General features: G+C 33.1%; 2 protein-coding genes, 2 long non-coding RNA genes, 1 other non-coding gene and 1 pseudogene across 10 annotated transcripts; 3 read left to right on the top strand and 3 right to left on the bottom strand.

Moving 5' to 3' along the window:
• Positions 1–12,373: 12,373 nt before the first annotated feature.
• LOC107898412 (uncharacterized) lies at positions 12,374–15,483 on the bottom strand. Of its 3 annotated transcripts, XR_005911859.1 has the most exons (7): positions 15,262–15,483; positions 14,967–15,100; positions 13,900–13,958; positions 13,720–13,793; positions 13,329–13,376; positions 13,064–13,175; positions 12,374–12,551 (listed from the first exon to the last, which is right to left on the bottom strand). It is a non-coding gene; the product is annotated as an uncharacterized lncRNA (long non-coding RNA). The 3 variants fall into 3 exon arrangements; XR_005911860.1 differs by lacking the exon at positions 13,900–13,958; XR_001684393.2 differs by lacking the exons at positions 13,720–13,793; positions 13,900–13,958.
• Positions 15,484–18,179: 2,696 nt separating this feature from the next.
• On the top strand, positions 18,180–19,097 carry LOC107898411 (uncharacterized). The gene is made up of 2 exons (XR_001684392.2): positions 18,180–18,434; positions 18,681–19,097. It is a non-coding gene; the product is annotated as an uncharacterized lncRNA (long non-coding RNA).
• An 8,197-nt stretch (positions 19,098–27,294) lies between these two features.
• Positions 27,295–33,400, bottom strand: LOC107899344 (serine/threonine-protein kinase ATG1c). 4 transcript variants are annotated; one of them, XM_016825028.2, is made up of 13 exons: positions 32,841–33,400; positions 32,072–32,189; positions 31,934–31,992; positions 31,541–31,605; positions 30,739–30,832; positions 30,566–30,646; positions 30,288–30,396; positions 29,725–29,797; positions 29,262–29,635; positions 28,767–29,125; positions 28,206–28,494; positions 27,944–28,014; positions 27,295–27,741 (listed from the first exon to the last, which is right to left on the bottom strand). In XM_016825028.2, the coding sequence occupies exons 1-13, from the start codon at positions 33,081–33,083 to the stop codon at positions 27,511–27,513; spliced, it is 2,166 nt and encodes a 721-aa protein (XP_016680517.1). In that variant the 5' UTR covers positions 33,084–33,400; the 3' UTR covers positions 27,295–27,510. The 4 variants fall into 4 exon arrangements, with proteins under 4 accessions (XP_016680517.1, XP_040946636.1, XP_016680519.1 ...); XM_041090702.1 differs by lacking the exon at positions 32,841–33,400 and adding an exon at positions 32,358–32,452; XM_016825030.2 differs by lacking the exon at positions 32,841–33,400 and adding an exon at positions 32,289–32,443.
• A 13,929-nt stretch (positions 33,401–47,329) lies between these two features.
• Positions 47,330–47,403, top strand: TRNAV-CAC (transfer RNA valine (anticodon CAC)). Its single transcript has one exon. It is a non-coding gene; the product is annotated as a tRNA-Val (tRNA).
• Positions 47,396–50,536, top strand: LOC107899343 (PRA1 family protein A1). Its single transcript, XM_016825026.2, is given in 9 exon segments — positions 47,396–47,858; positions 48,101–48,141; positions 48,243–48,321; positions 48,484–48,491; positions 48,494–48,569; positions 48,646–48,734; positions 48,841–48,912; positions 48,991–49,113; positions 50,136–50,536. Coding segments are annotated over 8 exon segments (627 nt in total). The 5' UTR covers positions 47,396–47,700; the 3' UTR covers positions 49,095–49,113; positions 50,136–50,536.
• Positions 50,537–57,819: 7,283 nt separating this feature from the next.
• On the bottom strand, positions 57,820–68,081 carry LOC107898189 (uracil phosphoribosyltransferase-like; annotated as a pseudogene).
• Between the last annotated feature and the right edge of the window lie 4,008 nt (positions 68,082–72,089).

The raw sequence follows: 72,089 nt of genomic DNA, 5'->3' as shown, positions 1-72,089 counted from the left end.
CACTGCACCCATATATATTGTAATTAATGTCAAAAGAAGATGAGGATGAGAGAATTTGATAACAGTCTTACGGCACCCATATATTTTCAAGTATTTTTCCTTGTTTTCTCTGTATTTGATAGCAAGTGCGACACCCTTACGGCACCCCAAGCTAGTTTGGTCCGGGTCAATGACGACTTGACTGGTCTGGTCTAGCCACCAATCGGACCGTCAGCCTGGTTTTACATACTAGACCCAGTTAAACCAAATTTTGGGTCTTGGTTTCGGTTTTAGGCTCCCTAGCCCAATTTACGATCTCAGGTCCAATTTTCAAGTTCAATTACCCATTTGACCAATTGTCTGACTTGAAAATTAACTTTCAAAAATATCAAATTAATTTTAATTAATTTGATTAATTTAATTTTACTTGATCAAAATTAATTTTTCCAAAAATCACTTAGATTTTCCAAATTAATTTTTCAAGAAAATTCTGTAATCAAATTCTCTAGTTGAACAATTTTAACGAGCACCTAATTTAATTCCACATCAAATAGATCGACTCAATTACATTATTTTTAAAGTCGTAAAATTTTCTTATGATTCAAATGTAGTCTGATCGAGCTTTTGTTGAGCTAGCGGAGGGACCAATCAGGCATATACAATTAGGCTCTAGTGATTGCAATTATATCTAGAAGTATCGTTTCGTTAATTTGCAATTACCTAATCATGGATTTAGTCTGCAAGAAGTATCATGATTAAAAACTCCTTATTGTACACTCTTTACGAAAACAATTCATCCAACTGTTTTGTCCAATAACCTCATCATGTGTGTGTTACCCTCATATGATATCTTTGATTCATTTGAGTTAAATCCGTTCACTCAATACAATCATATTTTATCTCATTAACACCATTGTCTCTTCTTAATGATTGATATGATCACTATCAATAAATGACTATGATAAATTGCTCGTTAGAGAACAAGCAACTCGTGACCACATTTCATATTTATCAATCCACACAATGCCAATGAGAGGATATCATTAAATCTTTAATTGAGCTATGAATTCTACTGTTGCTAGTAAAGTCATGCCATACACAAGTTATGCACCCAACATACCGGCTATCGGATCGATCATCTTTAGAGCATAAGCCTCCACTTATATTAAAGCACATGAGTTGTATACGTATAGTCAGGGACTAACTCAGGATTTAGGTAAATCTTACCATGAACGTGACAAGTGAATTAATTCACAAACAGATTCAGAATTAATCTATCTTGGGTCCAGTCCAATGTATCATTCTACCAATGAATACATCTATGTCTCTATTCGTGGAATCAACTCCTCCGATAGCCAAAACTAGTCATCTCCCCAATTAGAGTTGTAGACGACATGATAATCCTTTTCAGTATTTGAATCAAATACTCACTTTGATTCTTTTACGGGATTATAGACTCATTTAGCTTATATACTGAAGTAAGTTGTCTTTCTCGTAATGTAAACATCCTTTACAATGCCACTTGGAAATTTTTCCAAGTTGTTCTAATGCATGCTCAAGTGTTAGTAAACTCTTAATTAAAGTATGTGTAGTAATTTGTAAAGACATCTAAGGATTTGTTTGACTTAAAACTTATGCAAATGTTAAAAGAGAGGATGTTCCATTAATAATGAGTCATTTTGTATTTGTATAATATGAGACGGCGGTGTAGGGTCTTAATATCCGGGATTGGCGACCAGGGCAGATATAGGGTGTTACAGTCATAGAAGTATTGGTGGACATGTATGAACCATGTTGAATATGAAAAGATTGGATAAGGCCACTATGGAAAAACATATGTCAAAATGCAAATTCCTGCTTTATGTTGAAAAATGTTTATACAAGGTAAAACTAAGAAATATAAGTATAATAAGTACAAAAATAATTAAATGAAAACTATTATGTGAATGAAATGTCCCTTCACTATTAGGGACTTATTTAGAAATTGAATATAAGAAATAAAACCATTATTAATTCATTCTATAGTGACGAATGCCATGAGAAATTTGTCACTGAAACTGAACTTAATACTAAAATGGTTAATGACATATAAAGTAAGTTGAGATTTCTGTTAAACCCTATGATAATGGCATAAGCCATGAAACTGTTACGGAATTCTTTTATAGTGACGTAAGTTATGAAAATCTGAACTGAAACTGAATTAAGTTGAAATGAAATCTTCTAATAACCTGGATTAATAAAACAAAGCCTAGTAACTTAATGAGTGAGCTAAGATATTATTGACATGCCAATAGGATGCGAGCGGTGTGGAAAGTTTCCAAGGGAGTGATCCAAGCTAGGCTAGTATTTGAGTAGGTGTTATTATTATCATTATTTGAATTGTGGGAATAAGGCAATGTGGTAGATTTGTTGCATGAATATTGCCATTATGTTTGGGATGTTTACTTGGATTTGTTACTCTTTGAATTTATAGATATTTGACATTAGTTTATTGGTATTGCTTAGCTTAAATCATTGACGATGCTTGAGTTGTAGTTTCGGGTATTTTTTATGTCGAACTTCAGAGTTAAGATGCATGTTGAATTGATATAGGTATGGTTGTGCTAAATGCTCTGTTTTGGTGTTGTTTTGTGTAGAGGTATAGATAATCGGGTATTTAGTATTGATACCTTCATGATATTTCAATGTGCGGGAAGTCAGTAACTCAATTTGGTATCGCTACCGTTTCTTGAGTATCGATACTGGGGGTAAAAATACTGATACTTTTTTACTTGTATCGATAGTTTGTTGGATTTAAATTTTGCAAGAAAACAGAATTCTGATTTCGTACCAATTTTCTAAGTGGTATTGATATCATTTATGAGAAATATCGATACCATTGAGCTAGTATCGATACCTACGTAACCTTTTGGTAATTTTTGTTAAATAGTCCTTAAACATGCTTCTATTTCATGATATGAACGTTTAATGTATGTTTAATGAATTTTAACCTCGCTTAGGGTATTCTCCACTTGGATTCTCTATGAATGTTAAAATTTTGTTGATGTTTGCATGCTAATGAGACGTTGTGTAGTATGTGATGTTGTGACGGTGGTGTAGCGCCCTGTTACTTGGGCTCAGTGATCGGGCCGAGTATAGGGTGTTATATTTAGTAGTACCAGAGCTTAGTATATCTAACACTTGGACTTAAGTTAGTGATGTACGGGCTAGGGTTGTAAAACTCATGTTGTAACACCCCTAGCCCGTATCCGTCATCAGATTAGGGTTACGAGGCATTACCAAACATAAGCACAGTCCTTCACAATCACTTAATACAAATCGTGCACAAAATTATATCGATTTTTTTATAATAATTTTCAACTCAATTAGCAACCAATCACTCATCCATATAAGTCAAGTTTGCATACACAAAACACATGACCAATATAAATTGAACATACATTATTAATCATATTACAAAAATAATCCATGCTATAAAATTGAACCATATCAATATCATTATCTTTTTTCAAATCAAAATTTCAGTTCAACTAATATGTATCAAACCTTACCACATGTGTCTTATAAAACTTTCATACATGAAACATTTTTTCTTAAACAATACCAATTTATCAAATATAAGCATGTGCTTTACTAATTCATACGCAATTCACTATAATATCTTTAATCATTTTCGAACATCACAGACATTTCATAACATACCCAATCCATATGTTCAAAAATAATCATCCAAACCAAATATGTCTAACCATTTTAACTCATCACAAGACTATGCGCATAAGACCATATTAATTTAAACCATGTAGTTCTCAACTTATAATATTCACACATTTGCATTACTTAACCAAACAAAAACCAACATGATTTTTACCACTTACAAAACATATACTAATCATGCTTTAGAAATTAAACATATCAATAATATTAATTAATCATATTTCATTTTCATGTACTCAACTTACATCAAAACATTCATTTATAAGCTTTCCCACATGCGCACATTAGCCTAAGTTGAACTATACCTCATGGTTAACTAAGCAAAATTGTACAAATACATACAAGCATATCCTAATGACCGAATTTCAATTGCAACATAACCAATTCATACATTGCTCACTTGACTATCATTAATCATTTTTTTCATGTAATTTAGCCAATTCAAAGCATGCAAATTCCATATGCTATAAATCATGCCAAAATTACCAAAATTCATGACATAGGCACATATGTATTCATTTACCTGCCATCAACCAAATATAATAGCTCATCACTGCCATTTCCCAAACTAATACATAAACAAATTACAGTCAAAATGTAAATCAATAATAAACCATGCCCAAACACATCCAACAACCATGCTTAATTCACTTGAACCGAATTATAACAACCAGAAATGAATATTATACCCAATCATATATCAAGCACACCATAACATATTTCATGAAACATAATTCCCAACACGAACTTATACCATGACCGAAAATGCATAAACATAAGCATCATTACTAGCCATTTTCGCATGGCTTTACATATATACAACTTCAAAATCGACAACAACAATCGGTAGCCTATACATGCCATATGTTCAAAGATCAAGTTTTTTTAAAAAAAATACCAAAATAGCAATCGATAGTGTGACGGATTTTCTTGATGATCCCTGAGCTCGTAACTAACTTCCAAAAACTATAAAACAACGAACAAACACACACAATAAGCTTGAATAGCTTAGTAAGTCATAAGCAATTAAATTATCAAATGAACATTATATGATTATTTCAAGTAGGCCGAATACTCCCAATCTCAAACACATGTATTTATAATCACATTCAAACATTTAGTTCACAATATCATATTATAAAACAACACTTACGTTTACTTTCAAACTTCATATAAACTCAAACACACCTGAATCGTTTACTTCAAACTCACATTCGGTTTGTCGTACCATTGCCCGTTGAACCGTTCAAAATCAAATAAAATACTCAGATAACTCGAAAAGCTCGTACAATTCCAACGTCCCAGACATGGTCTTACATGTAATCAAATATTGATGCCACTGTCCCAGACAGTGTCTTACACGAAATCATATACAACGCCAATGTCCCAGACATGGTCTTACACGTAATCATATATCGAAATTCTATGTCATGACATATGTATCCTAACTATTCCTAAGGTTCGTATGGGGCTTTCGGACGTCGTAATTCAATCAATTCAAGCTCGTAATTAATTCTCCCATACTTATATCAAATTAGGCATTTACCCAAATATATTTAATAATTCAATTCAGCACTTATAATTCATATACATTCGAAATTAACGGCATTTATTTTCCTATGAACTTACCTCAGACAAAGATGAACGGATGGAATTGACTACTCGACCACTTTCGATTTTCCCCGATCTAATTTCGTGTTCTTTTGTTCTTGATCTATATAACTTCAAATTTGGCTATTTAATAACGCATTTCATTTAAATTTATTCCAAAAACACATAAATGGGAAAATTATGCTTTTGCCCCTAACATTTCACAATTTTCACAATTTAGTCCCTATTTCACAAAATACAAAATATTCAAAATTTCACCGCACCCATGCTTGGCAGAATTTCACTGAGGTCCCTAGTAGCCCATTTCTTTCATTTATTTCATATTTTGACCCCTCAATTTACAAAATTCACAATTTAATCCCAAATAGGCATTTTTACTAAAAATCACTTAATTAAACATGATAATCTAACAACATATATTTATTTTCCATCATCAAACAACAAAAAAAACAAGCTCTCTTCAATGGAAAATCACAAAATACAGAACCAATTCAAAAATTCAAGCATGGGCTAACTAAAACACAAGGCAATGATCTCAAAAATGTAAAAATTATCAAAAATCGAGCTAAACACTACCTTAATCAAGCTTAGACAAGACCAAACCCTGGGAACTCTTTTTCTTTTCTTTTTCTTTTAAGTTTCAAAAATGGTGATGAAAAAGATGAACAAGTGATGTTTTGTTTTATTTTTATTATTATTATTAACATAATTACCAAAGTATCCTTAATGAAATAATATAAAAGCTTAATAATGATTGTCCACTACCGTCCATACTATCATTTAATGGCCTAATTTCATTTTAAGGCCTCCACATTAAAAGAACATAGCAATATAGCACTTTAAAAAATAGCAAGCCACTTTTATGATTTACGCAATTAAGTCCATTTATAAAATTAAACAACCAATCGGTAAAATTAATTCACGAAAATTTCACACATTCATTCTAACATGTTGTAAACACATAAAATATAATTAAAACATTTTTCTGACATGGATTCGTGGTCCCGAAACCACTATTTCAACTAGGGTCTAAACCAGGTTGTTACACATGTGTCTAAATTTCTCTGAATACTTGAAGTATTTGAGATGTCTCTATTTGAATTGCATGAATTTTTCTGAATTGGGGAAAAAACGAGAACACATTGCTTTAATTCTAAAGTTTTATTGCAAGAGCGTGACTTGGATCATTTCCTCGCCACTCACACATTTGGTTTTGTTTGTGTATGTTAGATTAGATTCAGTATGTCCCATAGACATGTCAATGTGAGTGCGAATGTATTCGTATGTTATGAGTGTATTAGCTAATAAGTGGAGAATCTCGATAGAGACTATTAAATTAGGAACAACGGTTATGAGTTCTTTAGATGAGAGTGTTGTAGTGAATAAAGGAAATTGTTAGAGAAGTTACCGTAGAACAATTTGTGGTAGTGAATAGGATCTTCAAGAAAAGCCATAGGAAGTTACAAATGATAGGAATCAGAGTTGTGCAACGAAAGTGTGATGGTTGGTTTAAAAGTAGAAATATCATATTTTGTAATAAAGCAAGAGACGTGTCAGTAGGTACATTTTAAGGACGAAATTCCTTTTAGAGGGAAGAGTTGTCACACCTCGAAATTGGTTCTAGAAGTTTCGAGGGTAAATTAGGAATTTTGGCTTGAAATAGGTTCAGAAATTTTGAATTGTGGTAACCCAAAATTATTTTCGACTATGGTTTTCAGAAATTAAATTAATTTTTGAAAATAAGGTAAGAAAGAACTCTAATCTTAAAAAGAAGATTGTTTTGTAAAAAAGGTTAAATTAAAAATGGTTTTAAAGCAAATAAACCAAGTTTTAAAATCAACCCATTTCCCCCATTTTAAACCTACTTTTGACATGAATGAAAAAAAGAGAGAGAAAGAAACCCCTTCATCCCTTTTCTTTGTCGTCCATTAGAGAAGAAAATCTCAAAATTTCATCCTTCAATTCTTTGTCTCTATTACTCCAATCTCTTGTTTTATATTATCCTTTAAACATAAAAATCCCTTTCAATTCTAAGAAAGACACCAAAAACACCATTAAATCCTTTGATTTTTCTTCACATGATTTTTTCTGTGTTCTCAATCAAATGTTCGATTCTCCTTCAATAAAGGTAATGTTTCATTTTCCTATTAGGCTCCGTTTGTTTCACTGAAAATGGCTTCCGGAAAATGATTTATGGAAAATGACTTACTTTTCTGGAAAAGCTAATATTTCTGGTGTTTGGATGAATCTGTGTAAAATATTTTCTTTTATTTGGCAGGTTCTTTAAAAATATTTCATAAAAGTCGTTTTCAATTAAACAAACATACATTTGAGATTTTTTTTATTTTTTCATTGTTTAATTGAGTTTATTTTATATCTATAATTTTACATTTTACATTATTTTTACATATATTAAAAATATTTTGTTAAATTTAGGTTCATTGCAACAATTATTTTTTAGTTACATGACTACCAACTGAGTATTTTTTTTATTTAAAAATGTGACATTAACAAAATTGACAAAAAAAATTAACAATATCAGCAGTTGGACTTGATTTTCAAATCTGGAAAGTAGAGGGACTAAATTCTTGAAAATAAAAGTACAGAAACTAAATTGCGAATTTGGGAAGAGTATATAGACTTATGACATATTTTAACATTTATACAACAAAACATTTATTATTAATATATTTATAATTGTAATAAATATTTAGTACTAAAGTTTTAATATTGATATTTTCAATAATATGTGAATAATATTATTTAAAATTATTATTTTTAAAATTTACTATTAAAATAAATATTAAATATTAAATAATTTATTAAAAATAATAAATTGTATTAATTGTATTAATAATTTATTATATGATTAAATATAAATAGTTAAATACATATGTTTAATAATATTAAAAAATATAATATTTTATATTAATATTTTAAATATTTTTAAAAATAAAAATAAAAATTATTATCAATATAATAATATTAAACTTGATTTAAGTTAATTTTTATATAAAATTAAAATTATCTATTGAGGAGCTCTTTTCTGGAAAATGACTTTAGCTTTTCAAAAGGGTAAGTCATTTTACAAGGAAAAAGGTTTATTTTTCGTTGACCTGTAAGTCATTTTCCGTTGACCAAGCTGTTTTCTGTGAAACAAACACAGGAAAATGCAGAAAACATTTTCCGTAGAACCTTTTACATATAAACAAACAGACCCTTAGTTTTTAATTATATCTAGCCTTTTAGATTGAGTTTTTATCTATTGAATCAAGAGTTTTGAATAAATGCCAAAATTTAGGTCGCTAATGGTGAAATTCGGGATTTTTTATGAAATCGATGTTTCAAAGCATTTTTCAACTCGTTTTGATGAGATTAGAAGGTTTTAAACTTTCTCTAAAGTCTCGTTAAGAGAATCTAAGGTTTTAATGGGTTTTCATGAAAAATGGCTATTGTATGTCGAAATTTCAGAACCATGAATCTGTGTAGTTTAGAGTAGTATGAAGGTTGAGAACTATTCTTAGATGTATAATTTTATGATTGGAATTGATTATAAGCAATGGGAATGAGTAAAGATTAATATATTTGAGTTTCAAGTTTGTTAGTCAAAAATTTCAGTTCCAAGAGGGACTAGCCTTAGACCTGTGTTTTTGTTTATTTAAGGTGTGTTATGGTTGCTAATTGATTGTGCATATTGTGTGGCTATTAGGTGTGAAGCATCAAAACCGTTAGAGGCTTCTACGAGCAAGGAGAAAGGCAAGGAAAAGCTAGTTTAAGCTTTTGGCAATTAGGCGAAAGTGTGAACGATGAGTGTTTGAAATCGCTGCTAGTAGAAACTATTCATAATGTTAATTGGGAGCTTAGGAGTAGCCTAAACCCCTATCCTAAGTTCCGAGTGTAAGTTTTCTTATACCCTTTGTTTAATTTGCAAAGTATGTGATTGTATGATGTGGATTGAGTATTAAGTTGTGATAATGTGACATGCGATATATATTGTGATTGGTCTTGTGAATATGTTAGTTATTGGCATATTAAATATGCCGAACGACAGTGATGATGTTGTGTTAGCAATATAAATGTGCAGTGAAAGTGTACAGAAAATAGTAAGTTTGTATGCGTTGAATTGTGAAATGTGATGCTAATGTAACAGGTAATGTCTGTTCATTTCTATTAAAACTTGCAATTTGTAACAGCCCGATTTTGACCCTAATCGGACATAGTGGTTTCGGGACCACAAATCTGAGTCAGAAAAATATTTTAATATTATTTTCTGTGTTTATTATGTGTGAATTTGCTTGTGTGAAAATTTCGTGTTTTAATTTCATCATTTAAGTGTCCGATTAAATAAAAGGACTTAATCCCAAAAAATAAAAATTTGATGGTTAAATAGGGAAGTGCCTAATTGTTGTTGTCTTTATAAAATAGAGGGTTTATGATGCAATAAGGCCAAAAGATAGTTAGTGGGCGGCATTTGGCAAAAACAACCTTGAATAATATGTTATATAATATTATTATTAAAGGTTAATTTAGTAAAACAATAATATGATAATATATGTTATAATTAAAACAAAAACAAGCCATTATCATCATCCATTAGTGTCGAAACTAAAGAAAGAAAAATTAAGAAAAACCAAGCTTCATTCGGCTAGGTTTAGGCTTGATTCAAGGTATGTTTTACTTCGATTTTTGATAATTTTTACGTTTTTGAGATCATTGCTAAGTTATCTTTAAGACCCATGCTTGAATTTTGTGAATTGATGATGATTTTGAAATATGTCATTATGAATTCATGAGTTTTATGATGTTTGAAGGTGAATTATGAAATATATCTGTTAGAGTAACATGTTTTGTATTGGAATTTTTGGTGAATTTGAGTAATTATGGTTAAACTGTGAAAATAAAATTTTGGAGGACTAAAATGCAAAATAAATGAAATGAATGGACTTGTATGAGTATAATAAAGATTCGGCCTAAGCATAGTCTAGTCAAATTTTGATTGTTTTGTGTTTTGTGTAATTTGGACTAAATTGTGAAAAGTGTAAATGCTAGGGGAAAAATGGTAATTTTCCCATTTATATGTTTTTGGACTAAATTGAGTGAAAATATGTTTGAATGAGTTTAATTTGAATATGTTTAGGTCAAGAAAAGAGAAATTCGGATTTGGATCGGGGGAAAACTAAAGTCGTCGACTAGCTATTTTGTTCTGTTTTACATCGCCGAGGTAAGTCTACAAGTTAATAGATGTACTTAATTTAATTAAATGCGAAGTATATGTGCTGAAATGAAATATATTAAAATATTTGAGCTATTACCAAATATGAAATGATTTGATAACTATGTTTTAGCTAATGTTTTAATTGTGTTTTGATATATATAAATGAATAAATAAATATGAATATCATGGAAAATTATGAACTTTGATATATGAAATATGTGATAGAATAAACTATGTATCAGTTTTTATCAGGCTATAAGCCTAGCAGGCCTAGTGCCGGTGAGTTTTTATCAGGCTATAAGCCTAGCAGCCTAGTGCCGGTGAGTTTTTATCAGGCTTGAGCCTAGCAGGTTTTACGCCAGTGCATTATTACAGGCTTTATGCCTAGAAGGCTTTATGCCGATGTGATATCGAATATATAAAATGATCCAGAAGGCCAGGTATGAATTAACTTGGGAGTACGTATGTGATTCGATATCTATTACAAAATAGGTACTTTGATAATGAAATATATATTTATATATATTCAGTTGTCAATGAATAATTGGTATATCATTGAGGTGTTTCATAAATATGTGCATACATGATTTAATGTGTTGACACCATTTTTTTGTGAAAACGGGGTCGACTTGGATTTTAAAAATGAAAACGAAAATGAGAGTCGCCACCAATCCTTTTTTATAAGGTCTGATCGGGTCACCTCATAAAACGGTTATTTTTAATAAACGGTTTAGATTTATTAAAACAATGCTTTTGGTCTACGAAATTCAGAAAAATGGGTTCGGGAGTCGGTTACGTACGAGGAAGGATTAGCACCCTCATAACGCCCAAAATTGGTACCTAGTTGATTAATTAATGTCTTGGTGTCAAAAATTAAAAACTCGAAAAGAATTTAAAAATACGATCCCTCTTTATATTGTGTTATTTTAAAATTACTCGAATAAATCAAAATATAAAATGTCTCATTATCTCGAAGTAACAAGATGTCACGTCTAGTAAGTTAGGACACAACACCTCGTATTTTCGAGAGTAAGCTTGCCTTTATTTTTTTGTTCACTACACCAAAACAGGTTTTTAGCAGCGTTTTTTTATGCCTTTAGCGGTGCTTAAAAGTCTTTACGGCGTTTTTGAAAGCGCCGCAAAAAACGCCGTTGTTGTTAACGCCGCAAACATTTGCGGCGTTTATAGAAATAAACGCCGCTATAGGTCATGACCTTTAACGGCGCTTTTCCAAAAACGCCGCTATAGATCAGGACCTTTAGCGATGCTTCCCCACAAACGCCGCTATAGATCAGGACCTTTAGCGGCGCTTTCCCACAAACGCCGCTATAGCTCAAGATCTTTAGCGGCGCTTTCCCCACAAACGCCACTATAGATCAAGACCTTTAGCGGCGCTTTCCCCACAAACGCCGCTATAGAACAGACCTTTAGCGGCGCTTTTCCCACAAACGCCACTATAGAGCAGACCTTTAGCGGCGCTTTTCCCATAAACGCCGCTATAGAACAGACCTTTAGCGGCGCTTTTCACACAAACGCCGCTAAAAATATATCTTTTAAAAAAATAATTTTTTTAAATAATATTTATTTCTATGATAAATATTATATTATGTTTTAAGGATAAATAAAAAATATTATTTAAATTAAATTTTCTACAAAAATTTTAACTTTAAAACTAAATATAAAAATTAATGAATTTAAATTTAGAATTTAAAATAATAAATTAATAATACAATTAAAATCCAAAAGTTAAAACTCTTAAGTAAAAATAAAAATTTAGAATCAAAACTAAAATAAATAATACTTATGCAAGGTAATAAAACATACAATGCATTTTCTTAATGTAAATCTTGGTAATAAAAAATATAATACATTTATTTAATCAAGGAAATCTTGTAATGAACTCAAAGCAATGAGCGTCAGAATTGAGAAGAAAAAAAGAATCACGATACGCAAACGAGATCCAGAACTTCTGTTCCTTTGGACGCCCACACTGGATAGTCCCCGCTTCAACGCCATTGGCTATCAAAGCCTAATAACAACAATAGCAGCAGCAAAATCACTCATCAAAAGATGGAAAAAGGATAATTACAAGTAACAGTGAGGAGATCACGTGAAACTGAAAGCAGCAGATCCGTATCGAAGCTAGTTGGAATGGAAATCCATGGGAAAGCAAGCATAGGTTAAAACTTCATAGAACTTTCTCTAAAAACTTCATAGTAAACTGCTTCAGTCTACTTTTACTTTACTTAGTACAACAATTACATGATATGCCAAAATAAAAAATATGGGTCTGCGCCACAGAATCCATAAAAAACTTCATAGAACTTTCTCTAAAAATTTACTTGCCAATGTTCTCAACCTTTTTTCAGGAATTTGGAGCATGTAGAAACCGTATAATTTTTGTGTATCAGTTACTTGAAAGCTAAAGGACGAGTAGAAATAGTTGGTACTTAGAGCCTCAAGGTGAGCTCAATAAAGTCAAGAATGAGAGTTACCAATTTTCTCAACACTCATGAGTGTTGGATACAGGTTTTAACTTACCAAGCTTGTTGCTTTGAGAATAAACGACGTCTATTACTTGAGGGCTCACCATGACTGCTCCAATCGGCATATATCCAAACATTGTCCCAAGCCTCCCAAATGCAGAAATAACCTACAATGCAATGTACAAAACCTCACTTATGAACAAACCATTCAATCATCTCTCATATGTTACTTGGACTTGAGCATGAGTGTCGGAGGAAATGGTTATAGGAAATATTTCAAGCAAAATGAAGAGCCGGAGATCGAGATTTAGCAAAAATACCTTGTCTGCAATGAAAAGTATGTCGTATTTTTTCACAACAGCTTGTACCTGCATGGTATTTGACAATGCTACATTAGTAAAGCCATGTTCATTATTATCAATATAAGCCTGTAATGAGGGCAATCAGTGTGCAACACAAATGGAGGTGGCAGGTTGAAGTTTTGATACAGAGGTGGAAGTCTGTAATGGTAAATCTATATATATATCTGTTAAATAATCAAGTAAAACCATTTTTTACCAATAAAAATAAGTACCATTTTTACCCTGAAAGACTAGCTGATATCCAAGTTGAACCATGGTACTTGAAGAAATTTAAAGAAAGAGAAATTATGTTATGCAAGTGAACTAAATAATGACACATGGTTTGAAGGTTAGGATTTTTGAATTTTACGCTTTGGCTCTAGCAATAAATTTCTTCTTCTCTGGTCTTCCAAGTGCATTATTATAATACCAAACAAGCTTCACCTATACATATAAATTCAAGCATCAAATTAGACTCGTTACTAATATGAATGCTTGTAAAGACAAAAAGAACTTCAAATTAACAATATATGTTATATAAGTGAAAAACCTGAGTATCATTTGCTTCAGATCCACTATTTGCCATGCCTATTTCTAGTTTTCCCGCCCCTGGTGAGGAAAATGGAAATTTAGATTTCAACCCTCAAAAATGTTTGAATTTCCATTAGTCGTCCATAGTTTATGTATCTTTTAGATTTTTTTCATTTGAAAATTGAAATGAACTAATTAAAGTGACATAATAAATATACATCTAACAATGTTAGACACAATAAGTAAAGTTTAAATAAAGAAGTTATGACAACAAATTATGATATGATATGAAGACATAAATGCTCTGAAATTAAAAATGACTTGCAAATAATGAGACAACAATAGAAAATACTAGAAAGGAATTAACAAACAAGGAACCTGTTTTCAGCCTACTGCTGCAAGGTAATTGAACTTTTGATTAATAAAGTAGCTAGACTCAAATGTGAAGGAAATCAAATTTATAAACTCTAGTAGAAGAATAGCAGGAAATTGTTGCTTTAGTTCAAAAATACTGCTACTTCTAAGCTTGTCACAAGTGGAAAATGCAAAAATTAAATAGATTTGACTTAAAGAATTATTTTGACACTTGCTGCACTAACTTAACTTAAATAACAAGTACATTTCTCCAAAAATGGAATTTGGAAAGCCAAAAATAAGTAATACCTAGGCACAAATGTGGAAGCAAATTAACATGACATTGGTAAAAATCGAGACACTGTTGCTTTAGTTAAAAAATTAATGCTACTTCTGAGCTTTAGATATAGAATTAAATAGATTTTGTTTAAAGAGCAAATAATTCCAATCCTTGTTGCACTTACTTATAAGGTTAAATAACCAACACACAATCCCTTCTAGCTCCTATATAAACAAATAATCATTAATCCTATTCACTGCATCCCAATCTGACAAGCTTAGAGTAGTCAATAAATCAATTATTCATTAAATGTATAATAACAAAAGAATCGAACATTTGGTCTCTATAATGCAAATTAAATGACAGCTTTAGATGAAATTAAAATAGGAGACACCACCCTACACTGTAGAACATACAAAGATAAGGAAAAGAAGTAGCAAATTATTTCTTACATGCATTGTATGAGTCTTCCCGCTACTTGTCACGCCATAAGCAAAAATGGTGCCTGAAGCATTGCAGTTTCTTGTTCAGTCTTCTCAAACAGTGCCTTACGAAGCTCACCAACTTCTTGCTCTAATTGCTCTACCTAAAGAAGAGAAACAGATGTTCATTATGTAATAATATTGTATTCATCAAAAGGAAAACCTATATACTACCTGCCGTTGAAGATCTGGAACAAAAAAAAAGAAGAAAAAAGATTTTTTTTAAGCAAAGACAGAAAAAGAAATTGAAATAGAGATTCTTCACCTTCTTCAATCTTTTTTTATCTATTTATTTCAGCGAACAACCAATGGCGTCTTAGTAAAGGCAATGTAAAAGAAATGGGGGAAAACAAAGCGCAAAAACCCTAACAGATCGAGAGAAAAGGAGTAGCTATGGTGAGTGAATTCAGTGCAGTGAAATGAAAAGGAAAAGGAAGTGTGATTGGTGTTATTGACTGGTGTTGTAGGAAATGGGAAATTTGGGGGATTTCAGTTGAAGAAAAACAAACTTTTATTTGGGGATTTAGGGTGCACGATGGAGATGAGAAGAAGAGGGACTAGCGAGCGGGTAACCAAAATTCATTTTTTGGACTGAGCGGGATTTTGATTTGCTTATTTTTTTGTGGCGTTTTTAATAAAAACGCCGCAAAAAATCATTTTATTTTGAATAAAATGATAAAATATATAATATTATTTGTATATATTTTGAGGAAAATTATAATATTATTATATATAATCAATGCAACATTTTTAAGGCACCTTATTAAAAAATGGTAAAATAATGTTGTAGTCTTTAATGTTTGTATTTTTTATTAATTTGGTCTTTTCTTTGAAAGTACATAAATATTATAAAAATAAAAGTTTAAAATCTTTTTAAAATTTCTAAAAAAATTTAAAATATTTTAAAATTGATTTTAAAATTTTAAATCACGAAAAATATAAAACCTTTCAAAATTTAGAAAAATATATGTTATTTACTCTTTAAATGATAATTAGAAATGTTCACTACTCATACAACCCACCTAGTCCAAAATATGGTTAGGCTTAGATTTATATTTTTTAATCTTAGGCTAGTCGAACTTAGCCAGTTTTACCATTTAAAATAATAAAAATATTAACAAGTTATATTGACATTATTTTTAATAATTAAATTTAAATATAAAATATTTTTTATTGTTTTTAAACAATGAAATGGGTGATTCGGGTAAAACGAGCTTGAAGTTGGAAAAGTTTTTTAAATTGGGCATTGGCACAGCTTGGTCTGGCTTGGCCCACTAATTAATTCAATATTTTAAAACCTTTGCAAAGTTTAATCTATTCAATCAATTCTTACTTGATGATCACGGCGGGGACAAGGCAAAACACGTAAACCTTAAAATGGTAACACCTAAACCTATTTAAACCATATACCCTAAACCAAAAACCCTAAACTATAGTGATAATTAATTCAATATTTTAAAATTAATACTATCTCTTTTACGATTATATAAGAAATTATTTAGTGATAATTAATTCAATATTTTCAAATTAATACTATCTCTTTTACGATTATATAAGAAATTATTTAATATATAAATTAAAAAATTAGTAATGTACTCAAAAAACTTTAAAATTATTTTAAATAATAGTATTTTAATTTTTCCATTTTTAACAAATATTTTAAATTATTTTAAACCCCTGAGCATTATTAGCGGCGCTTTCCCTCCCAAAAACGCTGCTAAAGCCCTAGGCATTGGCGGCGCTTTCACAAAAACACCGCTAAAGGCCTGGGGCATTAGCGGCACTTTCACAAAAACGCCGCTAAAGGCCTGGGCATTAGCGGCGCTTTCCAAAAAACGCCGCTAAAGCCCTGGGCATTAGCGGCGCTTTCCTAAAAACGCCGCTAAATCTCCGAAAGCTCAAAAAATGATGTCGTTGGGCTTAGATTTTTTGCGGCGCTTTATTGAAAATGCTGCTAATGCTTATTTTAGCGGCGTTTTCCATAAAGCGCCTCTAAATCTCGATCTTTAGCGGCGTTTTGCCAAAAAGCGCCGCTCATGCTCGATCTTTAGCGGCGTTTTTATCCAAACGCCGCTAAAAACGACGCTAAAAGCCTGTTTTGGTGTAGTGGTTTAAACCTCATTTATTTTAATTTTAAAGGATATTCGGTTATTTAGGATCAACGCGAGAAAAATCGAAGCTCAGTAAGTTAGGGCACGATTTCTCGAATTTTCTAAATACGGAATATTGCCTTTATTTTCAAAATTTTACCCTTTTGAATTTGGAGTACGAAATAATGGAATTTAAAAAAAACAAATGCGTGCAATTTTGATTATATTTGAAAAGAAATTGTTCAAAACGGAAAGAATGTCGTACACGACCTATAATGAATATACAACATACACTTAAAATCCATAACATAATATGCATCATAAAATATACACATAACATTGATACAAATAAATCAAAATGCATGAATAATAATGTAAGAAACAATATAACAATAACATTAATATAATAACAAAGCAAATACAATCCCAATAGATTTAGATTTGAAAACATTTGAAGATAACAAATAAATAATTAATAGAATGAAATTGCAATAATAATGGCAAGAATTAAAATAAACAAAATCAATATTTAAAATAGTGAATAAATAAATAAAATAAAACCTAATGTAAGTTTGATCAAAATTAAGTAAATAAATAAAAATTAAATGAAATATTAAATAAAATGTTTTTTTATGAGTAAATAAATAAATAAATAAAAACAATTAACCCGACTAGGGACTGAATTGAAAATGGACGCAAAATCTGGGGCTCGAATCGTAAATAAATAAAAGAGGTTGCCAAAAAACTGAACTGAAACGCGCTCAAAACTCAAGGGACCGATTGTGAAATATTTCCCCACTCGAAACGCAACGTTTCAACGAGGATTAAAATGAAATCGCCATAAAATTTATGGGCCAAAATGAAAGAAATGAAAGGATCAGATTGCACTGTACTATAAAAGAGGAGGGGTTGAACACGCAAATAGCCCCTCTAGGCGCAACACGCAGATCCCCTGGAGCAGGCGGGTCGGGTCGCGCGGGCAAAGACAACTAAACGACGTCGTTTCGACGTCCAGGCACTTTGTGCCAAACGACGTCGTTTAATTAGCAATATAAAAGCCAGATTTTTTTCTTGAAATTTCATTTTTCAGTATTTCTTAAAAAAAAACTCAACAGCCCCCATTTTCTCTCAAACCCCCCTCATATTTGGTCGTTTGGACTGCCGCCAACGCACTCGTGGCCGACGGCCTACGTCGTGCGAGGGCTTTTTCGGCCAGCGTGTTGAAGTGCGTTCAAAGGCCAAAACCGCAGATCGAGGAAACAAGGAGAGAAAAAACTTGGCCCCTTCCCAAACCCGAATTCGATGACGGTGAATGACCACCGACGGCGAGGCTGCGAGTCTGCTTCAGGTAAGTTTTGCTTTCCCTTTTTTATTTTTGTTTAAAAAAATAAAATAATAATAATAACAAAATAAAGAAGAAGAAAGATTTAAAAAAAACCAGCAATCCTCTTAGTTTCTGCTTTTTATTTCTATTGTTCGTAAAAAGGAAGAAGAGAAATACATTCATCCGATTTAGGCTTTTATAGCCGATTTGAACGACTCTCCATTCTATTGTTTTTGTTTGTTTCTGTTGTTTGCTTCTGTTGTCTTTTAGTGCTTGCGTGTTGCAAGCGGTGTCAGAGAGACGTCAGACATGCGGAGAAGGCCTGGTGCGCGTACGGCAGCGGTGGCTGGTAGCAGGAGGAGCTGCAGAGGCACGGAAGGCATGCGAGGTGGACCTAGGTGCAACGGACCTAGGGTTTCTGCCTTTCTTTTTGTTTGGCTGAAATTGTTTTAGATTTTGGGCCATTTGGGCTTTTGGGTTTTGGTTTATTTGGGCATTGTAATTTGGGTAGTGGAATCTGGGCTTGTTTTTTTGTAATTGGACTGTTTTGAGTGTGTTAGGCCCGGGCAGATTTTGGGCTTTACATAATGTATTCGGCCATGTAGACTATATGTATATGTGAGCCGTTATACTATGAATCTTGGACTTAAGTATACAATTAAATGTATGTATGGATTTTACGATTAATTAGATTAGACGTTGAATAATAAAATGCTAAAATAACTAGGTGAGTATTCGGCCTAGTGGTGTTTGGGTGAGGAAATCTATTAACTATGAGTTTTAATAGTTTGAGATGAAGTTTGGTAAAGTTAATGTGGTTAGTTAAATTATATAAATTGATTATTATTAAATCATTTAATTTATTAAAGACTTACTAAGCTATAAAAGCTTACTTCGTATGTTTATGTTTCTTTGTTTTATAGACTTTTATATCAAGCTTCAAGCTCGAGGATCGTCAGCGAAGTTCATCACTCTATCTACTATTTCGGTATTTAAATATTTGAATTCAACTTATGGCATGTATAGGCTGAATGATATTTTGAATGTCGCAATTTTGAATTTTGTATGTGTAATTAATAGCCATGCGAAAATGGCTTATCTCCTTTTGTTTGAATTTGGCTTTGATGCATATGGTTTAATGGTCAAAGATGGAGTATTTGCTTATGTCATTTATGTGCATGGTTTGTTGGGTTTTGGGTATAACATGTATTCGGTTATGACATATATATATTTGATAGGTTAAACTTGGTCATATTGCTTTTGACATATTGGATTGAGATGATGTATATTGTTTGGATTTATTGAATTCGGCTATGAGATTATTATATGTATAATGGTGCATGAATTAGTTGTTATCATGTTGAATGTGTATAGGAAAGTAAAAGTCAAATATGTCATATAAGTATGTTATGTTTAATTTTGATATAGTATGGATTTGGTTATGGCATTTAGTCGAATGGTTAGGTTGGTCTTATTGCAATTGATTTATTGAACGGTAATAATGTTGTGATTATGCATTTTCAGTTTTAATATAGGCTCATGATAGGTTATTCGGCTTTGTAATGAAATTGTTAGTAAATACATTATATGGCATGTTTGTGTGGAAGGATAAATATGTGATATACGTTATATGCATCTATAAGCTTATGATGTATATGTATATATATATAAATATTGACTATGATGATTCGGTTGTTTAATAGTATAATGAATTATGTGTATAAACAAATTTGGCTTGTTAAATATGTGATATATGTATGGCATAATTAAATCATTATGTGCGGTTAATGGATGGAGAATATTGGATCGTTGGGTTTTAATTTGCGCATGGATTGGTTTAAATATGTTTTATGCTAATTAAGCATTTGGAAGTATTGTATATGCATATGAAGTGTATTGAAACATGTCTAATTCGATTATGCAAGTAACTATAAGATTTGATTTGTGTTATGTTATATTGATGAATATCTATTTGGTCTTATTAGATATTGTCGAAACCACTTTTTGAAAACAAAAATCTCGTTTCGATTTAAAAACGAAAATTGGGAGTCGCCACCGATCTTTTATTAAGGTGTGATCGGATCACCTTTGAAAATGACTTTGGTCCACGATTTTTAGAAAGAAAACAGGTTCAGGAGTCAGTTACATACGAGGAAGGGTTAGCACCCTCGAAACGCCCAAAATTGGTACCTAATTGATTAATTAATATCTTATAGTCGAATGATAAAAATCTAAGATTTAAAAAAAGTGATTCCCTTTTTATTAATACTATATATTTTTGAGAGGAAAAACGTTTGGATAAATTTGAACGAGTGTAAAAGGCTTTCTCGCCTCGAGGCAACAAAATGTCGTACCCCATAAGTTAGGATGCAAATTCCCAAGAATAAGCCAACCTTCAAAAACTTTATTGAAATTTAGCGATTTTGAAAAATAAGAAATATTTAGCCATTTTAGTTTGACGAGAAAGTTGAAACCCCGTAAGTTAGAGTATGATTCCTCAAAGTTCCAATGATGACATGTAGCTTGCTTTTAATTTTATTAAAAACATATGTTTTTGAAAAGAAAAGGTCATTTCAAGTTAGCAAGAAAACTGAGACCCCGCAAATTAGGGTACGATTTCTCGAAACTTCGAAACGCGTTACAAAGCTGACTCAAAACGTATTTAGTTTATTAACTTAACATAAAGGGGGAAAAAGAATGATCACGTATATTGGAATTTGGCTTACGATACGATAGCGAGAAATACGAGTGTAATTGTATGTATGGCATAATAATACATAGCAAGAATATAAATAACAATGTAAATACAAAAGAGCAAATTAAGGTATACATATACATAGCAATAGTCTCACATCATATATTATACCAACATACAAAGGTTAATGAATTAAAAGTCAATCAAAGCACCAAACAAATTAACACACATGAAATTGTACAAATTTTAAAATAACTAAAAACGAATAGCATGAAAGAAGGGAAATTACAATCGATAAACCATATGTTAAAATAAATTTAAAACAAATAGTATATACATATGAGAATTTAAAAAAATAAATAAAAAATATAGTTAAAAGTAAATGCTACATAAAATAATAGTATCCAAATAAATTTTAAAATAAATATTATATAAGGAGATGCTACATAAAATAATAGTATCCAAATAAATTTTAAAATAAATATTATATAAGGAGAAAATCAAAATTCATAAAATAATATGCGAATACTAATTTTAATAAATAATGTATACGGAATGAAAAACTTCATATAATAGTATATATAGTAATATGTATAAAAAGCTTAGAAAAATAATACATATAAAATTAAAATGGTAATATGCAATAAATTTAAACAATGTCAATAACAAATTTAAAATAATATTAAGCTTAATCATTAAAATAATATTAATTTTAAAATTAAATGCATTAAAAATAAGGGAATAATAAATACTTAAATAAAATTTAAAGAAAATCAAGTACATTAGATTAGTAGGGATTAAATTAAACTCAAAATAGAATTAAAAGGGAAAAAACGAAAATAAAACAAAATGCCAGTGCATAATGCGCGAATAACATGAGGGCCAAATGGGATATATTCCCTTCCCTCAAAACGTTGCGTTTTGGTATGGACCGAAATGAGACAAAAATAAAATGTCAGGCAAAATTTAAAAACAACCGTGAAAGGATTGATTTGAATGCGTCATAAACGCATGGGACCATTTGCGCAAATTCCCCATGCGCTATAAAACACGCGAATCTGGGACTAGCGGGTCGAGTCATCAGGTTCTGTCCTATACGACATCGTTTTGAGGCCACTGAAGCAGGCCACAAACGGCATCGTTTCGTGGCAGTTATAAAATGCAAAAAAAAAAAACTTGAAAATTCTTAGTACAGAACAGGCAAGAAAGAAAAAAAATAAAAGAAACCTAGGGGTTTCGTCTTTCTCCGCCGTCGTTCTCAACCAATCCGAATCCCCAGCATCCCGTCTAGCTCCGATTTGAGCGAAACAAACGTGGATTTCGACGACGAAACCACGAAGATAATATTCCCCTTCTCTTTTTCTATTATTATTTATACAAAAAAACAAAAATAAATAAATAATTAATCCAACAACAGAGACGTGACTCACCTTTAATTTTTTTATTTTATTTTTCTCTCTGTATTTTCAGTATGCCTGTGTATTTTTTCCCCCATTACAATGAATCAATTAGCTCTTTTTATAGCCGAAAATACAAAATAAAAGAAAATGAATCCCCAAAAATCTCGCATGTTATCCCATTTTTCTGTTATCCTATTTGCAATTTGCTTGCTATTTGGATCCGCTTTTTCCGCAGGTACGGAGGCCGTGGAGGAGGCACACGCACGCGGGGGCTCAGCACGCGTGGCGGAGGACTTGGCTACAGTTAGGGCGGCGGCTAGGGTTTTCCTTCCCTTTTTGCTGCTGAAAAATGTTTAATTTTGGGGCCATATTGGGCCACTAGGGTTTTTTGTATTTGGGCTAATTGGGTTTGGATTTATTTTATTTGTAAATGGACTGTTTTATTGGTTTTTGTAAGGTATATGGGCTAGGCCAAAATTGGCCTATTACAAATATAATGGTATATTCGGTTAATGCTTGGGATTTATTATGATATAGATGTGGCTGGTAAATATTGTGAAGGTATAAATATGCTATGTATTGAGAGATAAATAATGACCGAATATGCTTAGGTTAGTTATGTAGTATTAATGAGATATGGATGTTTGAAATTGGCTCAAATAATATACCTAGGTTATTTGAGTTAGATTGAGATAAATAATAATAATAATAATAATAATACAAATAAAATACAACTATGTTTTATTTTGAGTGGTTCAGTATACGTAATTAAATTCTTTGTAAAGAGTACAGATTTGGTGAACTATGAATTGTACTTGTGATTTTAGAGATTGAATGTGATCGTAGTGTTCAATGTTTTATCATGCTATGTTCGGTAATACCTTGTAACCTTAATTCGGTGACGGATACGGGTTAAGGGTGTTACACAATTCATCTCTGATTTCAATGAGCTAGCGGAGGGACCGATTAGACATATGTGATTAGGGCTCAAATTATTTATAATTAAGCTCTAGTTTTTTACTTATTAATTATAAACTCATTTAGTCACGAAGCCAGTCCACTATAGTATCGTGACTAAGCTCTCCCCAATGGCATACCATTATGAAAGCAACTACTCAGTGTTTGTCAAATTACCTTATCATAAGTGTGTTACCCTCATAGGATGTCATTGATCTCTTTAAGATAAAATTCGTTCTCCCAATATGATTCTATTTGATCTCATGGTAACCATTACATCTTCCTTCATAAAAATCAATTATTATTGAATAGTAATTAAGTCATTCATCACAAAGACAAAAGGCCTATGACCATGTTTACTTTTCATCAACTATGTAATGCCCGGCCCCCCTAAAATGGAAAATTTTCTATTTATGCCCTTTGAAATTTTTAAAATTTTAAATTAATAAAGATAAAATTACACTTTGGCCCCCTTAAAAATGATAAAATTTTGATTTAATCCTTTAAAAATTATAAAGATAGAGGCTATTAAAATTGTGAAATTGTAATTTTCATTTAGGCCCTTTGAAATTTTTAAAATTTTAAATTAGTAAAGGTACAATTGCACTTTGACCCCCTAAAAATGATAAAATTTTAATTTAATCCTTTAAAAATTATAAAGATGGAGACTATTAAAATGATGAAATTGTATTTTTACCATCGTAAAAATTACAATATAATTTCGGCCTCTTAAAATTTTTTTCTAACTTCGCCCCTGAATACAATGTTCATATGGTCTATAAATAATGATATTAAGATTGGCAATGGAATGAGAAACTACTATAAACAAAACAAGGTTTGGTTTTTCTATTAAATTTTTTTATTTTTTAATATTTTTTTTTACTTTGTGTGATTTGTTTTATCAGTTTATTTACTTTATTGGAAATCTTCAACTGAAAGATGAGTTTTCAAAATATTTCAGAATCTAATCGAAAAATTGAAACTAACTATTAATGTAACTTCTCTTTTGATTTCTTTTTTCTCTATGTATCTTAATTAATTGTATTTTTTTTAAACCATTACAATGTAAAAATCATTTTATTGTGTAACAATAGTCTTCAATTATAATATTATATTCCCTAAAATGAAATTTTTTTATTTAGGCCATTTATAATTTATAAAGTTTTAAATTAGTAATGGTAAAATTGTACTTTGGCCTCTAATAATGATAAAAATTTCATTTATCCTTTAAAATTATAAAGATATAAACTATTAAAATGTTGAGGTTACATTTTTTACAATCATAAAAATATACAATTTAATTTTAACCCAAAAAATCTATTTTGGCTCTACCACTTTTACTCTACTAAATTTGTATAAAGTAATCTTAAATTATTATTTAAATGTAAAATAGTAATATTAATTTCTCCTTAAATTTTTAAGGAATTTTTTAATATATACACTTCTTTCATAATTATAGCACCATATTTGTTGTTAACATTAATTTTTTCTTTTTTTCTTTTTAATTTTTAAGTAAAACTTAAACATTTTCAAAAACTGACAAATCAAAAAAGAATTTTGAAATAAATTCGATAAAAAGATTTTTTTTTGGTAAATACATTGAATTCGTATTTCTAATTTTTTAAATGATTATAAAAATATTTAAAAAAATTAATAAACTAAATTAACTCGGTCAAAAAACTAATCTATTTATATGGTGTATATATAACAACATATCTATTTTTATAACAACTACTAAAATTTATAATATATATAACAACATTTTATATGGATACAAAAATCTATAATTTATACCAACCTATTTATTTACATTACAATCTCTCTATTAGTCCTCTTACAAGAAAGATTTTAATATTAATTTACAATCAATTGGTTTGTTCCTTTTTTTTTTATTTGAAGCGTTCCGCTTAAGTTCCACAAGATAATACTCACTATCCATTTTCACAACTTGCTGCATTTGGTTTTATGATTCTATTTCAGGTAAATTACACCAACAGTCACTCAATATCACCCTGGTTTTAATTCAGTAACTTAACTTTCGAAAAATAACAAAACAGTCATTTTAACCCTTTTCCGTTACAGACGTAACGAAAAAATGACATTGCATTTAACGGAGGGTTAGTTTTCATTTAAATAGCCCTATAGCCCTAGCTAGGCAGCAAAAAAGAAGAAAAATAGAAGAAGAAATGGGCATACCCTAGCTAACGATCGTTTTGCTCCTTCAAGGTGGAGCCACCACTCAGATTGTTGCTATCTGTTGAATCTCTATCCCTTTTTTTCTTCTCTTCTTCTCTCTTTTTCTTTTTTATTCTTAACTCTAGTTGCCTTCGTTCATAGCCTTCTCTAGCCAATCGTCATCACCAAATGGCTCCTCTTTGCCTCTTCTCAAATCTCACTTCAGATTTCCCAATAGACCTTCAAAATCCCAAGATTAAGACCTTAAAGCTTCGAACAAGGCTTCAATAGATCTTCGCCGTCCACCGTCTGATCACCATCACAACTTTTCTTCGACCAACCATGACTCTTGACCACTCGAATCATCGAATTGGTGGCTTGAGTACTCTAACCCACAAAACCCGAAATGGGTGTGGGTTTCTTCACTTTTGATTCTCTTCTTTTTTTATTTTTTTTCTTTTTACTTCTATCTTTTGATGCAGGCCAATTTGGGATTCTTGTTCTCTTTTTGCTGGTTTGATTTTGGATGCTTGCTATTTTGTATTTTTGTTTTTGCTGATTTTTGTTGTTTTGTCGTCGATTTTGAATTGAAGCTTCATAACATTGCCACAAGCAAGAGGTCCGACCAAACTGATGCTGATGAACGGGCTGTGATGGGATCTCCCTTGACGTTAGCCCAAGCAACTGTTTTGATGCCAGCCTCAACATTTTCGCCGTTGATTTTCAATTTTCACTATCATGAAAAAAGATCAAGCTTCATGGTAGCTAAGAGCTTTTCCAAGTTCCGTTTGCCAAAAAATTGTTTCCCAATTTTTTTTTCCATTCTAGGCCGTAATTTTAGGTAAATTTTGGGTAAATTTCATGTCAATCTGCCACGTCAACTAATTGGGTTTCCAACGTGGCAAGTTAACTAGCCACATCAGCTAGTTAACTTGCCACATCAGTGGTCCCATTAAGACAGTAACGGAAAATGTTAATAAGTGACTGATTTGTCACTTTTTGATAATGTTAGTGATTGTTTTGTTATTTTTCTAAAGTTGAGTGACTGAAATGAAACCTAAGTGACTGTTTTGTCAGCTACCCAAAATTGAATAAGTATTGGTGTAATTTACACTTCTATTTCAGTGCAAAAATGGGAGGATTTTCCCATCATTATAAATTGGATTTGTTTTATTGAGGGTTATTACTCACTTCAATCGGATTAAATATTCTGAATTTAAAGATATAAAATGAGGGAAGAGGGACGGATTTGAAAACCGAGAATCCAACAAAAAGGATGAAATCGCCGCTGTCCATGATAACTGCAAACTTTTTCCATTTTCTCCAGAGAAAATTGACAGTGACATAATAAATTCTTCAACCTCACATTTTTTATGTTTTGGGAATATTTTTGTTTTGTTATAAAAAAAAGATTTTACGTACTTATAATTAAAAAAGACCCTGATTTTGATATTAAAAATTGGGTGGGAGATTTTGTTGTTGACATTAAAAAGGATAAAAAAATATTTATTAAAATGACTCAACCAACCAATTCAATTTTAAATAAATTATTTAAAAAATCATTAAATTTGAAGTTCATTCAGAATTGATATATCAGCTAATTCCCAGTTCAACCCACGAATCCAGGGAAAAGGCTAAAAACAAACCAAGCGGAGAATGAATGAAAACTTGAACCAAATTATCATTCACTAACGGCAGAAATGGCAGAATATTACAACATTCAAACAGGATACAATTGAGTTGACCCATGTTAACACCCTAATTCCCTGTTACTCAAAAGAATTAACTGTACAAATAAATATTTTTTTACACAATGAAAATGGAAATCATCAGCAACAGGAGTTAAAAATAGAGTAATAAATATGGTTAAACTCTATGGCTGATCCTTGCACTTGAGAAGAGCCATCATCTGTGATCTCGAGTAACCTTGCCTATTTCGAAGAAAATCAATGTAAGTTCGGAGTCTATACCGATCTGAGTTTGTAAGGGAAAATGGAGGATTCAGAATGAGAGATGGTGCTTCCACTAGAAGGAAGACTAATAAACGCTCAGCCTTTGAATACAATAAAGCTGCACTTTCCATATCACCCATGAGCTCATCAACCTGCAAAACACATATGCAGGAAGCATCTCAGCTGATAAGCCTTTTACTTCAACCTTTTATCACCTATATTCAAGAAATCTTTTATGACATTCATCAACTCTGTAATAACTTCATTTTATATTATATAGGATCTCCGCTTGATCCATTCTTCATGCCCACTAACTTAGATGAATGAATATCAAGGTGAGAAGAAAAGACTCACTCCTCCATGTCTTCCCAAGGCAAGGGCGGCTTGAAATATTGTCTCTATTGCATCAGGCATCTCTGCACTTCCTGCAACCATGATGACAACATGCTTATTTAGAATCCTTAAATTAAACGAATCTCAAGTGGCTTACTTTGTTTCCTTTCTCATGAGCAATAATTTTCATATGCATTTAGTTGCTTTCTTATTGTGCGAGCAATTTCAAATTGGAACAAAAAATACTAATACAGGGAGTGAGTAATCATTATCAAAGGCTTACCAGGCTCAATAACCTTGGCAAGTTCCTCAGCATGCTCAACTTCCCGGAGAAATTCCCTTTCTATCTCTGAGGATATATCCTCTGGCCCTTCTGGGCTGACAACATTCTTACATTCTTCCGTATCAGATGTTTCATGTTTCCTGCTGGCACCCAATCTGCTTGCCTCTCGGCTTGGACTTCCTTCTGTACCCGATGCAGCCCGTGTGTGGCAAATATGCAATGCTTGCTTCCAAATTGCAAGAATCACAAGCTGGATTGAGAATGCTTCCAGTTGCCTACCTGCCTCAATCTATCAACAAACCATGATAATGTATCATACAAAATAACCACAATAAACCTTGTGATAGCAAGGAAAATAGTAAGAGATCCTAGCTAGCAAGATGTTACAGAAGCAACAGTAATCAACAGTGAGAGTGGCATTGAGTTGTGTCATTTATACTATTATACTATTGCAAATATTTAGCATGCAAGCATGGGGAAGAATAAAGGGAAAGACTGGACCAAGTATGCTGTCACCCTACTCTGCATATCGCACTGATAACAGGTTTATTATGAACTAACCTTTTCATGCACTAATTCTGTAATTGTAGATGCACAATGCTGTAATGACTTTATCCTAGTCAAGCAATGAGATGACGGCTGTTCTAGAGCATCTCCAATATCCATGGATCCTTGAGAAGTCCCAGGGGCAGAACTCTGACTGTCCAAGCTTCCTGCATGACAGATTTTGACATTGGAGGGACCAATAATTGGCATGGGGGCAGTTGATGCAGTTTTATTGACAAAGGGAATTAGAGGAGGATTCTCAGATTTGTATGGAATATGATTTGGCTTGGAAGTAACTGAAGAAGATGACACATCCAAGGGAGGTCCAGACACAAGAACATAATCTTGGTCAATCAACTCCAGTGACTCTGCAACTGAGGAAACAATGCAGGAGTGACAGTTAAACCAGACATGTTATTCCAAGGATGAAAATTGCGCGAAGAATGTACACTTAGCAATATAAGTTGGGAACTAGATCATAAAAGTATTGGAACATGAGATTGCTGGTACCTCTTGAACGAGTATTCACAGATCTTTGATCCATGGATTTGTGAGGTTCGTGCAGAGTTTCACTTGACACCTTGCAGCTTTCAAGCCTGAAACTAGCATCTTTCAATTTTTGTCTTGCACCACTATATTTGGATGTAAAGTCTACTCTATTCACAGGACTAGATGTTGCTTCTCTAGCATCTTTTGCATCAGCAGAAAATCCATAAGCAGATTTCATCAAGGACCTCTTTTTCGCAAAGGAAGGGCTACCATCAGGACCACTAGAATCATCATCTAGAAAGAAAGGAAGACAGTCCTCCTGAAAGCTTTCCTCAGTATTCCTCACAGCACCGCTTTCAGAAAGAGGAAAACCAGCTCTTGGAAATCTCTGACTCCTGCATATACCTCAAAGTTTCAGTATTAAGGAACTTAGGATAATGCATATAAAAGAAAGATGATAAAAAAAAATCATTTCCTCATTTACCTCAAAGATTTGTCAGGTTGGCCCTCAGAAAGATATGGGTGGTTGAAAAACTCTTCAAATGTTAAACGTTCCACTGCATATACAAGGATAAAGAGAACAGCGAGAATGAAGCCAAGAATATAAATACTTGCTCAGCACTAAAAATACATTGATAGCATTGCTGTATAAACAAGACTCTGATGGCTCTCCTTGCTCATTGTCTTGACACAAACGCTAAAGCTTTATCTTAGCATCATCTGCATGGTCTAGCACGAAGAGACGACTACTTTACATTACAATGATTCTTGTAAGCTCATTTAACAAATAGTTGGTTGAAGTCGTTCATGATTATAACATCAGTGCAAGTGTAAAGGGAGAAGAATGGGTAATTACAAACTAAAGAATTCAGATTGAGGTTGAATCCTAGGAATTATTCTTTCAGACCCCTCTAGAGTTGGAAATCCTCATCATCCTAGAATAAAGTATCGTCTAACCGTAAAATGGTTGTTTTGGTCTCTAATATGTCAGCAAACAAATCACTTGTATATTGGAAGTTTGTAATTTAATCTACATCTGTGGAATACCTGGGTTACGTCGCAGCAATTTTTGACATAAATCTTTGCAATCAGCTGTCAAATAATCATTTTCCACAGGGAAATGCAACTCAGTTGATTTCAAAATGTTCTGGAGTAACTGCAAACACCAGATATATATATGTTTATAAAGAGATTAATGAAATTGCAAAGGTGCCAAAATAATCACCGGTCAACTCAGGTGATCAATTGCAAGCCAAAAGTTAGAACAATTCAAGAACCCTAGGAGATAATTTGAGACAAACAAAAAAGTTAAAAGTTCATTTAACTTGTATTTGATTGTTTCCAGTGAATGGAGTTTTCCCAGTAACAAGCTGAAAAAAAATAGCACCAACACTCCAAAGATCTGCCTGCGTATTAAGGTCAAGTTAGAAGGCAGTAATTTCAGGCATGAAGCAGACGAGCAAGAGGAATCTTGTCTTGTGTGGGAAATAACCATCACCTTTGCATCATACTTCTGCAGCTGCATTATCTCTGGAGCCATGTAAAGAGGTGAACCACATAATGTTTCAGCAAGCCCCCTAGGTTGCAGAGATCTGACAAAACAGAATTGTATGTTCTAACTATTGAATATGGGTGAAAAAAGTCATTTGAAAAGCATATGTGCACAGCACAGTTAGTACTGAAGGTATATATTTTTCATCTTCTTTCCCTCTGTCCATAATTAAGGTCTATATAAACAAATGACCTTTATTCTAATTGAAAATACACAAATGGGTCGCAAATGCAAAAAAATTTCCATTATGACAAACAAGAGAAATATAGTAGATATAATAATGAAGAACTTCCTTGACTAATATCAGCAATTAAAAACCAATTATGCTGGACCATTGCAGCCATAATTCTTTCAGCTATTAATTCCAAAGAATATCCAGAAGCTTCAGTCTCCATTCTTCACTGTGTCAAGCAGCAATATATAAGGTGCTTATGCCCTAAGATAATACCTTATATTTCTTAATTTGAGAATTGAAACCAGTCTCAAACAATTTACAGCTGAACACATAATACAAACTATTAAAGAAGATGGGTAGTCTCAACATGTAATCTTAACAACCAAAACAATTGCTAGCAACGCATCACAAAACTCAAATCAAACAGCCAAGGATAAGGCCCTTGACTAGAAAGATGGAAGTGTACTTTTTACTCACAGGGATTCCTTAATAATAAATAAATAAATAAAGGGGAAGAGAGAAAGGGAATAAGAAAAACACCCTATAAGTGGGTGGATCAATGTGATAGTTTACCTTGCAAATCCAAAGTCCGCAATCTTTAAAACTGCATTGCTGTCATTTGTTGAGAGAAGAAGATTCTGTTCAAAAAGCAACATTATAAAGAAAATATCCAAAGAAAACCTTACAGCATGGACAAGACTGACATATAAATAAATGTCTTTCAACAAAATGAACCTGCTTTTAAATGCAAATTTACCAACATATAGAACTTCATCAAATTCAATAATACTGATCCAAAAGCAAACCCAAAAATAGGAGACATCCCTTACATCTTAGTCCTATTTGATTACAATTACAGAAAGAAAATAATACGACTTTTTAGTAGGCATCTTTTTTACTCATAAACATAAGTAGCCAAAAAATTAGATCAACATTCGAACTTGAACTAAACAGAACAAACTGAACCTGAGGCTTTAGATCCCGATGTATAAGATTATTGTCACGGAGAACTAGGAGGCCCGCCGCTGCAAGAAGATGGTTACTGGAGTCTTGAGTGACTGAAATTCAATGGATAAAGAAAAGCACCAATGGTTTGCCGCATACCTAGCTGTTGCATGAAATGCTTTGCAGTTGCCTCAGGGACACTTCCATAGCGTGTAACATACATAGAAAGATCACCCCCCTTGCAGTACTCCAATACAAGATGTATCTTTCCAGGAACCTAAAGATATGCATCCAAACCAAAATTAAGATATGATTAAGATATATGCTATAAGATTACTCAAATAACAAGCAGAAGTAAAAATTTTCTGACATGTACATCAGCATTATCTCAGAACAACTTTGTTTCCAAATCAAAGTATAATATGAGTGACATTTTCCAGAAGACCTCAACTTAACCAATCGATAGAGCAAAATTGCAACTATGAAAATCATTAGACCACTCCGTGCAGCCCATGGAATGAAGGGTAACAGCATTAAATGCTGCAGAAGGAAGAAAAAAGATTTAGATATACACAAAAACAGCCTCGAGCCGGCGAGCTTCACAAACATTTACATGAAATTAGCTTTTTAATTTAGTTTTTCTAGAGCACTGCCGATTTAGCAAGTTTTCCAATGTTACACAAATGCTTCTGACATAGTATTAGTGGCTATAGATCAAAGAGAAACCAAATTTAAATTTGAATTCAATTTTTGGTCTTTTAAATCAAGAAGTCTCAACGCAATAGAGATTAACACAGACAAAATAGACAGATAGACTCAAAGTTCTACTCTTAATTAATTAATTCTCTACTTCTTCCTTTACTTTCTCAGCATCCAAACAACTCCTGAAAACTAAACAGAAATATTTGTTTAAAAAAAAAAAACGAACCTCAATAATATCATGCAGTCGAATAATATTAGGATGATTAATTCTCTTCAAGATAAAGATCTCTGACATCAAACTATCCTGCAACTTCTTATTCAACCGACTCGTTACGATCTCCTTTATCGCCACTTCCGTTCCATGAACTCGATGCCTCGCATGCCAGACAATCGAGAACGAACCCGACCCGATTTGCCGGCCCACTAAATAGTCCCCTACCACTCTTCCCCTCCCTGTTGGTTGAGCCATTACAGACGAAGCTGGAGAAAAAGAAAACCCTAGGATCCAACGCCGGAATATGAAGCTTAAATATTAAAGAGTATCCGTATTCGACCCGTATTTTAAAAGGATTTCTGATTGGCCATGTGAGGATAATATGGAGAGCAAGAAAAAGGAAAGGTAAGAGAGGAGAGAGGAGGGAGAGGTTAAAAAAATAATAATGGAGATTTGGAGTTTAATTACTATTATGTGCTCAATTATTGAGGTCTTAATTAATTGTGATTAGGGATTTTGATTGCTTCTGTAAGACCACAAGCTTAAGGCGTACAGAATTAGGAATGTGAGACAGAACCGATTTGTTTTTCTTCTACTTATAAATATCTCCTTATTATTTATTAAAATAAAAAAATTAAAAAAAGTGCCATTCATGCTTCACCTAGAAAGTAATAAAATAAGAGCCTAATTATAAAAGGATAATAATCTAGACTTTTATGGTTGAATTTTCGTTTTTATCATAACTTTCTATTTTTTCAATTGTGATAAAGAAACTGAATTAAGTTAATTAGCATGGTTTATCTATGGATACTTCTATTTTTGCTACTTGCTTTCAAGTTATAATTATCGATTAAAGGAAGCCAAACATATTCATTATAAAAATGTCTTGATTTTGTTCTGCTTGCACCTCGGTACAGGCATTCATAAGCCATTTAAACTCATTAATATTTGCAAATAGTTACCACCAATTCATTTATACATACTCTCTTTTTTTAAAAATATATATTTAGTAATTATATCTTTACTATCAATTATTTTATATTAATTCTAAAAAACAATTTACCATATTTTTTATATTTACTTTATAAATATAATATGATATAAATTATATAATATATAATAAAATTCATATTATAAGTTTGAAAATGGGTCGAGTCGAGTAGGGCTCAAGCTTCAATATTCAAAGCTTGAGTTTGTCCCATATTTTAAGCGGCCTAATTTTTTACATAAGCTCATTTTTCAGAATTAATATTTTTGTCCAAACGTTCCAAATTTCAAGCTTAAACAATGACCTTTAAAATGTTTATTTGATAACAAATTTTAATATTTTAGCCTAATCAAATTTTCTAAAATTTTAGAGGTTTTTCCTCTAGAGGGCAATCTAGCATGGCCTTTCTCCTAAGGCTAATCTCTAAGCTTCTGGCATCCCGACGTTTTGCCCTTTTTCTTTAGTTCTACATCGTAATGTTATGTTCGGGTTTGCCTTGACATCTAATGAACGAGCCAAGGGTTCTGATGCTCCAAATCATAGGGGTCCCTTAAGAAATTCTATCATTATAAATAATGGCAGTTCATATCTCCAAAGAATCAGTACTTCCTTCGGGATGCCATGTATAGGTGTCCTATCACTCAGAAAGATATGGTAAACCATCTGGCAGCCCGTGGTATCCGTTCCCCCAACTATGCATATCAATTTAATATCATGACAAGGGAGAAACACTTGAACAATTCCAATGAGGGCATCATCCTACCCCTATATTTTTTAGAAGCTGGCTTCCATCTTTCCTTATATCCCTTTTTTGGCGGTGTGCTTAAAGAGTATAGTGCACCAGGGTAATTGTTTGGTTTGTCCTGGTGGACTTTGATGGCGTATTTCCTGTAATGTAGAAGCTGGAACAAGCCGCCTCTTTTTAGCGTATTCCAACGCTTTTACCAGTTGAAGGTTTTGACACAATGGCCTCCAACTATCATGGTTAACTTTAGCGTTCTCTAGGGCCGCAAACCTATTCATAAAGATTGGCCTCCAGAATTTTATTTAGACCACAGTAAATTTATTTTGGTGAAAAATAGATTCCCTAACGGTTTTGACTTTTTGACGAGGTGGTCTGTTCCTACCAGGTCTACTTGCCGCCAATCTCAGCCTTTAGACATTGATATCGTTGTAGAACAAATTAATAGGTTGAGTCCAGGGTCGATTCTAGAGTTAAGAAGACTCCTTACCCTCATGAACGTCTTTTGCTATTGCTTAGAGGGAAGGAGCCCAAATGATTGGTGTGCATTCGATCGTTATCTCGACGTAGACCCCAACATAGTTCAATCTATCGAAAAGGCGTGGCCGTTTGGGGCTTATAGCGAGTTAGCTTGGGCTTTTGTAGGAAAACGGAGGAAGCCCCTTTATTTCTTCAATATTGTGTGCAATATTCCACCTCGCTGTTGGTTTACCTCCACTTTAGGGTTCAGAGGTGAGTTTCCGGGTAGGGACTTAACTGAAAATGTTACTGACCTTGCTGTTCCTCTTGCAAGTCCTACTCATTTCTTAGCCCCGACTCCCTTGTTTCATCTAAAAGTCATGGATACTGAGACCTTATTTGAAAGTGCACAATAAACTATGGATGCGATTTCTTCGAGCTGGTAATAGCGGCCGCAAGAGGTCAAGAGCTGAAAGGGGGTATTCTAGTGCCGCAGAGAGCAATGACATCAAGTTGCCCCATCATCAACCTAGTGATCGCGTGCGCGTAAAACAAATGATTTGATAAAACAAATTTAAAGTGTGGTTTTAATACAAGTGTACAGGTCAGTTGTAATATTTATAGTTCTAATGGAATGCAAAATATTTCAAAGGGTCGAACCCAAATGAGATGGTGATTGGGTGATAAATAGCATACACTATAGAGTCTAAGCGGCTATTGGTATGATTTTTTAGTACGAAAAATCATAACAAGAGAGTTTTGCAAGAAAATTAAATATACTAATCTAAGGACCAAATTGTAAATAGTGCAAAACTATGAGATTAACCAATAAATGACTAACAGTGATCGGTTGATTTCGATGTGGTTCGTCGGTCTTCAAATGAAGGACTTAAATCGCTTAAATTATTAAGTGGCTCGATTTTATCTCTCGATCTCAATTTTACCAACTTAGATAAATTAATTTAGTTTATCTCTCGATCCCACCAGTTAATCCTGGACTAATGAATTGGTGCACAACAAGATTACCTCTCAGTCTCACTTGTCTAATATTCCCTTAGGGGCACCAATTCCTAAGTTTTTTGGTCTATTCGGTTTATTCCAATTTATTACGATTTAGTTCCTTGTCCAAAAAAATCAACTTACCCACATCTCCATCAACCAACCGTTTTTAAGATTTAACTACTTATGCTGAAAATAAAGCTAATGGACATGGAAATGAAAAATAAAGAAGCCATTAAAGTAAAGCTTAAGAAAAATATAAGAGTTTGGATTTTTATACAAGAAAGCTTAAAAAATATAAAACTAAAGGCATTCAATAAGAAAATCTAAAGCAATAAACATAAAATGAACAAACTTTAGCCTATTTACAGTAAAATAAACTGCAATACATTAAACTAAAACTAGAAATGTCATACAACCAAGGTACAATGACTGAAAATGCAAATAAACCTAAGGTACAGTAATAATTAACTTAACTAACACTAAGAATACTAAGAACAATGAGAAAGTGCAAAAAAATAAACTCTAAAACTAAAAAAGGAGAAGAGAAAATAAAAACCCTAGAAAAGTTGCAGAAAAACTAAGAGAAAACCTTAAGAAACTAAAGCTAAAACTAAACTAATGTGTGTCTCCTTTTTCATTAGCCAAATTGGCTATTTTAGGTTGATGGCTGATGAAATGTCATTGCTAAAATTACCTCTACATGAGCCTTGTGTGGTTGGTGCATCGGGTGGACAAAGACTACCATTTTTTCCAACCTTTTCCCCTTACGATATCGGTATTGCAATACCCAAGTAGAGGATATCGTGATACCTTAGTCAGTTTCAAACTTGAGGGTCTTCTTTGAGGGTGGATATCGTGATACCCAAAGTGGATAACAGAATACCACTGAATAGTGGTCTCCAATATTCAAGTCTTTTGGAGGTATCGTGATTCTAAGGTTTGGATATCATGATACCCTTTCCTTTAGTTTCATTTTCACTCATTTTCAACCTCCAACACGTTCATATACCACTTAACCACATGTTAAGGCCTCTAATGTCACTATTGGCCAAATTGGGTTACAAAAATAAGTAAAAATGAGACATTTACACTAATTAACTTAAAATCTAAAAATACGAAAAACTACGAAAAAGACGCTACTTTGCTTGAGAATAAGCTCCTTAAGTATACTAGAAAAGCATAATTTTTCATATCAAATTATGGTAGATCACCTAGAAAGCAGTCAGTCTTTCCAAAAGGTGTATCCCATATTCCTCTATGAATACCCAATACAATATTCCCTTTATTCGTTTCTCCGGTACGTTCTTTATCTCCACCTCTAGTTCCTTCTGAATCTCAAGTTGAGTTTGTCAATGTTGCAAACCCACTTGTTATCAACCTAGCTTCCCACACATTTCCTATTGGTGCCATTACTTATACTCCCCCTTCTAGGGTGGTCCAAACCTTCTTCCCCTGGCAAAATCATCTCCATGCAGGCCAGTATCCCATTTCTCCTTTTGTTGTCCAACAATGTTAGGACCAAGAGTTGTCTCCAGAATTAAAGGAGTTAGCCTACCATTCCTCTCCTTCTTTTGGCTTTCATAAGCCCACTCTTGCAAGTAAGTGGGTTCATGTTCTATGTTATCGGTAGAGAGTGGCCTCGCGAACTGGCTCTCTTACAAGCTTGTGCTGAAACTGAGGCTAAGTAGGCCGAGTCAGAATAGGTCTATCTCTCTAGTGAATAATCTCTTGCCCAACTTCTCCAATCACATAAGGCTTCTATCCAGCAGATCACTGAGCTCACTAAGTCCGTCTCCGTCTAGGAGACCAAGTACCAATCCTTAGGAACTATAGTAATGGACTTGGAGGAAATGGTTCCCCAGTTGGAGAACCGCGAGAAAAAATACCTCACTGATATGGAATGTATCCAGAAAGAGAATAAGAAGGACTTAGTGAAGTATAAGGCGGATACCCACTAGGGCCTTCAAGATTCCTGCCTAGGTTAAGGGCTAACCTAGTGTTGCACGCATAGGTCGTCGCAGGTCTCTTTGACCTAAGTCAAGTAGACTTCAATTGCATTCATTAGTTTACCAACACTAACTTCGTCATTAATGTTTACACCCTTTCGGGAGTGAGCTGGAAAGAATTTAATAGGGAATAGAGAGGGTTTGGGAAATTCTTTTACAACCAAAACATGAATGTATCCAACCTTGATTTTCCAAAAGAGTCTACTCTAGGGGAGAATTAAAATGCTCATATGTTTTGTAACAATTTCTTTAGATTTTTAATGGAAATTTATTCTTTTTGCTTCCCCTCCTTACCACTCATACTTTGTCTCCCGTTTTTTTCCTCGGCCATGATATGCCCAATACTAGCTTTCATAACCCGTATAACTGTAGTCACTTCTTTATTATTCGTTAGTCCCATATAATGACCCGAAAGACTCAACCAGACCTATTGTAACATGCTTATATAGTTATATCTCATATTTCTAAGTCTAGAGGGTAGGTTAAATCGAAGCTCTGATACCACTAAATTGTAATACCCATACCCGACCAGTTCTTTAGGTTTGGGTCTAGGCCTTAGATATACAAATTTTGAATAACTGACTAACCTTATTTAAATTATGTTTTCAACAACTCAACAACACACAATAGTCTACAGTAGCTCATACATCTTTTAAAACTATTGCTTAACAACAACATTTACAATTTCAAATGTAAAACTTGAAGAATTTATGGTTAGGTTAAAACCTCGAGGCATAGCCTCTAGAAGCCCTCCTTTATACACATGTTACGACTATCACTCCTTTTTATTTCAAGTTGGTGAAATCTGGCTTTGCCCTCTACTCGATTTCTGATGAAAACCTTATCCTGCACTTAAGCAACCCATTTATTAGCTCTATAGAATTTAGTGAGATTCTGCATAATGGACATATAACAATATTCAAAACTAAGGGATTGAAGGTTTAAAAGAATTTTCAATCCCCAACCAACTCTAGTATTTAGTAAAGTATATCAATGAGGCCTTGATCTGCCACAAATTAATGAGGTAAATTAGGCTCTTCTGGCATACTTAAAGAGCTTTTTCTAGAGCAAAATAGCATTTTTAGCATAGTTTTTTGTTATTTTCAGATTTTTAGTTAATAAGTGAAAATGTCTTATTTTTTCCCATTTTGTGACCTAATTTAGCCAATGGTGCCATTGTGAGGCCTAATGTGTGATTGAGTGGTGTAGAGACGTGTTGAAGGTTGAAAATGAATGAGAATGGCACCAAAAGAAAGGGTATCACAATATACACCCCTTGGAATCGCAATACCTCCTAGAAGAATGGGGACACCCTTTAGTGGTATCGCGATATCCTTTTTGGCTATCACGATATCCAAGCTTCAAAGAAGACCCCAAGGCTTGACACTACCCGAGGTATCGCAATATCCACTTCTAGGTATCACGACATCACTTTCATCAAGGGGACAAACTTAGACAAAAAGGGTAGCCTTTGTCCACCCGATCCACCAATCACCCAAGGCTCCTGTAGGGGCATTTTAGGTAATGGAAAATCACTCAAAAGAAAAATTAAAATAGCCAAAATTGGCTGAGAATGAGAGAGGTGCAAATTAGCTTAGTTTTAGGTTTAGGTTTAGTTTTCTTTAGGTTTTCTCTTAATTTTTTTGCACTTTTTCTAAGGTTTTCATCTTCTCTTCTTCTTCATTAGTTTAGAGTTTATTTTTCTACCTTTACTTCTTATTCTTGATGTTATTAGTTTTATTTAAGTTAGTTATCACTATAGCTTAGGTTTATTTACACTTTTAGTCCCTGTTCATTGGTTGTAAGACATTTCTAGCTTTAGTTTAATGTATTTCAGTTTTTTTACTTTAAATCCATCAAATTTTGTTCCTTTCATGTTTATTGCTTTACATTTTCTTATTGAATGCTTTTAGTTTCACGTTCTTTAAGTTTTCTAGCATAAAAACCCAAATTTTATATTTTTGTTAAGTTTTACTCTAATGACTGCTTTGTTTTCCATTTTTATGTTAATTTCATTTACTTTCAACATGAGTAGCTAAACCTCAAATGGGTTAGTTGATGGAGATATAGGTAAACTAAAATTTTTGAACAAATGACTAAATCATAATAAATTAGACTAAATCAAATATATATAAAAACTTAGGAAGTGACACCCTTAAGGGACTATTTAGGCAAGTGAGACTGGAAGGTAATCTTGTCGGGCACCTGCTCATTAGTCTCAAATTAACTAGTGAGGTTGGAAGATAAATCGAAGCTAATTTTTTTAAGCCGGTAAAATTGAGAACGAAAGATAAAATGGAGCCACTTAGTAATTTAAGAGATTTAATTCCCTTATTCGAAGATCAATGAACCATATCGAAATCAACCAACCACCATTAGTTATTTATTGAATAGTTTCTTAGTTTTATACTCTTTGCAATTTAATATTAAATTAGCATATTTAGTTTTCTTGCAATATTTTCTTGTTATGAATTGTAGTACTATAAAATCGTACAATAGCCGCTTAGACTCTATTGTGTATGCCATTTGTCACACAATCACCATCTCTTTTGGGTTCTATCTTTGGAATACTCTAGTGTTCCATTGTAAAACTATAAATATTACAATTTACTTGTAAGCATGCAGTAAAACCAGCCTTTAAAAATTATTTTATAAATTCATTATTTTGTGCACACATGCGCGATGTTGGTCTAGTTGTTGGCGTCGTTACCAGGGAGATGGTGTAAGATTGAGTCATTTTTAGTGTGCACTTTTGAGTAGAGATAAGTAGCCAAAGTAGGATTTGTAGATACGACTTTATTTTCTCTGTGTTTTTAATTTTTTCGCAAGTTTAGTTAATTTTTTTACCTTTTTATGCTTGTAGGAGGCATTGTCTAACTCGAACTGGTAACAGTGTCTTAACATTTGAGCCAGAACCAGAACGTATCATCACACACGCGAGGAGGGCGTAACACCCTAGAGATGTCCCACCTCCACTAAAGAGCAACCTATTGAAAATTCGCAAGCAGGATTCAACAACCATCACACCTACCCATGGAGCAACGAACTTTGCGCGACAATGTGATGCCCAACCTAGATGTTGTTCGAGGTAGCATTAATCGCCCAGTGGTTAATGTTAATAACTTCGATAGCAAACTGGCGATAATCCAGATGATACAATTGAACCTTCAATTTCGAAGGTCAATGAATGAGAATTTGAACCAACACTTAAAAATATTTCTAACTATTTGAGATACTTTCAATATAATGGGGTATCCAATGACGCTATCTGTCTTCTGTTATTCACTTTCTCTCTTACTAATGGTGCTTTTATGTGGTTAGATTCACAATCGAACCTATATATATACTCTATCGGTACGATTTCCACAGACCATTTTCGCCACTCACTTCTAATTATTATGTCTCCCACTATGGAACTAGCCGGTTCCAATCTAACTAGAGAAAAATTAGAATTTAATCATCCCTTAACTAGCCATTCAAGTTTTCTAAATATCTCATTTTTCCTTTTAATCTTAGGGCTTCTACAAAAGTAAATTCCTTTTAATCAATTTTAACTAGATCAGGACAAAAAACTAACACTAAGAACATTAAGAACAAGAAGGAAAAAAAAAGATCTTTTAATCAATTTTAACAAATCAGAACTTTATCTTAGTCCCTCAATAAAACCATAAGCCTAAAGATGGTTCAGTGGCATTCTTAATTTCAAAAGATTAGATAGTTCAGGTCTATACCTTGGTATTTACATAGGAAAAACTCATAGGAAAAGTGAATTTTTTTCAAGGAGTAGTCGACAAAATTAATAAAAAACTCTTAACATGGAAAGTTAAATGTCTCTATGTTGGAGATGTGCTACGCTCATCAAGTCAATGTTCTTATCTATCCATTTCTATATACTCTCAGCTTTCAAAGCACCTATGTGTGTGTGATAAGGTTAACAAAATTATTAGATCTTTCTAGTGAGGGTATGACTATAGATAAATAGAATTACATGTGTATAATTGGATTAAATTATGTGCCCCATTATATGAGGGTTGGCTAGGCATCCATTAAACCAAACTCATGAATGAGGTATTTTTTCTAAGTTAACTTGGAGAATCATGTCTTTTCTGAATAGCTTTATTACTAAAGTCCTTAAAGCTAAGTACTACAAGTGCTTATGCTTCGAATTTGTCACTACTAAACCCGCTAACTCTAGTGAGTGGAAAGGAATTCTCATTGGAAGAGACATTTTTAATCAAGGTAAAGATGTTCAAATTTGGAGTGGAAATGATTGTTGGATCAACTCGAATTCTAGTGGCACTCAGTTGGAGTTAGTGTAGACATGCAACAATATTATTAAAGCTTAACATTACTTTGACTCTTGTAAGACGGAATGGAATTCTATGAAAGTTAGACAAAACTTTGAGCCAACCACTATTCGAAACCTCACCAATAGACATGTTGCTTTTCCTAGGGGAAAAGATAGACTTGTTTGGAGTCATGACCACAATGGGAACTTCTCAGTAAAAAATGCTTACATGTACCTATGGCTCGTTCAACACTCTAACAACCCCATTAAGAATGGTAATAGTATCCTTTGGAAATATCTCTTCAAACTAAAACTACCCTTCAAGCTTATCATGTTTCTTTGGAACATTTGTAACAACTATATACCAAAAAGGGACATTTTTCCATAGTGTAATGTCAACATAGATGATTGTTTCCTTTTTGGCCTCTCAAACATGGAATCCATGAAGCATCTATTTATCCATTGTGATTTTGTAAGAGCCTTATGTTTCGAGTGTTGGGATTTTTGCTATAAGTGTATTGGTTTCATCATTCTTCTTATAATTTTCAAATTGATTGAATAAATAAATTTTCATATAATTAATTATATATCTTTGTATGATTGACCTCAATGGTTTTTTGTATGAAAAGCAAAATGTATAAATAAATATTAGCTCATTGATTACCTAATATTTAACTAATATAAAGTTACATTATAAAGAATAAATTATAATGTGAGAAGATAACTTATATTAGTAGATAATCTAAATTGTCATTAATTCATAGGAATCAAACTAAGTAGTTGATTCAAATAGACTATTATATTATCTATAAATTCGATTTGGGGAGATAGCTTGTCTTTGCTATCGAAGTGGTTGACTTCCAGAAACGAAGACATATATATGATTGTCTAGATTGACTATACATTAGACTAAACTTAAGTAAAATTTATCCTAGATTTGTTTATGGATTTATTCATTTGTGATGTTCATAGTGTGACTTACTTCAATCTTGAGTAAATTATTGACCTTGTGTATGTAATTCATGTCCTTTATTATATTGAAAACGTGTGCTCTCATGGCAGTGAGCCAAAAGTTGGTATATTGGGTACATGACTTATGTATGGCATGACTTTACTCACAATAGTGGGATTCACAACTTGGATAAGAGTAAATAATATCTTTTCAATGACATTATGTAAAGCTCAATATACATCAAAAGGGAGTGAATTGGTGTTTAAAATTTTTGGAAGAAAGATGACAATAAATTTGACATAAGAATTTATAGTGGTTTGACCCTAATTGCCTACCTCCACTACCTTAGCTTACCACAGTTAAGGATTTCCCAAATTCACTAATTTGAAACTTTTTTAGGACAATGTTTAACCTTCACAAACACTATCTTTTCAATAAGCAAGATAGAGTCACTTTCCCTTAAGGTTTTCTACCCAAAATTTTAAGTAAACCCTCACAAAGATAAGAAATAAATTGGAAAACAAGGAATACCACTAAAACGAGGATTTACAATAATATGGCTCACTCAAATGATTTTACAACACTTGAAAGATTAAAAGAAATAACTACCTAAGTGTGTATAAGAAAATATGATAAATATAAAATAAATATTGGAATTATGAACAATAGACTTTGTAAGCATGTTTCTTATCTTCTTCTAAGTGTTCTTGACCTCTATTTATACTCTTTTATTGATTTAAAGTCGCTTAGAGTGGTTAGAGGGAAAATTGAGTTGTTGGAGACATTAATTCGAGCATGTAATGCAAGTTGTAGGAGAATAAGTACTAGTACTTTGGTTTTTTGGGTTTGGTTCCTTCATTAAAAATGTGACCATTGAGCTTGTGAATATTGAACAAAAAATGGAGAGGGTCTGGTACCTCATCAGTAGAAGTTTGATACCTCTTGAGTTGGGGTCTGGACTATACAGGGAATTGAGTTCGATACCAACATGATAAAAAGCTCACTATTAATTTGGGCATCAGTTCCTTTGCCAAAAGGGTCTGGTACCCTAAGGCAAATTGCTTATTTCCAAGTTGGGTATCGGTTCCTTTTAGCTTAGGTATTGCACCCCACCCAAAAGTACTTAGAAATTTTGTTTAAAAAGAATTTTGAAGCTTTAAATTTATTTCCAAGTATGAACGATAACTTGAAAATACTTTCTTGAAACATAATTTATCAAATTAGATTAAGGGATTATTTTTTATATCAAAACATTAGAAAATCAAAGCTAACACATCGCATGGACTATGAAAATGGAATTTGATCAATGGCTATTTTTCTAGAACAAATGACTATCATTACTATTTGAAAGTAATGACTATTTTCATTTAAGAAGATACAATGGTAACCATGAGATAAAATAGATTGTATTAGGTGAATGAATTTAACCTAAAGGGATTAAGGATATTCTACGAGGGCAATACTCATATGACAATGTCATTTGACAAAAGCATAATTTACGTTGTTTTCTAATGGTATATAATTGAGAGATCAATTATGGTATTTTAATGAAATGACTCCATGACTAAATAATTTGTGATTAATAGACGTAGAGTCAAAAACTTAATTACAAATAATTTAAACTCTAATTATATATGTTCAATTAGCTCCTTCGCTAGCTTAATATAACTCTGTACAAATTGCATAAGAACTTCTTTAACAAATGGAAGAAAATGATGAATAAGAAATAGATTATATGAATTATCATCCGCAATAAATGCATTTTCTTGAGATGACAAGAGATGACGTGGAAATTAATTCAATTTCTTTGAAGAATTATTTAATTGGATAAAATAAATAAGTCTAAAGTGAGAATTAAATTAATTAATTATCACAATTATACTTTAATAGGACAATCAAAGTAAATTATGCAAAAATTCTAATATGGTAAAATCGTCATGTTTTTAATGGAACTAACTTCTAATATCACAAGCATCACATTTTCTTTTACGTGTTAAATATTTATTCAATTTTTAAAATATTTTGTTTTCAATTATAATAATTATTGTAAAATAATATTTTATTTAAATTATTGAATATAATTAAATATATTAATTTATCAATTCAAATATCATAATAGAAAATTTTTAAATAATAATTAAAATATTTTTAACATATTCAACATACAATATAGTTTTACTTTGTATAATTTATGCAAAATAACATTATTCAAAACAATAACTAATTAACTCTAATATTAATTAAGTGATAATTAAGATGCTTAGAATTATGTTCAAGCAATGATTTTATTTTGCTTCAATAAAATTATCACAACTTTTTAAAAATAAAATTAGCACAACTTCTTGGTTCACATCAAAATTTTTTAACTAATAATTGTAATTGTAATTGTAATTATCACAACTTTTTCTTATATTCTATGCTTAGAGTTCTGTTTAAGTAATAACTCTATTTTAAAGTTAGCAGAATTTTTTTAGCTAATAATTGTAAATTAAATTATAATTATTTTTAAATATGTAATTATCATAACTTCTATTAAAATATAATTGTTTTTAAATGTATAATTATCACAACTTTTATTTTGCTTCAACTATTTAATTTTTAAATGTGAATTTAGTAATATGATTGAAAATAATTATAATTATAATTATATTTAACGTTTTCCCTATATTTTAAGCTTAGATTTTTATTTAAGTAATAAATTTATTTTAGAATTAGCACAACATTTTTTAATTAATAATTGTAAATTAAATTATAATTATTTTTAAATGTGTAATTAGTCTCAATTTTAACTTTTAATAAATTATGATTATTTTAAATGTATAATTATCGCAGCTTTTATTTTACGTTAATTTTTTTTTAAATGTGAATTTAGTAATATAAAAAAAATAAAAGGTATACTTGTTGGTTCAAAACTTTTTCCTTTTATTTATATATATTATAGATAAAAATTGACTTGTGTAAATTATTTTATTGAATTCATTAAATTAATTAATTATGAAAAATACATATTTAAATAGAAAAATAAATTATTGTGCCATACGAACTTAATTTAATTTAATTTAAAATGTGATTGCAAATATGTGTGCTGCCCTATATTAGAAGGTCAACTTTCTATTAAAATATTATATTTTTCACATCTTCCTATTCTAGTGCGACTCTTGTGAATATCGCTTTATATATAGACATTGAGGGTTGCCGAAAGACATATAAAAGCAAGTGGGGAAACTCCGTTAAATTTTAGTGAAAATTTTATTTGAATTATTTTCTTCAATTAAGTAAATTTTAATTTTTCATGAGGGTTTCTTCTTTGAAATTTGTGAGAATATAATTGCGTTTTTTTAGAAATTAATTTTTTTTATGTTGAATACCTCTAAAAGAGAAAGTTGATTTCCCTTGGAAAATTTTAGTTTTCATTTTGTGTTTAATTCTTTGAATTAAATCTTGCTCTCCAAGCATCTAAGAGTTTGATGATAGTAGAGAAGATCATTCGGTTGAAAGTTAAAAAGTTTTGATCACCAAATCTTAAATTCGACATATAACCTTTGTTTGAAGACACATATTTTATCCAGACAAATTTAATACTATAGATATCACCACCAAATCTTAATTTTACGGCAAATTTTAAATTATCAGTGTGCGAATTAAACTATTTTTCATACACATTTTTCCAACATCAAGTCTGCTATTTGTGTGCCCAATGGCTTGAAGTCAAAGAGACTCAAGATGCTTTTGCACATTATTCACATGCAACTTATGGATAATATGGAAGTGAACAAAGAAGCTGATTTTCAAGAATATCACCCCAAATCAGGTTGGAGCCGTGGAAAAACTCAACCACCTTGTTTATTCCATTCTCTCTTCATTCAACTTTGGCACGCAAAGATGTAGGCATTACCAACCCCTCGATAGATAATTGGATCATCAACATCTCTTCTCCCTATGGATCCTCATCTACTGCAGCAATCTCATAAAAGGATCCTCATCTTCTCCCAATGGACATCCTTAATCAAATGCCAAAAAGTCCATGGTTATATATAATGTAAGTTAAAGCTAGCACAAAGGTTGTCTGGGTGGTGTAGTTGGTTATCACGCTAGTCTCACACACTAGAGGTCCCCGGTTCGAACCCGGGCTCAGACATGACAGTCAACTTTCGTTTTGCCTTTCACAATCACTGAAGCCAAACCTTCCAAATTCCTTCACGGTTAAGCATTTTTCATTTTTAAAACACCATTTTGTTTTTCTGTCCAAAAAACCCTCTCCAATAAAATCTGTAAAGCTTCCTTCACGTAGAAAAATCAACTCTCCCTTTCCCTCACGAAACTTCGATTTCTTTTTCCCCAGCTTCACTTCCTCGTAAAAGTTTCCTTTTTGCCGCTCCTTCCCCCTAGGGTTTCGTATAGTAAGGAACGAGGGGATCGAACATAATCAAATCGAATGGATTGGGGAAACGTAACCGCAGAGGATCTGATCGACGCGCTTCGTGAAGTTGACTGGTCATCACCGCCACGACCTCTCCCCGAATTCTTCTCTCGTTTCACCTTCCCTCGATCATATGCCAAATGGAATAGCCGCCTTAAATGCAATCTCTACTAGTATTTTTTTTCTTTAATATTTTAATTTTATTTTCTTCTTTTGTTCGAATCAGTTTGAATCTTGATCGATGCTGTTTATTTGCCGAGAAGAGAAAATAAAAGAAAATTTGATGAGAAAAAAAAGAGAGAGAGAAGATAATTGTTGAATCTTAATCGGGAATGTGCTTTTGCATATACTAGAACAAATACGTCATTTCTTTTAGTTTTGTACTTGAATTTTATGCATTTCTTTCTCTTTGCAGCTACCGAACCAATTATTTCATCATGGTTGTTGTCATTCTTGGTAAGTAGACAAATCAACGATGGCGCTCGAGTTTAATTTTAGTTCATTTATTTTTTCTTAAATAACCTTGTGTGTGTGTGTGTTTTAATTTCATTTTGTAGGTTTGGGATTCTTGAGGAGACCGGTTGCTATTTTATCTGCGATGTTAACAGCACTTAGCATTGCTTTTCTGAATGATAGGTAAGTTATGTTAGACCTCTTTGTTTAGTGTTCTGAATATCAAGTCAGTGAAGTTATTTTGAATGTTACCTTTGAAATGGATATACCTAGCATTGAAGGTTTACATATGGTTAGGGTAGTTTCTGGTTCACGTGTGTATAACAACTTATTTATTTGTTACAGCTTTGCTGGTACTTTAGTGAGAAGGTGACAAGAACTGTGAGGCAATTCTCTCCACATTTAGCGGCTAAGATGAGGCCTCCTCTTACGTAAGTTTTGATTACTTTGTTTGTGTTTGCAGACCTTATTTTCTTGATTGGTTATTAACTTTTTCATTCTGGTCAGGCCTGTTATTCGTGGTCGTCCCTCTGCTAAAAGAACAATTCACATATGTGGTTGGCCTCGTTGGGTCTTTGTCTTCATATTCTCAGCTGGTATTGATATGTTTCAGAAATGTTTTCTTTCTTAATAAATGAGAACCGATCTGTTTTCCATCCTGTGTAGTATAGGAAGCCATTAATTTTACCATTCTGGTTGCAGTGAGTTTCATCCTTTGGTATGTATCCTGTGGTCTCTTGACTGTGCTCTGGGCGCTTGCCATTGCACTTCTTGGTGAGTCATCTCCTTATACTTTGTATTTTTACCTCTGATTTTCCCCTTAGGATCTCATTTTTCATCTCTCTCTCTCAGCCACTATCCTCCATGCAAGTTTTAGAACACCTAACCTGAAGGCTCGTCTTAACACTTTCCGTGAGGAGTTCCGTGCAGTTTGGCGCAATTACAGTGAGCTGTAGCTTATATAGCCTATAGCATGTAAGTATATCTGCATCTAATGTTACATCGGATTTCAGTTTCCCTCTTTTTTAAAAAAATTAAGGTTTTACCTTGATTAGGGATTTACAACTGTTATTTTTGTTTTACTTCTCTAGTCTTCAGTGGTGAATCTGTTGACTAAATTCACATTCTTGATTTTAGATTATCGTGTATATTCACAATTTCACATGCTATTTTTATGTATTCCATGATTGTGGTTTTCTTCTCCACTGTCATATGCACAGTGGCATATTGGTATCACTCCTAAAGTCTTTGCTTTGTTTGTGTTATCTTGTATGTACAGAAATGCATTATTTTCGAAACCTTCTCTATATAGTGATACTAGTTACTGAGTATCTATAAGTATCATTTAGTTCTTTATTCCATCTGATGAAAAATTTCCATTTAGGCCCTTTTATAATTTATAAAATTTTAAATTAGTAATGGTAAAATTGCACTTTGGCCCCCAAAAAATAAAAAGTTGATTTAATCCTTTAAAAATTATATAGATGTAAAATATACAATTTAATTCTGCCCTCCCCCCCCCAAAAAAAAAAAAAAAATTTCTGGTTTCACTCCTGGGTACTAGGATTCGACATGAAGGCAATTGGCCTAGTGCTTAAAAGGATTGTGTTTGCATTAGGCATGCAAATGGGAAAGGTTCGATTTTGTTTTAGATTAGTTAACAAATTTTTCCATAGATCAAATTTGGCAAATTTCTTGGGTTTATATGTCAAAAGGTCAATTGAGTGACTGACGAGACACTTCCTAATTTGAACAGCTCTTGAACATTTGGTGTAGTAAATCATGGGACTGCTTCAAAATTTTTCTTGTCATGGTGTTGGTGTAGTATAGACTATTGGTTTTATAATTTCTCTGCTACTTTCTCTTACAACTTATACCATCAACCTTTATCTTCAGCAATGCCTAATCCTTTGTCGACTGCCTCTTGTACATGGGTGATTTGGCTTAAACACAAGGCAGGGCATGATTCTTATTGTTACTGCTTTCTTTGGTTTCAGCCTCTGGCGGTGAAGGAAGGTTGTCATTATGTGAAAACTCGTACAACGTGTTATTGTAAGGTTAGATGGGTGCTGTTGATGTTTCTAAAAAGATAGCTTGTTTGGCTGAAGGCTGCTAATCTTTGCAATAGTGGAGAAGTTGTAAATTGTCAGTACCTCATTTGTTTCTGTAAAGCAGACCATTTCTGTGTTGACTCCTTATTGGAGAATATTTTTACTCAATATCCCTTCCTTTGAGAAGAAAAAGAAGTGCAGAATTTACATAAGCAATGATAGTTGTTGGGACAGGATTTAGGTACACTTGATTCATAATTACTTGTAGTTCCTTTTGCGGGTGAATTTATTGCTAAGATAGTGTAAAACCTCGTGCCTTGAGAAAAGAATGTTGTGAATGATTTCCATTCTTGTTTGTTTACGATAATAATACCATATTGCTTTATTTTCTCACCGCTCACTAATCTGTGGGCCTTAAACACTGAAATATTGGTTTGAAATTTTGTCCTATCTCGGCCCAACTTTTGACTTGGCAAAATTAATGAATTAAATTGCGTAAATATATACATTTTGAGTCGGCAAAGTACATGATGGTAATTAAAAAGTGAATCTTGGAGGCAATAAACCAAGATAAAGGGGGAAAAAACCAACTTCCTCCCATGACAAACGCTTTACATGTTAAATAAGCAAAAAACATAAACATTCGCAATCAAACATAAAATCAACTCATCAACAATAAACTCATATTACACAATTTATAAACATTTAACATTCAAGATATATTGAACACCAGGAGCAGTATTTGGAGGAAAACGTATTTCAAAGGTGAATTAAGAGAAATTTTAGTAAAGATTAAATTGAAAATTTGAGAAAGATGGATTAAAAGTGTAAATATACTCATTTTAGAAAAATGGGCAAAATTTTAAAAAAATATATTTTTTTATGAATGTGATACAGATATGTATTGATATGTTGAGTTGGAAATTTTATATAGGGATTAAATTGAATAAAATGGAAAGTATATGGACTAAAATGTAATTTTCTCATTTTTATGGAAGAGGTACCTAAATAGGGGTGAGTAGATCCGATTCGACTCGAAAAACTCGATAAAAATTTTAAATTTTGAATTAAATAGTTCAAGTTATTAGAGTTAATCGAGTTATTCAGATCAACTCGAAAAAAAAATCAAAATTTTCGGTTTAACTTGAATATCAATTATACAATTCGAGTTATCCAAAAATCCAAATAGGAAAAGGCAAAACTACGTCATTTTGATAAATATTTACCTTTTCTAAAGTTAAAAGTCAAAACCATTAAGTTAAAAGGCAAAACTACGTTGTTATAAATCATTTACCCAATAAATTAAAACGCAAAACTATTATATTATTTATGTAGTTAAATAATCTTGTAATTCATCTACTAGTTAAATAATCGGTCCATGTAAACGCAACATTGAGTATAAACAATAGGATCCGTTAACTCGACTCGAAATTTTTTGACTCGATTTGATTCGATTCAAAAAGATTTCAAATTGAGTTTGATTGTTTTTTACTCGATTTGACTCGACTCAATCGAATGCTCATCTTTAGACTTAAATAAAAATTTTCCATCTTTAATTGATATTTAGAGACATGATGATGGGATTAAAATCCCATAGCTGACGAGGTGGAAAGTTTGTGGAAATTTATGGAAATTAAGGATGAAAAGTATTGAAATTTGGTTGGATGATGGAGTAAATGAACTAAATTGAAAAAAGATAGAAAAGTGTAGAATTTTCTCACAATTAGAAGGTTGAACAGCAGCAGCTTGGGGCAGCAAAAATAAAAGGGAAAGAAAGGAGAGAAAAGAAAGAAAAGGAAAAGAACAAGAGAGATAAAAAAAGGAAAAATTCTCATGCTTTTTTTTTTTGAGTTTTTCCTTAAAACCAGAGCTTAATTTTAGATCTTAGAGTGCTATGGAATATTTTCAATCATGGAAACAACTTAGATGAAGATGAAAGTAAAGTGAAAACTTAGGAAGGTGAGGAGAAATGTTAATTTCAAGTGAAGAAATAGGTAAGTAATTAATTGAACTCAAGTTAGTTTATTTTAAATTGAATTATTTGAGTATTTAAAATTTAATATGAAATAGTTAAATAAGATATAATTAAGATTATTGAATATGTGTATTGAATTTAGTAGTTAATATGAAATTAAAGGTGTGTTAGTTTTCACAAAAAAAAAAAAGGTGTGTTAGTAATGTAAGAAATGATAACGTGATAATTTAGTGACTAGTGAATTTCATGAAACTAAGGATTAAATTTTAAAGAGTGAAAATTTATTTATTTGTCACAAATTGATAAGTAAATAAATGTAGCATAGTTAAATTACTATAAAGAGGACTAAATTGTAAAGCGTATAAAAGGTGTTATGTGAAACCAATATTGTGATTAAAGACTTAAATGAAGTACTATGTGATAGAAGTGAAGTGTAAAGTGACATCATAATTATTGAATTTTCAATAATTTAAGGACTAAATTGTAAAATGTTCAAAAATTACTAAGTGTGATAAAATAGTGAAATAAAACATTTAAGTGAAGTGTTATAAGAAAGTAACGTGTTTGATGACAGTGAATTGAAATCTAAAGTGCTAAGTGTTGTGAATATATGTTATGTTTGTTTTTTTATGAATTGTGAATAAAGTAAATATGTGAAATAAAAATGTAGTGAATGTATTTATGTGATTCAAAGTGAATAAGTAATATGATACAAAGTGATATATGTGTGATATGCTCAAGTACGTTATATTAAAGTGATATGTGAATAAATGCCTTAGCAAACTCAAAGGAAATATGATATATGATAATGAAATGATTTTGGAGTTGAAAGGGGCTAGGGATTCGGATGAGAATCAAGTTGGTGATACGGGGTCCGAAGGAGATTAGGAGAGGAGTATTGGGTTTTGTAATGTGTTTACTAGAGTTCCTATATTTTTTTTTGGAGTTCTCGTTATCAGATTTCTGTTATAGGCTAGGAGTTCATGTTTAGCCTAGATCTCTACAAGTAAAGAAATTATTGAACTCCTTTGAGACTTATTAAGGACTACAAAAGTGATATGCGAAAATAAAAGTGTATGTATATATGCAATAATATGTGAAAATAAAGATAAATGTGAACATGTGAATTAAGTGTTTATGTTATGTTTGCGAAATGAGAGAAATATTTTGATATGTGAATATACAAGATTTTGAGTCTTCGATTGGGACAATGGAAGCTCTTAGGAGCTTTAGCATTACCAAATTTTGTTGGTTTTATTGGAGCCTTCATGTGATGAAGGAGTAGTTTTTTCGTGTTCAAAATTGTGCCGTGGGGTTAGAACTTTAGTCTCGTAATCTGTGCAATTTTAGTTTTTTTTGTTTTAAATCCGTCAAAGTCAACATAACTCTCGCAAAGTGAGAATTCTTGATAGAAATTCTCCAAGACATCGAAAACAAAGCGGAAGCAACTCAAAGGTAAAAGAAGAATGAAAAAGCAGAAAAACCACAAGAAAGTAAAAGCACGCCAAGTGTTTGAATAAATGTTCTCAATAGTATTCAATTAGTATGAAGGATTACAACTGAGTGATTACAAATGAGGGGAAGACTTTTATTTATGGTAGAGCTCCCTCAGATCCAACGCCATAGATCGAATTACATCAATAGTTGAGATTAGTGTCTATCTACAAGATGAGAGTCCTAAGGGATTTAAACTCTATACATCTTTATCCTTTAGGATTTACAATAATTATCCTGATAACACTAGTTTTACTGGAGTGTTTCATTGGGCCACCAAGACTTCAAGCAGATGGATTTATCCATGTGTTCCACAAATCGGACTAGTTCAAGTGGATTAAATGAGTCTCATTTGATCAATTGACCTCCATGAGACGTTCCGTATGCATTCGTCACAAATTTTTTGATGATCATGTTGGTTGTTTGTACTACCTCTTGTAAGATGATTTTCTTTCTTTTTGAAAGTGATGTATGTTATCATAAGAGAAGTGGATTTTGAGTTTTCGGTTGGGGAAGCTCTAAGGAGCTTTAGCATTACCAAGTATTGTCGGATTTATTGGAGCCTTCAGGTGATCAAGGAGTGGTTTTTCCATGTTTAACCTTGCACGTGCTTCGATAATTTTGGTATGCTTTGGTGATCCTTTGAGAAGCATTTCAATGGTGGGTTCACTAAAAGTAGTCATGATTATGTTTGATTTGCTTTCTTGGTGATTTGTTGTGAAAGGGTTTTTGGATAGGTAGATTGTTGGTATTTTGTTTCTTCTACTGGCTGTAAATGATTAGGCAATTTTTGCCTTCTTATTTCTCACGTAAGTTATTAAACTTACTAATAAGTAATTTGTATTATTTTCAGCACTAAATCTATTATTAGTGATTGAAAAAAAATGTTGCACATCTAGATCATGGGTTTTGTTTTAAAATGTAAAATTTAATTTATAGGACTCATCTTACTTCTTTATTTATGAATATATGGTTTGTTTAAATTGATTCCAATTCTAATTATTATGTTTTTTAAATTTAACTTTTAGCTTATTATATTTTAATTTTACAATTATATTATTAATGAAATCTTTAAATCTTATAAAAAATAGTTTAATATGATTAAGTTAATAGGTAACAAAGCTAATTTATATATATATGATGTCTACGAAATTAATTAAAAATTTGACTTAGACAAGTATACCTATTAATTAATAGTATGGTTACAGTAAGTAAAGATATCGTTCCCACGAGGACTACAAGTATTAGTAATTACTGTCTTTCTATTATTTAACCGAATAATTCAAATGATCCATTAAAACTAAAATTAACTAATTTAATTAACTAACGAACGCGACAAAAAAACACGAAAATAATCGAATAACAACCAAGAAACGAAACAATATCCAAATAAGAATCTACCTAGATTTCATCTGTCACTATCAATATAAATAACGCAATTTCTTTACTTAGCACATTGATCCGTAGAAATCCTTAAATTATTTTAATATCTCTTTCGAGTATAAGAGCAATTGACTTAAGTTGATTAATTGAAATTTCTTTCCAATTAAAACCTCTATTATCGTGCTATGAGTTCCTCTATTAGATTTGATTCTAATCTGGTAGATTTATGTATCCTATTTCTAAGATTGCATGCAACTCCACTTAATTACACAATATCTAATCTTAAACAGGGTCTATTCAACTCTCGATTTAAGCACATCGAACATGGATTAATACTCTAGAAGTATCAAGTAAAGAATTAAGCACACATACGCAAAATAAAAATCAAATGACATAATTCATCATAAGGTTCAACTCCCTAAGGTATTTAGAAAATTAGTTCATACTAGAGAAGAGAAAAATCAAATATACAGTATAACCAAAAGAATAAAAAAAAATTCATGATAACTTTCTAATAAATCAACTGAGAATCTTCAATCTTGATGGTAATCTGCTTCAAAATTGGCTTCAATGCTGTTTTTCGAGTTGTTTTCTTTAGTATTCTTTAACAGCTCTCTCATATTTTCTTATCTTTGTTATACATATGTCTTAGAATGCCAAAGAAAACCTAAAAATCGTGATTTTCTGCTGTTCAGTGCACAATCCCGTGAAATCGACACGGCATATCACACGGTAGTGTGAAAAGGTGTAGCCCGTGTGGCTCCTTCAACTTTGCTCTGACGCTCCAATTTTCACTCCCAAGTGCTCTATTAAGCATTGAAACATGAATTTAAAGGATTATGAGTATAAAATTCGCAATTAACATCAGATAATCACTCAAAACGCGTTAAGAATGAGATTAAAACATGTTACTTTTAAAACTTATAAATATAATAAACAAGATAACTATTGCATTATGTTTAATAGATATAATGTCATAGTTATAAACTGTTTTTGGTCCTCATTTTGTAATAGGCATTTCCGCTGAATACAAATTTCAATTATCGAAAACAAAAATAAAACTTATTCCACCATCTCAATTCAACACATCATATTACCCTTTACACTGGAAACCCGAATTGTAATACAGCGTCAAACCCCGCGTTACTCCGGCAGAAACAGTCAAAGCTCCCCCCATTGCCTAGCCCGATGTAATCACTTAAAATATTTATATATCTTTGACTTTTACCTTTAAACATATGGTTTCATAGTTACTAATCTGTACCCTAATAATTGCTTCATTCAATTTCGATATACCCAAACGCGGTTTATGACTTTTCTTTTCTTCTTCTTTTAGGGGTTTGAAAAGTATGATATTCAATCTAACGTACGACAACCGTATAACCTATAAAAGGAGTTCATCGTTATCAACACATTAGAAGGAAAAAGAAAAAAAGATCAATGGAACCTTGGGTGATTCCGGTTATTATATTCTCTGTATTTTTATGTATCATGCTTCTGTTTGCTGCTCTTAGTCGATGTGCTTCCGTAGGGAGTAGTAATATTGGCGGTGGCGGTGCTGCTGCTGGTCATCATCGCTTTGGCCGAGATCATGTAAACATAGATATTGGTGGTTCTGGTGATGCAGGGTATAGCAGTTGGGGAGGAGGTGGCGGTGGTGGTGGAGGAGGTTGTGATAGTGGCGGTGCGGGAGGAGGAGGAGGTGGCTGTTAAAGAGGCAAATCACGTATGTAATTAGAATGACAAAAAACGAAGATTCGTTGGTTGACTTCACTGGGAGAACACAACAAATATATATAAAAGCTATTTGTAAAATAGATTAACAGTTTTTTGAGTTTATTGTTATGTAAATTATAAAGCTTGTTCCTCCTTGCTCATTCATATCCATGTTTGAAAATCCAATGCAAAATTACATTTATTTGATTTGATTTGTAAAAGTTAAAATTTATTTGGAATTTAAATTTTTTATTTTTCATATTTCAAAATTTAAATTTAACTATTAACATAGTTAAAATTATTTTGTTAAAGTGAAGTTTATTATAATACTATTTTTAGTTATATTGCCATCTAGTAATTATTTTTTTAATTTTAAAATATCTCGCAAATAAATTGGACAAAAAAAAGTAATATTATTAATAATTGGATCTAAATTTTGAAATATGAAAATAAAGAAACTAAATTCATGAAAATAAAAGTACAGTGACTAAATTCTAAAATTTTGAAGATTATAAGGACCTATGACATATTTTAACCTTTATCAACTATTATTATTATTGAAACTTTTGTTTGAACTCTTGAAACACATTATTTCAACACTGCTGTCATACATGAGCAACGGATTGTACATAAAAGTGTAAAGTTATGCATGACTTTTTGATGGTCGCTTTGGCTTCCCTTTTGGATTGCCTAACCATGTCTAGAAGCTGCAAGATATAGGATTCAGTATCGGCGGAATGGCAGTAGATACTTCGATCATAGTGGTGGCAATATCAGCAGAGAAGGATGATGTTGGTTATCATGTAGGTGGTGGAGGAATTGCAAGTGGTCGTTAGAAACTGGATAATCTGGTGATGCTATTGCCAGGATGAATGTCTAATAAGCCAAAAAGAATCATACATAGGGCATTAGTTCTTTTAAACCAGATGAGAATAGTCTATTTCAAGTTATTAAAAGTAAACAAATTTGGAAAGCAACTAGCAAGCCTTTTAAACAAGATGATGGAATCAACAAATCCAAATTGCACATGATTGATAGTTTTCTCCTTGTTTTTATTTCTACTCATGTACCATAGCCACTATCTCCTACATCTCCAAGTCCAGGAACAATAATCCTAAAAGCACCCAAAATTACACTTCTCATATCACAACATTCGTAAGTGTTGAAAGTTGGACTGCAATGCAACACGGAACCAGCAGCCAGCTACTATCGAGTTCAGTAGCAGCAAAGCAATTGGAAGTGTAGCATTGAAGCTTGACCGAATGCAACAGTTGCTTGATTGATTTTGTTTTAATGTAATCTTGTTTAGTTACAAATTTGTGTAAGAAAGTTAGTAGGATTAGTGTTTGAATGATCTTTGATGTAATAGCTGATTGGTCAGCTATTTTTGTGTATCATTTTAGCTATAACTAGATATGTATTAGTTGGGGCAGTTAAACAATTAGGTAACTGTCATTTTATCAATTTGTAACTTAAATACATTTTGAATTTTGAATGAAAATATGGTTGTTCAGTTACATTTTTCTTCTGTGTATTCAAGTCCTTCTTGCTGCTTTCTTTTCTTTTCCTTTGCTTCGATTTTTCATTGGTTTTGCTTTGCAAATCTATTGATGCTTCTGCCAATGTTCCAACAAATGGTATCATGAGCCCGAGTCTTTGAGAGGCCTCTTTTATTTTGTTGTTTTCAAATCAAAAGCAAAGCTTAAAAGAGGAAAGATTGAAGCCTTTAAACTCAGTCTAGCAGAATGAGTTTCACCCCACCTCCACCACCTGTGTTCACTGGAGAAAACTATCACATTTGGATAGTTAAAATGAAGACTTACCTCCAGGCAGATGATCTGTGGAGTGTGATCGAAAACGATGCTGAACCACCTCCATTGAAAGCCAATCCTACCATTGCTCAAATGAGGCAACATGCTGAGGAACGAGCCAAGAAGCACAAGGCTATGGCTTGTTTGCAGAATGGAGTGTCTGATGTGATCTTCACTCGCATCATGACCTGTGACTTACCTAAGCAGGCATGGGAGAAGCTGAAGGAGGAATTCATGGGGACTGACAAAACGAGCCAGCAGTAAGTGATCAATCTCAGGAGAGACTTTGAGAATTTGAGGATGAAAGAGTCTGAGACCATCAAGCAATACTCAGACAGAATAATGGCCATTGTTAATAGCATAAGGCTCGTTGGAGTGGACTTCACTGAGTGTAGAGTTGTTGAAAAGGCCATTACAACTCTCCCTGAGAAATTCGAGTCAAAGATCTCTTCACTTATGAACTTGAGGGACTTATCAGCCATTTCGTTGTCTGAGCTGATAAACTCCCTGTATGCACTTGAGCAAAGGAGAGCAAATAGACAGGAAGAAATTCCTGAAGCTGCTTTCCAGGCAAAAGCCAATAAGGGCTCAAGTTCAAATTTGAAAGGCAAGAAGCCTTGGCACAACAGAAGAGACAAATCAAGAAAAGATGAAGGAAAAAGGGTGTTTCCACCATGTGCTCACTACAAGAAGACAACACATTCAGAGAAGTATTGCTGGTATAGGCCAGACATCCAATGCAGAAAATATAAATAGTTTGGTTATGTGGAGAAGGTGTGCAAAGGCAAGGCAAAGGAGGCTGCTCAGCAACAGGCTCGACCTGCTGAGGATCTGCAAGCTCAAGAGGAGCATGTGTTTACAGCATCCTGTTTTGTTGGCACAACAAAAGCCAGCAGTGATTGGCTATTAGACAATGGCTGCTCACACCATATGGCAGCTGATGAAAGACTATTTAAGGACCTAGACAGAAGCTTCTACTCGAAGATCAGAATTGGAGATGGAAAGCTAATTGAGGCTAAAGGCAAAGGCAATGTGTTGGTCAGCACTGGTTCAGGTAACAAACTAATCACTGATGTGCTCTTTGTACCTGACTTAGACCAAAATCTGCTTAGTGTAGGCCAATTAGTGGAAAAAGGCTATGCCCTGGTCTTTAAAAATGGTTGCTGCATTGTTCACGACTTGCATGGTCAAGAGCTAGTTACAGTTGCTATGACTGATAGATGCTTTATGTTGGATGTAAGTCAAGTGGAAAGAAAGGCATACACCAGCCTTGCTGATAGCACTGATTTGTGGCATAGGAGATTAGGCCATGCTAATTTCAGATCCCTTGATTTGTTGCATAGGCTAAATTTGGTTGAAGACATGTCTAAAATTGAAGCTGGTAGGACTGTGTGTGAGGTTTGTTAGCTTGGTAAGCAGGCTAGATTGCCTTTTCTTGCTGATAGTGCTTGGAGAGCTCAAGAAAGGCTCGAATTGGTGCATTCTGATGTCTGTGGTCCTATGAAAACAACTTCAATCAGTGACAACAAGTATTTTGTCCTGTTTATAGATGATTTGACAAGGCTTTGTTAGGTTTATTTTTTGAGGAAAAATTCAGAAGTGTTTGAAGCCTTCTGCAAGTTCAAAGCATTTGCTGAAAATCAATCTGGCTGTAAAATTGGAGCCTTGAGGACTGATAATGGCTCTGAATATGTGTCTGATAGATTTTAGAAGCTGTGTGAAAGTACTGGGATTCATCATCAGCTCACAACTGTCTATACTCCTTAGCAAAATGGAGTATGTTAGAGGAAAAACAGAACTGTGCTTGATATGGCCAGATGTCTGTCGTTTCAAAGCAAGCTTCCAAGTCAATATTAGGCTGAGGCAGTCAACACCTCAGTATACCTGCTCAACAGGTTACCAACTCGAGCAGTTAAGGATAAAACTCCTTTTGAGGCTTTGCATGGAGCCAAACCAGTTGTAGCACACCTGAAAGTATTTGGTTGTGTGTGCTATGCTCATGTTCCAGTGGAAAAGAGAACCAAACTCGAGAGCAGAGCTATTCTAGGAATTTTTGTTGGCTATAGCAGTAACAAGAAGGGCTATAAGGTGTATGATTCATCAACAAAGAAGGTTTTAGTCAACAGAGATGTGAAGTTTGATGAAGAAAGGGTATGGAGTTGGAATGGTGTTGAAGCAGGCTTGTTTGAAGAAAATCAGTTGGACTTGGTTACTGAACTTATAGAAGAATGACCAAATGCTGATGTTGTTGATGATACACCAGTGAGAGGCACCAGAACCTTAGCTGATGTTTACCAAAGGCGCAATGTTGCTGTAATCGAGCCTACTGACTATGAGGAGGCTGCCAAAGATGGGAACTGGATGAAAGCTATGGAAGCTGAGTTAGAGATGATTAACAAGAATCAGACATGAGAATTGGTGAACAGACCAGAACACAAGAAGGTCATAGGTGTTAAGTGGGTGTATAGAGCCAAATACAATGCTAATGGCTCATTGAACAAGCACAAGGATAGGCTTGTGGTGAAGGGCTACAGTCAGCAGTATGGAGTTGACTTCTTGGAGACATTTGCTCCAGTAGCAAGATTGGACACAATCAAGCTTCTATTTGCCTTAGCTACTCAAAAAAATGGAAGGTTCACCAATTGGATGTGAAATCAGTATTTTTGAATTGCTTTCTCAAAGAGGAGATTTTTATCGAGCAACCATATGGATTTAAGGTTGCTGGACATGAAGACAAAGTGTACAAGCTGAGAAAGGCACTTTATGGCCTGAAACAGGCACCGAGGGCCTAGTATGACAGAGTTGACACCTACCTATCCAAGCTCGGATTTGAGAAAAGTGCTAGTGAACCTACACTTTATGTAAAGAAGTTAGAATATGAGACTTTGCTAATTGTTTCTTTGTATGTAGATGATCTACTAGTGACAGGGAGGAAAAATGAGCTCATTGATGAGTTCAAAGTCCAAATGCAGCAAGTGTTTGAGATGACTGACTTGGGGATCATAACTTACTTCCTTGGTATGGAAGTGCATCAGTTTGATCGAGGCATCTTCATCAGCCAACATACATTTGCCTTGAAGATTCTTGATAAATTTTGCATGCAGAACTATAAAACAGTCAGCACACTAGTGGCTCAAGGTGAAAAACTGACTAGCAATGGTGACCAAGAAAGGGTTGATGAAAGGAACTATCGAAGCCTAGTAGGTTGCCTGTTGTATCTAACAACAACTAGGCCAGATATTATGTTTGGTATCAGTTTGCTATCGAGGTTCATGCACTGCTGTAATGAGGCTCACTTGAAAGCTGCAAAGAGGGTCCTTAGATACATTAAAGGGATAGCAAACTTTAGTGTAATATTTGAAAGTGGAAAAGAGCTGAGACTTGAAGGTTACTCAGATAGTGACTGGGCAGGATCTCTTGATGACATGAAGAGTACCTCTGGCTACTTATTCACACTTGGATCGAGTGTGTTTTGCTAGAGCTCAAAGAAGCAACAGAATATTTCTCAGTCCACAGCTGAAGCAGAGTACATTGTAGTTGCAGCAGCTGTCAATCAGGCCATATGGCTCAGAAAACTCCTTCAAGACCTTAATGAAAACCAAGCTAAAGATATTGAGATTTGGGTGGACAATCAATCAAAAATTGCTATAGCTAAAAATCCTGTGTTCCATGGTAAAACTAAGCACTTTAAGATTAAACTTCATTTTGTTCGAGAAGCTGAGCAAACAAAGGAAGTCAGCCTTGTTCACTGCAACTCAGGGGCTCAATTGGCTGATATGTTGACTAAGCCCTTAGGAGCTACCCGATTTGAAGCCTTGAGAAGTGCAATTGGTATGTGTTGCATACAGTCCAAGGAGGAGTGTTGAAAGCTGGACTGCAATGCAACATGGAACCAACAGCCAGCTACTTTCGAGTTCAGCAGCAGTAAAGCAATTGGAAGTGCAGCATTGAAGCTTGACCAAATGCAACAATTGCTTGATTGATTTTGTTTTAATGTAATCTTGTTTAGTTACATATTTGTGTAAGAAATTTAGTAGGATTAGTGTTTGAATGATCTTTGATGTAATAGCTGATTGGTCAGCTATTTTTGTGTATCATTTTAGCTATAACTAGATATGTATTAGTTGGGGCAGTTAAACAATTAGGTAATTGTCATTTTATCAATTTGTAACTTAAATACATTTTGAATTTTGAATGAAAATATGGTTGTTCAGTTACATTTTTCTTCTGTGTATTCAAGTCCTTCTTGCTACTTTCTTTTCTTTTCCTTTGCTTCGATTTTTCATTGGTTTTGCTTTGCAAATCTATTGATGCTTGCTGCCAATATTCCAACAATAAGCCCAAGTTCTGTAATAAGACAGCGCTTACCCTTTTTCATTGACCATGGGATCGATGATTCCGGTATAAACATGAAGCCTAATAATCACAAAACTAGTAAATACACAAGTTACTATATGGATTCATTTAATTACCCCGGGAATTTCTCGTTGAGCTTTTGAAGGGCTGGAGGAGCTGCCACAACAGATATCTATAATAAAATAGCTTCATTCATATTAGTAAGTTGGCATAAAAAATGCATATTGAAAGTAACGATTTCTGGCAACGTTGAAGATGGGAAAATATAGACACATTTTATCTAGAGTTTTCCCAATCTTCATAGAAATAGCTAAGGGCAAACTGTGGGATGCAATACTTAATGAACACATTCCGAAGAAGTTTCGAGGTGCAAATTCAACTGAAAAGAGAAAGATTCTTCCAAATTATTTACCACTTTCATTTGCTTCTTGTCAATTCCACGTTCCTCTAAGAGGTCAACTGCTGCCACAATTGTGCCGCCTGAAACTCTTAACAAGAAAATTAGCAAAAGCAGTACAACATTATCAACCTCAGTGTAAAAAAAAATGATTACTTAAAACAAAACGCTTGTGCGGCACAGCTACCATGATAATACTAACCTTCACTTTCAATACAAAAAAGAATGATTTCCTTGATTTTCAACAAATTGAATGTTGAAATAAGAGGTACAAATGCCAAAAAGATTTATATTTCTTTAAGATGGATATGATACAAGATTTATAGCTCTAAGATGAAGATTACTACCTGTTGCCAACAAAGGATCTACCACAAAAACTCGAGATCATTCAAAAAGCATTTTAGGCAACCTACAAGAGCACATTAGCACAAATTACACACACAGTTAAGCTTGCACTCAGCAAATCAAAAGGATGAAATGGGGTTGACCGAACTAAATTACCATAGTTCAACTGGGAACATACCAGGAGGTAGGAACCACATAATAAAAAGAGAAGTAAATTCTTATTATTTAGATAAACTGTTGGCAAAAGTGTTTTTACATCTCTAATTAGCCCTTCGTTCACAAAACCATAAATAATCATAAACAAGTAAACTGGTTGGCCATATAAGAAAATGTACGATAAGAGGTAGTCTTAAGTAACATGTACGAAACAAAAGCCAAATAAAGATATCTTTAAACATGAACTATGCTATCTTTTGTTTTGTTGGTTGAGCGAGAAAATGTAACAGTATGTTTTTCAACAGCATAGAAAATAGAGATTTTGGGGTCATAATCCCGACGAGTGAGTTCATAAATAGTGTTTATTAATATTTACGAGTTGATTATAGTGTTTTATTAAATTTTGATTGGGTAAGTTTTGTTAATTGGATAATTAGTTAAAGTCGAGTGGTTTTAAAAAATGAGGTATTGAGATCTCGTTTTTGTAAACCGAACTGTAAATATTTTTATTAAATATTTATGGAGTTGTTATATAGGTAAATTGAAATTTGGTCCAGAAATTTTGGTGATCTGATTGTTAATTAAGGAAAAAGAATTAAATCATAAAAGGTGTAAAACTTAATCGCTATTAGTATATATTTGCTTAATGGTTATAAAATCACGTTTAGAGGGTTTTATGAGGTAATTTGATCATGTTGGAATATAATGGCTGGTTACCATACAAATTTGGTGTAATATTATGTTTATATAATATTGTTTAATAATTTAAAAATGATTAAAACATAAAAACAAAACACATGACCTTTTTCATTCCACTTTCTTCATCCTTTCCACCTGAAACCACCATTGATAAACCTCAAGAAGTTCAGCCAAGCTCAACACCTTTCATGTCACTGATTTCTTTATCAGTTTTTAGTAATTTTTATGTTTTTAATATCGTTGTAGCTTAATTTAGCTATTCAGGGACTATTTTGTAAAACTATTAAAAGTTTTGAAACTTACCATAGATGATTTTTGGATGTTTTTGAAGTTAAATGGTTAATTTTGAAGCTTGATTATTTAATAGGACTGTTTTGTAAAGTAGTTTTGGTTAGTTTTAAGTTTAGGGACTAAAATGATAAAATAATAAATTTAGCATGAAGTTATTATAAAATTTCAGTAATAATGGGTTGTATATGTATAAGGGTAATTTCAGCACAAGTGTTTTTGGTTTGATTGTGATATATGTGAAAGTTTCGATTTTAAAGACTAAATTGAATAAAAGGTAAAAGTTTAGGGCAATAATGTAAAATGTCATTAAAGGGTCAAATATATGAATATAGATATTTTAAGGGATTTGAATTAGTTAATTGAGGTAAATTATTATATGTAGATAAAGAAATGGATCAACTGGTTGATAATCGAGGAAAAAGGAAAATCGTCAAGTAGTTCTAGGTATAATGCTTGTAGTTGTTTCGTTTATGTAAGTTCGTATTAGATTTGCTATGCTTATTGATGGTTTGAATTCTAATTATATGTGTATATATATGTGTGTGTGTGTGTGTATGGTGAGTATGGTTAATTGTGGTAAGTTTGAAAGTGGAAAGAAAGGTTTGAATTGTAAGTATGACAATTGTATATGTTTGAGTTGAGTCATGTTATTCTATGTAATATATGTAATCAAGTTGATCAAGGTATAATGTTATAAACATGAAAACATTATAGAATACAAGTTAAGCCCCATGTGAGCTTAATGAATGATAAGGATACAAATGACATGTCATTAGGGTGTTCTAGGCACTAGATATCGGTGATAACAGTTTTTAGGTACTATGTATCGGTGTTCCAATTTCCAAACACTCTATGCTGGTGATATATTTTCAGATACTATGTACCGGTGGTGGATATCATACCGATAATTGGAATCTAGAATTTGTTGCAAATTCTCGTCAACTTGTGTGAGCAGTATTATGTAATGGTTAATGTCCCGACGATCAGCTTGTGTAGCATTATTTCTATGCGTATTCAAAGTTAATCTACTATAGTTCCCCTAGCAAAAAAATTAAGGAATTGTTTAGAAATTAAATTCAGGGCATGAAGGGCTAAATACTTATTAGTTGTGAAATGGTATGCGAAACTAGTATCTTGTGATTTTTCCAATGTGATATGTATATTACTAACCATTTGGTATGGTAGGTAATGTGAAATATGGCAAGAATTGTTGCTATATGTTAAATTCAATTGTATACTTTAAATGAAAGATATGTGATGTTTAAATTTTACAAACTTACTAAGCTTTATATAAGCTTCGTTTTCTTCCTTGTAGATTGTCGGATTTGAGCTGTCAATTGGATCGATTTTAGAGATCACACTATCCGTCAACTCTTTTGGTAGCTATTTACTTATTTTGTCCTAGTTATAAGTGGCATGTAAATAGGGTTTGTCAATGTATGTTATAAGTTTTTAGCTTCGTTTTGTGCCATTTGGTATATGTATTAATGTATAAGTTTGTAAGCTATGAAGGTTGTTTGTTGGCTTGTGATAGTATAAATTTGTTTAGCGTTATACTACCTTAGCTATGAAATGTGCATAAGTTTTGGTTATTTGGTTAACTTGATTTCATGAATGTGAACATGAGGAAATGATGTTAGTTTAATGGTTGAATTGGTATGGAGTGTTAGGTTGTTATGCTTGAATAGTTAAAGTTTAATGTTTGAATTGTGGTGCCAATGATGACATATTGGTTAGGCACTTAGGTTGGATGTTATTTGGTATGTTTTGATGTATTTTATGTAGGTTTAATGGATGGTAATTGCATGAATTATGGCCTAAGTGATTATAGGTGTGATGGCTTGGTTTTAAAAGCATGTTTAGGTGCACATGGCAATGTACCAAACATGGTTGCCTGACACGACCATGTGGTCTATTTGATTTTGGTGCACATTAGTTCACATGGAATCAGTCTATCATACGGTTAGGCAACGCGGCCATGTCTTAGGACCATATAGTCTCAGCCTTGTCACACAATTTGGCCACACGACCATATGACCCTCCTTTACACTTTTTACCTAATTTTTTTTGTAAAAGTTTCAATTTAGTCTTGATATGATTCCGAGTTGGTTTAAGGGTCTCGTGTGCTTAATTAATACCTTATTTTGATTGTAAATCACACCACACTTATGCTAATATTTTTTAATAGATTTGTTGATTATTTATGAATATTTGTATGATAATAATGTTTAACAGCTGTACTACCTTATAGTTCGAGGCAGGTGATCAAACCGGGTATAGGGTGTTACAGAAGAAAGCATTATAAAGATAATATGTCAACTTTACCTAAATGATATGTTTTTGTAGCTAGGAAAACGGATGATGCATGTTCAGCTAGAGTAAGACCAGCTCTCAGTATTGTAACAATCTAAGAAACCCCAAAAAAACAAGTATTAGTTACTAATTGAAAAAATTCAAAGAAATATATAATTTAAATGTTAAAAGTGGAAACTAACCACTATAGGTTCCTTTAGATCAATAAATTCAACTAAAGTAATAGCCATTGGTGATTGAATGTCCCCTGCTATAGTAGGCTATTAGCCAGGATATTTTATGTTCCATATAGAAAAACACATCCTTAATTCCACTATAATTTCAAGAAAGATATGTACAAGGTAAGAACTTACCAACCAATCCCTTGAAGCTTCGTACATAAGTAACCTCCCTAACGTAGCCATAGTATCTCCTAATAACTAGAGAAATCAAAAAAGAAAAATAAATAAAATGAGATTTTGCCAGTGGTCCAAATATGTAAAAGCTAAAAAAAATATAAAGTTCAAATAAAATTTGAAGAAAACTTAGTGAAAATGGGACAAGGTATTTGCTTATTCCTCAAAACTAAAACCCGATGCTTAATTCATGGATGTGGAGGCACAAAGACCTTAAAGAAAAATTTAAATTTAAATACAATAAACAAAAACATAAAGAAACTACATTGTTTAAGTTCTAAAAAAACAAAAAGAGAGAAAAAACTGATGAACACTTTGAACCAGGCAGAATACCAGAAAAAGCCACTTTTTTTTTAAATTTATCGAAATGGGCCCGATATTTTATTATTTACCGGAATGGTCCATTTTCCCTCAAATTGCGTCCACGTCAACGCAAAGTCAGAGGACGTGTCAGCAAATCGCGTCCATGTAAGCACGATTTGTTGCCACGTCAGCAAAGCGCTTTGACACGGACGCAATTTGCTGCCACATAGCGCGCCCTTGGGGACGCGTTTTCCCCATTTTTTGGTTTTTGGTTTTTAGGGTTAAGGTTTAGGGTTTTTAGAATTTTTAGGGTTTTAGAGAAAAAGTAAACAAATAAGGGATTAGGGTTTAGAGTTTCCTAATTAAATTAATTATAATTTATTCAAAATTGGATTACGTTTCGTGTTTATGGGTTTTTAATATAAAATCAAAGCATGATGCTTTATCAGAAGAATTTCTGAAGTTGCGCCAACGTGTACGCACTTTTGCTACAGTAGGTCCTGCAAAAATAATTTCGAGTTGACGTTTCTGAGTAAATAGTTTAAAAAACGCGTCAAGCAGAATGCTTTATGAGAAGAATTTCTGAAATCACGCCTTCGTGGACGTGCTTTTGCTACAGTAGGTCCTGGAAGAAATAATTTCGACTTGACATTTCTGAGCAAATAATTAAAAAAAACGCTTCAAGCAGGATGCTTTATGAGAAGAATTTGTGAAATCGCGCCCTCGTGGTCGTGCTTTTGCTACAGTAGGTCCTGGAAAAAATAATTTCGACTTGATGTTTCTGAGCAAATAGTTTAAAAAAACGCTTCAAGCAGGATGCTTTATGAGAAGAATTTGTGAAATCGCGCCCTTGTGGACGCGTTTTTGCTACAGTAGGTCCTGGAAAAAATAATTTCGACTTGACATTTCTGAGCAAATAGTATAAAAACGCTTCAAGCAGGATGCTTTATCAGAAGAATTTGTGAAATCATGCCCACGTGGACGCGCTTTTGCTACAGTAGCATGTTTGGGCTGAGGCTATAAATGAGGCAAAAAATGTTCTCAGAATGCATAAGTTACAGCAAAAACAATTTAGAGAGGCTAAGAAGGTTAGAGTTTCAAATTTGAGTGAACGTATTAGTGCTGTTATTTACTATGATGGTGAGGTTTGCCACACCGAGAATGGTTTTGTTTTTTTGTTGGAGAATACGGTGTGAATGGTTTTTAACCAGAACATAGATTTGACAGAACTTCGTAAAAGAATTAGGCGTAAAATTTTCAAAACGACGCCAATGAAAGTTCTGTCTATTACGTATCGATTTTTTTCTTCTGTTGATCCGGTGACATATGACTCGTTCGACATAAAAGGTGCCCGTAGCTTGGAGGCAATGGTGCAGACTCATCTTGCTAGTGGAGCACCTTATATTGAGTTATATGTACAATTTACATCGCCAAATGATGTACTTGCGACCGGTGTTCGAGATGTATACACGATCTCTGGTCGACACTCGGTTAGCGGGTTACAAAACACAGAACAGCCCATGTTTGGTAGCAGTGTGGAATGCACATCCCCTGCAAGACACTCTGTCAATGGATGAGATATGTACGTCGGTGGCTCGATGTTTAATGTTGGAAATACGTACTGGGGAACAACATCAAGTTCTAGTGGTAGGCAACCTACATCAAATTGGGGACGTTATGAAATGCCCAGAAGAAGGGATGATGTACTCCCTACGACGTCCACCAGTGAGGGGACCTCGTACGCTACAGATGATTGTGGGTTAGAAGATGACTCCGATGTGGATCCACCTCGAGAGCCTGGGCCCGATGGTGTAGAAGTTGGCTTATTTTCTAAACCGGAGCCTATTCCAATAGAACCTGAAGATGCTGAAAGGAGTTCAGATGAAGAAGAAAATCCACAATTCATAGCATACTCACCTCCAGCCCACATGCATAATGTAGATCTGTCTGTAGATGATGCATTGGAGTTTCCAGGTCTACCACACCGGTTGCGTGATCGTACAAGTTTGGGGCTAGATTCGGGTGAATTTGAAGTTGGTAATCAGTTTACCAACAAGGATAGTTTTATTGGTGTTTTGAAACAACATAGCATCTAAAAAGGTGTTAACTACCACGTCGTTAAATCCAAATCTGATAAGTTTGTGGCGAAGTGTGCGGTGCAAGATGACACATGTTCATGGAAAATCTACGCCTCGTTAAGGAAAAGGACAGGGTTGTGGGAGATTAAAAAGTACAAAAGTCCACATACATGTACTGCGGGTACAGTATTGACAGTTTCTAAATAATACTGTTATTATGTAATGTTGGATTATTCAATGTACTCCGTTTATAGGTGTTTCACAAGATCATCCAAGATGGATTCAGCTATGTTAGCTAGCTTGATACTACCCACGGTGAAGGCAGATCCCAGGACTTCAGTGTTGGTCTTAATTGCCAATATTCGTAGCCAAATGGGGTACACGCCCTCTTACCGCAAGGCTTGGATAGCTAAGCAGAAGGCATTGGAGAAGATGCATACTGGGTGGGACGCTTCATATAATGAAATATGACAGTGGTGTCAAGTGCTAGAGAGATATGTCCCAAGTGCCATCACAGACCTTGAAACGGAACATGCATACTACAACGGCCGATTGTTACGTGGATGCCAAGTGTTCAAACGCCTGTTTTGGACCTTTAAGGAATGTCGAGACGCATTTCCATACTGCAAGCCATTGGTACAAATTGACGGTACCTTTATGTTTGGTAGGTATACTCATCGGCTATTGCTTGTAGTGACACAGGATGGCGGTGGGAGAATTCTTCCAATTGCGTTTGCAATAACACTAGGGGAGTCGTCTGATGACTGGGATTTCTTTCTCTCTAGGTTAAGGAGGCATGTGTGTCCCAACCTGATATCTGTGTTATTTCAGATCGGGGTACAAGTATACTAGTTGCATTTGATCGATAAGGAAGCTTATGGCAGCGCACACACCATCGATACTGCCTAAGGCACATTGCTTCAAACTACTACAGGTAATATCCATCTAAGAGCGAACGTCGACAAGTGACCAACATGGGTATTTAGTCTCTATCTGTGTTATTTCGTTTGTCAATTTGAATTAGTTGTAAATGAAGAAGTTGTATGTAATATTCGCTATGAACTTATCTTGGCAGGGTATGAAATAAATAAAGACCATTTTCACGAGATGTTGGCAATTTTACGTTCAATTAACAGAGAAGAGGCGGACTACCTTTGTAACATACGTTTCGAATAGTGGGCACAAGTATACGACGGCGGCCTACGATATGGTCATATGACCTCAAACCTGGCTGAATGCATAAATTCTGTTCTAAAAGGAACACGCTATCTACCGATAACATCGGTTGTGCGAGAGACATATTTTCGTTTGGCGGCGCTATTTCCAAAGCGAGCAATGAGTTATGCAGGCCAGATGTAGGGAGGCCATGTATGGTGCAGTAAGGTAGTACAAGAAATTAACAAGGCCAAGGCGTGAGAGAACACCATGCAGACAGTGTGTCACGATCGAGACAATTTATGGTTTCACGTGACAGAGTTTGACAGACCGCACCAAGGTGTTATTGGCGGGCAATATCGTGTACACTTGCGAAACAAGACTTGCGACTGTGGGATGTTTGATGCATTTCGTTATCCATGCGCTCATATGGAGACACGTACAACGTCTGGATCCGTAAATTAGAAACAGAATCTCCGTCTGGATCCGATGAGCTATGTGGATGAAGTGTATAAATTAGAAAACATGTACAACGTCTGGAGACACGTTTTCCCACCGGCCTCAGATGAACGTAAGTGGCCGCCCGTATCTCTTGCTCCTCTTAGGCTGTTACTGGATAGAGAATTGCGTCGCAAACCAAAGGGTCGACCATGCTTGACTAGAATACGTAACAATATGGATATCCGAGAAACAGCCAGTTAACAAAAGTTGTGCGGATGGTGTAGGAATCCAGGTCATACAAGTCGATCATGCCCTAATCGCAATAGTTGAAAATAATTGTAAACAAATTATATTTTTTTCAATTATTAATTGATAGTTGTATTAATTGTTAGTAAAATTATCAAATTATATCAAATTATTAATTGTTAGTACCAGTCAAGGGTTAGGGTTAAGGTTAAGGGTTAGGGTTTAAGGTTTAGGGTTAAAAGGTTTTTAAGTTAAGTTAAGGGTTTAAGGTTTTTAAGTCAAGGGTTTAGGGTTTTTAAGTTAAGGGTTAGGGTTTAAGGTTTATGGTTTTTAAGTTAAGGGTTTA

This window comes from Gossypium hirsutum, chromosome D04 (genome assembly GCF_007990345.1).
Source record: "Gossypium hirsutum isolate 1008001.06 chromosome D04, Gossypium_hirsutum_v2.1, whole genome shotgun sequence".
In the NCBI taxonomy this organism is placed as follows: Eukaryota; Viridiplantae; Streptophyta; class Magnoliopsida; order Malvales; family Malvaceae; genus Gossypium; species Gossypium hirsutum.
The sequence above is the reverse complement of the archived record's forward strand: the minus strand, read 5'-3'. Positions and strand labels throughout refer to the sequence as shown.

Bases quoted from the DNA above. Each gene is read 5' to 3' on its own strand.
- LOC107899344 (XM_016825028.2), bottom strand. From the start codon at position 33,083: ATGGCTCAACCAACAGGGAGGGGAAGAGTGGTAGGGGACTATTTAGTG. The intron at 29,636-29,724 runs GTAAATGAGGAA...AGGTATATGCAG, and splicing joins CAACCTGACAAATCTTTGAG to GAGTCAGAGATTTCCAAGAG. The intron at 28,015-28,205 runs GTAAGCCTTTGA...TCATGGTTGCAG, and splicing joins TGCCAAGGTTATTGAGCCTG to GAAGTGCAGAGATGCCTGAT.